Source organism: Pecten maximus, chromosome 4, assembly GCF_902652985.1.
Source record: "Pecten maximus chromosome 4, xPecMax1.1, whole genome shotgun sequence".
NCBI lineage: Eukaryota > Metazoa > Mollusca > Bivalvia > Pectinida > Pectinidae > Pecten > Pecten maximus.
In genome coordinates this window covers 43,410,925-43,483,013 of record NC_047018.1, presented here as the reverse complement: position 1 = coordinate 43,483,013, position 72,089 = coordinate 43,410,925, and the positions used below count along the sequence as shown (strand labels likewise).

Below are 72,089 nucleotides of genomic sequence, written 5' to 3'. Positions count from 1 at the left end.
TCATATCATTGTCCTACACTTCTAAACTCAATGTCCCCTCATATCACTGTCCTACACTTCTAAACTCAATATCCCCTCATATCACTGTCCTACACTTCTAAACTCAATGTCCCCTCATATCACTGTCCTACACTTCTAAACTCAATGTCCTCTCATATCACTGTCCTACACTTCTAAACTCAATGTCCACTCATATCACTGTCCTACACTTCTAAACTCAATGTCCCCTCATATCACTGTCCTACACTTCTAAACTCAATGCCTCCTCATATCACTGTCCTACACTTCTTAACTCATTGTCTCCTTCATATCACTGTCCTACACTTCTAAACTTAATGTCCCCTCATATCACTGTCCTACACTTCTAAACTCAATGCCCCCTCATATCACTGTCCTACACTTCTAAACTCAATGTCCCCTCATATCACTGTCCTACACTTCTAAACTCAATGTCCCCTCATATCATTGTCCTACACTTCTAAACTCAATGTCCCCTCATATCACTGTCCTACACTTCTAAACTCAACGTCCTCTCATATCACTGTCCTACACTTCTAAACTCAATTTCCTCTCATATCACTGTCCTACACTTCTAAACTCAAAGTCCTCTCATATCACTGTCCTACACTTCTAAACTCAATGTCCACTCATATCACTGTTCTACACTTATAAACTCAATGTCCCCTGATATCACTGTCCAACACTTCTAAACTCAATGTCCTCTCATATCACTGTCCTACACTTCTAAACTCAATGTCCCCTCATATCACTGTCCTACACTTCTAAACCCAATGTCTCCTTCATATCACTGTCCTACACTTCTAAACTCAATGTCCCCTCATATCACTGTCCTACACTTCTAAACTCAATGTCCCCTCATATCACTGTCCTACACTTCTAAACTCAATGCCCCCTTCATATCACTGTCCTACACTTCTGAACTCAATGTCCCCTCATATCACTGTCCTACACTTCTAAACTCAATGTCCCCTCATATCACTGTACTACACTTCTAAACTCAATGTCCCCTCATATCACTGTCCTACACTTCTAAACTCAATGTCCCCTCATATCACTGTCCTACACCTCTAAACTCAATGTCCCCTCATATCACTGTCCTTTACTTCTAAACTCAATGTCCCCTCATATCACTGTCCTACACTTCTAAACCCAATGTCCCCTCATATCACTGTCCTACACTTCTAAACTCAATGTTCCCTCATATCACTGTCCTACACTTCTAAACTCAATGTCCTCTCATATCACTGTTCGACACTTCTAAACTCAATGTCCTCTCATATCACTGTCCTACACTTCTAAACTCAATGTCCTCTCATATCACTGTTCTACACTTCTAAACTCAATGTCCCCTCATATCACTGTCCTACACTTCTAAACTCAATGTCCCCTGATATCACTGTCCTACACTTCTAAACTCAATGTCCCCTCATATCACTGTCCTACACTTCTAAACCCGATGTCCCCTCATATCACTGTCCTACACTTCTAAACTCAATGTCCCCTCATATCAATCCTACACTTCTAAACTCAAAGTCCCCTCATATCACTGTTCTACACTTCTAAACCCAATGTCCCCTCATATCACTGTCCTACACTTATAAACTCAATGTCCCCTCATATCACTGTCCTACACTTCTAAACCCAATGTCCCCTCATATCAATCCTACACTTCTAAACTCAATGTCCCCTCATATCACTGTCCTACACTTCTAAACCCAATGTCCCCTCATATCACTGTCCTACACTTCTAAACTCAATGTCCCCTCATATCACTGTCCTACACTTCTAAACTCAATGTCCCCTCATATCACTGTTCTACACTTCTAAACACTATGTACCCCCATACGAATTTATTTCATTAAATCCTTATATGATATATCATCTTTTAATTTGATAAGATATCATATATATATAATATGCATAAGATATGTTATAATATATCTCATAGAACATACATATATCTAATAGCGTAACTTGTGTTTAATAAGATATAAGATGATTTCTGTAAGACTTATTTATTAAACGTCTTGCCGTTATCCTCGATACTCCAGGGGTCCCGCCTATGTGATCACCCCAGGAGTCGAGGATAACTTGTGTTATCCTCTTTCAATTTAATTCATTTGGATCGGCCTTACTTCCCTAGACGTCTATTCCTTCATTGTTGATCCCTCCTCGCTATCGGCTCCCACATTCTCCTAGGATCGATTTCCCCTCCTCATTTTCTACTCTCCACTTCCTATCTATGACGTATTTGTTCGTGAAATATCACGTGCTTTTTTCAAGTATGAAAGTAACATCCGATATGGCGTGATATGTTTGGAAATTAGTACTTGTACACAAATGTATATACAGTTACTGATAATGAATTCGGCCAATAAATCAACTCTTCCTTATTAAGTATGGAAACCAGTAAATGTCCCCAGATATTGTATCTGATATCGAAACTATTTAGGAAAACAAACAATGATTTCATACGCTTCTGTACTACTCCCCTACTACTAAATTCGAGACCCACATATTGTTGTGGTCCTCTAGATTAGATATCCCACACCTCCTATACTAGTTGCCCTCTCTAGATAAGATGTCCCACACCTCCTATACTAGTTGGCCTCTCTAGATAAGATGTCCCACACCTCCTATACTAGTTGGCCTCTCTAGATTAGATGTCCCACGCCTCCTATACTAGTTGCCCTCTCTAGATAAGATGTCCCACACCTCCTATACTAGTTGGCCTCTCTAGATAAGATGTCCCACACCTCCTATACTAGTTGCCCTCTCTAGATAAGATGTCCCACACCTCCTATACTACTTGCCCTCTCTAGATAAGATGTTACACACCTCCTATACTAGTTGTACCCTCTCTAGATAAGATGTCCCACACCCCCTATACTAGTTGTACCCTCTCTAGATAGGATATCCCACACCTCCTATACTAGTTGCCCTCTTTAGATAAGATATCCCACACCTCCTATACTAGTTGCCCTCTCTAGATAAGATGTCCCACACCCCTATACTAGTTGTACCCTCTCTAGTTTAGATATCCCACACCTCCTATACTAGTTGCCCTCTCTAGATAAGATGTCCCACACCCCCTATACTAGTTGTACCCTCTCTAGATAGGATATCCCACACCTCCTATACTAATTGCCCTCTCTAGATAAGATGTCCCACACCCCCTATACTAGTTGTACCCTCTCTAGATAAGATGTCCCACACCCCCTATACTAGTTGTACCCTCTCTAGATAGGATATCCCACACCTCCTATACTAGTTGTACCCTCTCTAGATAAGATATCCCACACCTCCTATACTAGTTGTACCCTCTCTAGATAAGATATCCCACACCTCCTATACTAGTTGTACCCTCTCTAGATTAGATATCCCACACCTCCTATACTAGTTGTACCCTCTCTAGATTAGATATCCCACACCTCCTATACTAGTTGTACCCTCTCTAGATAAGATGTCCCACACCTTCTATACTAGTTACCCTCTCTAGATTAGATATCCCACACCTCCTATACTAGTTGTACCCTCTCTAGATAGGATATCCCACACCTCCTATACTAGTTGCCCTCTCTAGATAAGATGTCCCACACCTTCTATACTAGTTGCCCTCTATAGATAAGATATCCCACACCTCCTATACTAGTTGCCCTCTCTACATTAGATGTCCCACACCTCCTATACTAGTTGTCCTCTCTAGATAAGATGTCCCACACCTTCTATACTAGTTGCCCTCTCTAGATTAGATGTCCCACACCTCCTATACTAGTTGCCCTCTCTAGATTAGATGTCCCACACCTCCTATACTAGTTGTCCTCTCTAGATCAGATGTCCCACACCTCCTATACTAGTTGTCCTCTCTAGATTAGATATCCCACACCTGCTATACTAGTTGCCCTCTCTAGATTAGATGTCCCACACCTCCTATACTAGTTTCCCTCTCTAGATAAGATGTCCCACGCCTTCTATACTAGTTACCCTCTCTAGATAAGATGTCCCACACCTCCTATACTAGTTACCCTCTATAGATAAGATATCACACACCTCCTATACTAGTTACCCTCTATAGATAAGATATCCCACACCCCCTATACTAGTTACCCTCTCTAGATAAGATGTCCCACCCCTCCTATACTAGTTGCCCTCTCTAGATTAGATATCCCACACCCCCTATACTAGTTGCCCTCTCTATATTAGATATCCCACACCTCCTATACTAGTTGTACCCTCTCTAGATTAGATATCCCACACCTCCTATACTTGTTGCCCTCTCTAGATTAGATATCCCACACCTCCTATACTAGTTTCCCTCTCTAGATAAGATGTCCCACACCTATACTAGTTGCCCTCTCTAGATTAGATATCCCACACCTCCTATACTAGTTGCCCTCTCTAGATTAGATGTCACACACCTCCTATACTAGTTGCCCTCTCTAGATAAGATATCCCACACCTCCTATACTAGTTGTCCTCTCTAGATTAGATATCACACACCTCCTATACTAGTTGCCCTCTATAGATAAGATATCCCACACCTCCTATACTAGTTGCCCTCTCTAGATAAGATATCCCACACCTCCTATACTAGTTGTCCTCTCTAGATTATATATCACACACCTCCTATACTAGTTGCCCTCTCTAGATTAGATATCCCACACCTCCTATACTAGTTGTCCTCTCTAGATTAGATATCCCACACCTCCTATACTAGTTGCCCTCTCTAGATTAGATATCACACACCTCCTATACTAGTTGCCCTCTCTAGATTAGATATCCCACACCTCCTAAACTAGTTGCCCTCTCTAGATTAGATATCACACACCTCCTATACTAGTTGCCCTCTCTAGATAAGATATCCCACACCTCCTATACTAGTTGTACCCTCTATAGATAAGATATCCCACACCTCCTATACTAGTTTCCCTCTCTAGATTAGATATCCCACACCTGCTATACTAGTTGCCCTCTGTAGATTAGATATCCCACACCTCCTATACTTGCCTGCCCCCCTAGATTAGATATCCCACACCTCTATACTAGCCCCCCCCCCCCCCCCCCCCGAGATTAGATATCCCACACCTCTATACTAGTCCCCCCTCCCCGAGATTAGATATCCCACACCTCTATACTAGTCCCCCCCTCCCCCGAGATTAGATATCCCACACCTCTATGCTAGCCCCCCCCCCCGAGATAAGATATCCAACATCGAATTCTCCCGTCTGCTATACAAGTTTTCTCCCTCGGACCCTCTGACGTACTACACTTGCACTTAATTCAATTTTGATTTGTTTAGTATTTTTTTTTTAGAATGTTTATTTGCTTATTCATCTATGTAGATCTACTGGATGTCCTGGTTTGTACGTCCCTATCCTCTTACATCCGTGACCCGCCTTCCTTCGCTTCTAGTTGGTTGTTTCCAGTATGGCGAGGTTTGTAGATTTATGTAGATTATATGTAAACAAATTAATCAAGTCGACATATCAACCTCCAATTAATTACTTCATATATAATTAACGTTGATAAAACCGCGGCACAAATGAATGGCTCGCATATCTTTTTTTATAAAGATAAACATGTGTTACTACAACGTAATGGCCTGTGGTTTCAATTCATCACATGTATTCGTAAATCTATATAACTGTCTTCTTATTGATATTATTTCTTATTGATTTATTTATTATTTTTGCTTTTTTGATTGATACACTTATTATTACTTTCCGAAATAATTAAACAATTATAAAATAATTATACAAGCTAATTAAGTCCGAATTGATATTTTATAGATGATACTGAATATCTTTCACCAACGACATTGCAACAACAATAGTAAAATAAACATCAATTATATGTATACAATATACATAATCATGTAATTTGATAGAAGCCACACCTAGGTGATAATTCAGGACTTGTGTAAGACTACCTGACGTCACAATCTCACACACGAGGGGTGTAAACATACTGGTGGTGAATCAGTCTTGTTTACGTGTTTACCTCAGTGTGTGACGTCACGGTGACTGGTCCATGATCACCTGAGAATATGTGTATAAATTTATTATATACAGTCTGTAATTTATACATATATTATATATGGTTTTGTAATTCATACATATCACCATCAGACATCTCAGGGACGTTATATATGTATACATAATCTTATATATATACATGTATACATTCCTGGGTATGAGTATATAATTGGTTCGGTTTTAAAGGATTTTAATACATCAGATTTGTAAGCTAAAATTCGCAGCAATTTGTAGTTATAAATTAACTATTGATAAAACGTCTAGTAAATGCATTTAGAAAAGAAATATTCATCATATTCATTAAAGACGTTGTAGCTAGGTATTTTAATATAATTATTCATTCGATAACTGTCGAATGCCTGTGGCTAAAAAATATAACTTGTATGTATATGTATCGGTTGGGCAGATAAATCGTAAACAATTCGTGCTCGTTGAAAATAAGCTGATCAGGAGCAGAAAACGGGAGTGCAGAACTGATCGGCCATTATACACAACGACCGTCGGTTGACCTGCTAACGAATCACATCTAAATAAATGCGTTCGACATTTTATCGATAATGGATCGAGTCGGTGTTATTGGCAGAGGTTCAAAAATGTGTATTTCTTTTCGTGAAATGCACATGGAGAAATACGGGGCGTAGTTACATAAGGTGATTTAAATTTAATGAAAAATGCTATTGTGGAGTTCTATACATTAAAAACACATTTTTAGACTTTCGTTCATTTTTAAAATCTAATATTGACATTCGTTTGAATGAGTTCAAGTAAGTGCATGTGTTTCAAAGACTCATATTCGCTTTGTTATCAAGACATTAATGGTTTGGCAATGCTGTACAAATGGCTCAAACGGTAGTCCCGAGTTTCCTTTGGCCCTGACACCAGACTTTGACATTCTGACATGTGTCTGGTGTCAGGGCCAGAGGAAACTGGACTAGATACTTCAATAGATTAGAATTTCTATATAAGTAATGTTGTTATTGAGCTTACAGATATACATTGTATATATATGTATACAGTGTAGTTTTATATAAACCTTGTTGTTTGTCACGTAACCAACTTTTTCTCGGATAAATCTCAGACTTGACCCATATAAAACTACATTGAATAACGATAAACACTTGATTATGATACAGTCGGAGTTTCCTCTGGCCCCAGCACCAAACGTTAGACATTTTGACGGACAGATGTCAAGCCTACACAGTGACTGGCAATTTACTACGAGCTGCGATGGATTTATAACCGCTGAACAGTGAACAAAATAGAAAAGTTAAGTCAATATATCTAATCTGATGAAGGGGCGAAAGGAAACTCGAGCTAGTCTTCTATAGTCAAGTAATTCCAGTAGTAGCTGGTGACTACCTCACAGAACAACTTACGGAGGGCCGTCGCAGGATCTTGCTCAAGTATGCACCACGATAATACAGAGCGGTCCGTGATTTCAGTACATATTAGAACACCTGCATCAGAATGAAATAATAAGATATTGGAAAGACTACAATGAAATGTGTCAACATGAAAGAAAATGACACGCTTTCTTTCTTTCTTTCGATGTTTTTTTTTAATGTACGTCCTTTACAACGAATATGAAGGAAGGGAGGTATGTCAGACAGTGGCAATGGACTTGTGGGTAAATATAATCATATTGATTAATACCGAAATATGTCGCCATTTCCCACTGGAAATGTGAGTGTCCTTGAAAAAGTATACTCAGAAAAAATTAAAAATATCTTGCTTTTCCGTTGTAAATAATGCAAAACTGCTTGATTCTGCCATAATCCTCTCTTTTTGTCTCCAACGTGAATAGCCAGTAGGGTTCCCGTCTGCTTGTAGATATCTATATACGGAAACTAAAAAGACGTATAAAAATCGATATGGCGGCACAACCATATTGGCACCTTTACCTTGCAAAAGTGCTATAATTCCCCAACTTTAACAAATGTGTCTGGAAAAAAAGAGAGAAACAGATTTAATCTCTTCGGGACTTGTAGGTACAGTAGTCGGAAGAATGTAGTCAACATTCATTTGATCATATTTTAAAATATTAACGAAATAATTAATTGCTTAATAAGTGGTTGTTTGATTGATTGGTGGATCGATTGATTGATTGATTGATTGATTGATTGACTGACTGACTGACTGACTGACTGCTTGCTTGCTTGCTTGCTTGCTTGATTGATTGATTGATTGATTGATTGATCGATCGATCGAGTGATAGGCAGGGGAATCGACTTCGGACTTAAAAATATATGGGGCCACCCGCCCAGTTTTCTCCTGGTACTCTGGTTTCCTCTCAAAGTAAAGAAAGACCTCTCGCGATATCAACCAGCCAAAAACAAGATGGATATATTTAAGTAGATACAACTTGTTTCGTGATTGTTATAAAAGTGTGCATTTACATATTCTCCTATTGTTCTTTAAATATAGTAATATCACTGAATACAATAATTAGTTTTCTCGATTGATGTCTATAGATAGAATATACAATTCAATCGATCAGTTTCAAGCGGTTACAATCGGCAATAAAATGAACGTTACATATGGATGTAATTATACATTACATTAATGCCACATACAGTTACGGTATTTTTAAATGTTTTTGTTCTAACAGGCAAATCCATTTAAATAGTTCAAAATACCTATAAACATGACAAGAAACAGCTTATTTGAATTCAACCACAGAACTTAAAGATAGGTATTTAGATTATATACATGTATGACGTACATGTTACACAAATTTAAATCTTTTATTTTTATATCATGTCAGAGACTTGTATATACGTCTCTGATCAGGTGTATATCGATACGCTGTGAAATCGTGCATGATTTAGATTAAGAATAATTAAATGATTAGATACACCTGATTGACTAATTGAAACACTATGTATTAAGTTTATTACATAATGATAAAAAAACATTTACATTTATATTTTAAAGATAACTTTTCTCACGACAAATACTACTTTTTAGGGTTCGGTATTCAAAAAGTCATATCAATAAGATAGAATGTGTCCTCCAAACATATTTATTTCAACTTCAGAATAGACTGCCATAAGTCGGCCGGTAGAGTAGTGGACAACGCGGCCATCTTAGATGAAGATCCGAGGTGCGTGGTTCGATCACAAGGTTGGTGGTTCGAGTTTCTCATGAAGCTGAGATTACAGACAAGTCTCCAGAGAGCACGAGGCGGACTTCCATGGAATATTTCCATAGTGAAGTAGCCACCAGCTACTACAAGGCGAACGTTAGCGCATCAGACTCCTGGTCAAAACAAACGGTTTCATAATTGATCGATTGTCAGTTTGACATAATGAACCTATGAAATTATCCATTCTAGTTCAAAACATATTCATTTTTATACCATTTAGTGAATTCCGTTTACATTCCTCAAAAATGTATCAAATTGATTCTCTGAAGTAACAGAACCTGCATTAGTTTGGGTTCCTTTCTTTCTTTTTTCATCACATGTGTTCTACGAACATTATTTATGTTTCCTGCATTATTAGAAAAAGACGTATTTTCGATAAATGATCTTTTTTTTTTTTTTTATCTTGACACAACATTACATCCTTGTGATATAGCCATGACACGATCTTTTGATACTGAATAAATTTCAAATTAATTGGCACTAAAAACAAATCTCATCTCATAAAATGTTAACATGATTGTATTCAGTAATCTAAAACAATGTAAATATCCTCAGGGGCTTGGAACGATTTTCCAAACGATAGTCCACACACACACACACACACACATATATATATACATTGTATGTATATTATAGTGTCTACTATAATACATATATATAGATATGGACTATCGTTTGGAAAATCGTGCCAAGCCCCTGTGTAAATATCTGCAAGGCTTTGACATGTATGAAATCGAAAATTATAATGATAATCAGAGACCTAAATAAATCAGTCTTTAATCATAATCAGATCACCAGTACCCCACAGGCGTCTGTATTTGGTTGATATAATAGGAGTAGGGGCCAATATTTTTTTTCTATAAATACTGACCGGATGCAGGCGCCTGTGATTATATACATTGTATACTCTCCACTTTATTCCAATCGGTGTGTAATGAAATTGATTTAAATTAGAGTTTAATAAATATATATAGTCTATATTAAGGTATATGGCTTCTATAAATATATTATTGGTGTAATGAAGGGCCCGTTGTTTTCTATCATGGAAGATATATCTAAACGATACCAGCTAGTGCAGACTAACATTATACATTCTAAAACCAAGGGTTTCAACCTGTACACATCGGGCAACAGAGTGAAACATATTAAAAACAAAATAAACACACACACACACATACAATTGAAAACTCTAAAAACTGTGTAAATAGAAATTCAGTGAAATCATAGCAATGAAAAATATAGCCATATTGTACGTTTACTTGTACCGAGTCAAAAACCAAACTATTGTTTTCCATTCAAATATTTAAATAATCTTAATTTCAATGTGCGTTTTTAATTAATTGAAACGGTATCTGCATGTATATAATTATATATTTGTATGCCAAAAGTCAAAAGTCAATAGCTTCAACTTGAACAATAAACGTAACATTTAAACGTACATGTAATCAAACGATGATATTGATTTAGCGGGATTTGTTGGCGTGGCAAATTTTATATATCTGTTGTTAGTTGCAATGCGTTAAATTTCTCATACATGCGCGTTCCATTTTACATTTTAGCTAGATTCCGTCTCTCCACATATTATATATGTGATTATATAATGATACTGAAGTTAACCTATTTTCCCCCTGTAATCAATTACTCGCGAAATTATGCACTGGACAGCAATATTTAACTTTCAACACCGTAAAATTGATCAGGGGTTTGCGTTGGTTTGTGTTTTGGCCTATGAAACTCAGGCACATGTGACTTTTGACACTGAATAACATTTCGCAATATTTTACAAGAGCATATATAAGGCCATCATCTCGTCAGAATTTTTGGTCGAGACTTGTGACGTCATCAATGTATATGCCTTAAATTATTAGCTAAAAGAAAAAAATATACATCACAAATGTGATGGCAAAGTATTTTATCTTCAGCTTCAGATCAATTTCCAATAGCCAATTCAACGTGTAACTCTTGCTGTTTCACCAAAGAAAAATTAAAAATGAATGATTTAGGAGTCACATGACAGGTGCGTTATTTGTTGTAGACAAGGCCCTACTGTGGGGAATTTCTTTTTATCCATCATTCACACTTGAAGTAGAGTGCTATAAATAGTTTCAAATGGTAAGTAAAATATCCAACAATTGGTGGTCTACTCCACTAAATTAATAAGATAGTCTAGAATCTACCTATAAATGCCCGATTTGGTTACATACATGAAGAAGGCTTCCTGAACATGCCGACCGTGAGACACAACAAACATCCGACACGTGTATACAAACAAATACAGAAGCACATCATGATCATACATTCAGAATTCTATGTTTCGAAATCGATACATCTTAAAATAGAATTTAACAACTCATGAGAACCTGTGCTGCTCAGCCTATGATATCGTGCCATCGTATGGCCTGACCAAAGTAATGAATATTCATGAGGTGCGGAGTTGGTAACGTTCCCATGTTTTGTACCAATAGAGCATAACCAACAGTCGACAAGGAAGGTTCATTGTAAACTGAGATCGGTGATTTTAACATTTATTCGTTTGGAAATGTTTAACTTCAAAACATATTAACAAATTGGGATTTTCTGATCGTGTATATTTTGAAAACGGTGTGTTGAATTGATTCAACAGCACCTTCAGTTTCTAGATCACCCCACATCGTTGCCATTCCATCAGCCGTTGCTACACATACGACAAGGGAGTGACCGACTGCAAGAACAGGGAGGCTGTATTTCAGAAACCAGTTCGCTGTAAACTCAGTTAGAATTCTGAAAGTGTTTCAAAGATGAAGTACTTCTGTTGGCGAGTTGGACTATTAACATTTCTTCTTGTTATTTCAAGAGTAACATTTGCTCTGGAAAGCGGTAAGTTTGTATAAAACACGAAACATGTAGTGTATGAATGCGGTTACACGCCGGCCGGCGCGACATGTTATCATATCATGTTTCCTGTAACGTTCAAATTTGGTTTACGCTATCGTTTTAAATTTCCGTTGTACATATAATATAGTCTTTAATAGTTGTCAAAACAAATTAAAATGTAAAATATTATTTTCCAGACAACCCATGCCCCGACGACAGGTTTCACTGTGGTAACAACATCTGTATTTCTAGCGATTGGAAATGTGACGGAACGTACGACTGTGTAGAAACTCATGCTGACGAAGTTGGTTGTGGTAAGTTTGCTCGACAATCATATATTTGACGGTCATGTTCTACTAGGGAAAAAAACAATACATAATGAAATTTAAAATGTTCCAATATTGACAGCAGCACTCGGTAACCTTCTGCATTATTAATTTACATAGTATTGTCAGAGATAATAGTTAGTTGTCATTTTGTCGGGTAATGCTGAAATGTACTTGTAGGGAAATAGGTAGTAATTTTATTTATTCACGCCCCTAAAATTTGTCAAAATACACATTTGCAAAGCTACGTGAATATTATTGTCCCCATGAGGCAATACAAGAGTGTGCATGTGTGACCTTACAATCTGATTGGCTGAGACTGCATCAGCTGAGGTCAGTTGAGAAATATCCGCCAATGAAAATCGTATGAACTGACACACCAGTATGTGCTGTCATGGGTGACGGAAGTTACACAGTAGGTCAAATGCTTCGAATACTTCACTAATGCTAAGGTTACAAAATGTTTATTGAAACTTAATTAAAATTCGGTACATTTGTCGATTGATCGGCATTGCTTTGGGTAGATTGCAACTTTTTCTTTTACGTTTAATAATGTGGAAGAAACCATGTGCAGCGTATGAAATTATCAAATGTCTGTTACACCCACACAATTTGAAGAACCTTATTTCTGGGCCCAGAATTCTTCAAAATGAGATAGTGTTCATTAAAAACCATTCTAAAAACCCAGATTACTGACAATGCAAACATGTAAGTTCATAATTTGAACAAACTATACACACCATCTTTTGAATATTTAATGAGAATAAAATACAATGAATTATGTAGATTTATCTAGTCTAATTTGAACTGATATTGGAAATTTAATAGTTATTAACTTAAGAATTATTTTGTACATTGTCATAATATGTGAATATGACTGCATATAAAGGGATGATTCTTAGATTTTCAACCCTCTGATAATACAATTGACAAGTTAACTATATGTAGGAGTTTGAAATAAAGGCTCTGCATCAATTTTGGGAGGTTAACTTGTATATTTCCCCTAAAAAGCAGTTAATCCAGATAATCAATTTATGTTTTTGAAAGGAATTTTCTATTCAATTTACAGAATACAGGGCATGCAAGGCTGATGAATTCAACTGTGGAAACAACACATTATGTATACCTATCAGTTGGAAATGTGACCAAGATGCTGACTGCCCAAACAAAATGGATGAAACAAATGAAACTTGTGGTAAATATTTAGTATTGATTGAAGATTTTTGAACCTTTTCCCCTCCCAATCAAATGTTCAGAACCAAAAATGCATTTGGAATTATGAAAATTGTTTCATTTATCCTGTATTGATTTTTTCCAACAGCAAACCCATGTAAAGATGATGAGTTCAGCTGTGGTGATGGGAAATGCATTCCAAGCTTGTGGGTGTGTGATGAGATGAGCGACTGTTCTGATGGTCGTGATGAACAGACCTGTAGTAAGTATTTTATGGTAATTTTACTCCTATGAAAATTGCTGCAACTCTGGCAGTATACTTCTTTATAAATAACATCTCAAAAGTTTAAATTATGTTAATATGTTGTGTTGCATGCTTTAGTTTTGCATTATAAAATAGCTAACTAGCGATCACATAAAGTAATTTAATTAAGGTACATATTATTAATTATGTATTAATCAACTGTCCTGTTTTACAGCTGCAAAGACTTGTTCCAGTTCAGAGTTCCAATGTGCAGATCATCAATGTGTTGCTGGAAACTGGCGTTGTGATGGTGACACAGACTGTAGAGATGGGAGTGATGAAATTGATTGTGGTAAGTTGCATTTCTAAGTATGAAATTCTTTCAAAGGATTTTTTTTCCAAATTAACTGATGCTGGTGAAACAAGGAAGTCCAATCTTGCCCCCTAGTATAATTTATTGGAAATTGCTGGTGAAAATAATTCTTAACAATTCAAATTTTACTTAAAATTCTATGACTTTGTTTAATTTCAGCTGCAGTTGAAGAATGTACTGGAGACCATTTCAAATGCAACAACTCACAATGTCTGCCTGCAAACTGGCATTGTGATGGAGACCATGATTGTGAGGATCACAGTGACGAGTTTCGCTGTGTAAGCCTTGTACCTCAATGTGAAGTTGAGGAGTGGAGTTGTGCTACTTCAGACCAGTGTATTCACCTGTCCTGGCGCTGTGATGGCGACAACGATTGCTTTGATGAGTCGGATGAAGTTAACTGTAAGTATTTTGTAAAAGATTGAAGAAGATTTCTGACATGTGTAAGATCAATGCTTGTAATTTTAGTTCAATTTTTTCAACATATTTGACCTTCTTGACCAAATTGTACAACTAGCCTAATTAATAATGCATGCCAGTGTGACTTCTTGTTTAAATTTGGAATTGTGCCAATTTGTAACCGACCCGTGCCATATATTACAATACTATCGGATATTGTACTGTTAGTATTCTACCATGCTCTATTGCCCATGTTATTAATTATATATGAATGGATAATTCCATATTGTTCATTGTGTAATTTGTCTGAAAAATAAAATCCTATAATGATAAAAATATTTATGTTTCTTAAAGATATTACTTTCTCTTGTTCCAGGTACCCACACTTGTGCCAGTAATGAATTCAAGTGCGAAAACAATCAATGTATCAACAGTGTTTTGAGATGTGATGGAGAAATTGAATGTGCTGATGCATCTGATGAAGCAAACTGTAAAACTAGTAAGTTATTTAATTGATGTTCTCTTTCATCATTCATATATTTTTTTTAATATGAATCAATGCCAAGTGAAATGACTCAAAGAATTGGGTCACAAATTCTTTTGACACATTTATATGTTGATATTGTCTTTTCAGCCTGTGACAATGCAACTGAATTTGGCTGCCGTACAGAAAATGGTTTTGAGTGTCTCCCTGCAGAGAAAGTTTGTGACGGAAATATGGACTGTTTGGATGATGAAGACGAGTTCAAATGCACAATTTCAGGTGAGTTACTTTTCAGTGAATCATTAGATAAGACGTAGCTTGGTATTGTATTACTGAGGGCTAAGCCTATACCTGTAAAACATCTTAACTGACCCTAGGATGCAAATCCAAAACATTATCCAAGTGTGGGATTTCTGCCTGCCCAGAACCCCAGGACCAAATGGGTTTTCTGCCTGAAGTGTCATATAATTTCATTGGAAATCAAAATTAATCAAGTACAAGTAGGACTTGGAAAAAAATAAAATAAAAAAAATCTTTTTAAGTGGGATCATTATAAATGTTTCCTTAGAATGCATCCAAATTGATTTAATATATAAATTCATTAATGATTTGAATTAAATTTCATTCAAAATTATTTATTATACAAATTAAAAGGACATTACTTGTTATTTTTTAATGCATCTTCAAGAAGGTACCACTGAGTCATATGGTAGGTGTGATAAATCTTTACTGTCGTAATATCTAGAATAGTAGATGTTGTGGATGGAATTATTTAAATATTTGTTTTGATTGATTTTTTAGATACTTTTTTGTTCTCTTTCAATTTACTCGTTTTGATCACAATATGTGTGAGAATTTGTAAAACAAGTTTTGCAATGTTCGGATACATATTACATTGAATTTCCTTTAACCGCTCATTTGTGATTTATTGAGTCCTAGTTACTCCCATGTAGTCCCACACCCACTCTTGTTGTTGTTGTTAACCCTTTATCAGTTTTTGAGAGAAAAAAAACAAAAATGCCTGAAGTTTTACTTTTCATTTGCTTTTGTGTCGGTTGCTCTAAAATAATACTTTCCTGAGCTTGATAATGAGTTGGGCTCAGAAGTAGGAAAGTGATCAATATATTTTGTCTTTTATCTTACAATTGTTTTTCACATTGAAATAAGTTATAATGCATTTGTTAAAAAGAACAACAAACAAAAAAACCATAGATAAAAATTAAAACAAGTATTTCTGAAGATTCAGTAATATTGGCTTTGGATTTGAGATTGCAATGGAAAAAATGTTATTCTGGAAAAAAAAAAAAAACATTTATCAGATTCAGTGTAAAGAAATATTTTGTCAAATATATGATTTATTGATCAATTTTTTTTTAATTTGCCAAGATCAATGTGCATTCTATAAATTTGGAATCTTTATTTCAGTTGATCCATGTCAAGAACATAATGGTGGATGTTCTCAGGTGTGTGTGAAAATATTCCGTAATGGACATCGTTGTGACTGTTTTGAAGGATACAAATTAGTCGGACACAACATGTGCGAAGGTACTTATTATGATTTTACTACAGTTTCACAATTATCATAATATTATTATATATAAGAGAAACTAAAATGGGCTGTACAAGAATCTTGTAGAATAAATCTGCAGAATATTAATTGCAAAAAAAAAAAAAAATAGTGGTAATATTTAAGTTGAAAATGAAAGAAAAGTTGTTCTTATACATTACATGTTTAATACTTGTACAATTGTACATTTAAGAAAAAGATAGTTAATGTAAATTTACATGAGTTTCTTTTCCTAATGATAGTAAATATTTACCTGTATTTTATAGATAACAATGAGTGTGCTCCTGAGGATGGCAAACAGAAAATGTGTTCCCAGGGCTGTGTGAATCACAAAGGAGGGTACAAGTGCAGTTGTGTTGAAGGATACACTCTGGATCCCCATGGGTTCTGTCGAGTTAATGGTAAGCCACATAACTAAATATAGGTTAAATACTCATTTTAACCTATACAATCTGAATTCAATTTTGAATTGGTTAGATGTTTTGTAGTATTGTATGTCAGAAAAAAAAAAAACGGTTTTGAACTGAATAAAATGGTTAATTTAAATGTTGATCATTACAGGTATACGACCCCATTTGTTGGTGGCCAATCGCTTTGACATCCGTACATTACAAGTTGATACTTGGTGGGAGCAGACTGTACTTGAGGACCTGACCAGTGCTGTAGCTGTAGACTTTGACTATAATGATGGTTTCCTCTTTTGGACCGACATCACAAAAGAACAGATCTTCCGGTAATGTTTTAGGCATACATAAATGACATTTGAAAGAATAATTACACATTTTCTTTGTCGATTAAAATTTGAATAAATTTAAGTGTTTCAAATATATTTCTGAATAAAAATTGTGTCGCAAAACAAAATGTCCACAGATGTTTAAAACGCTCTACTTGTTTTATTTCTACAGTGCCAGAAAAGTGGCCAATGGTTCTGCCGTTGATGAGAAAGTTATTGTCTCTAATAATGTAAAGACTCCAGATGGCATTGCCGTGGACTGGCTCTACAACCATGTATATTGGACCGATGCTACATTTGATAAAATTGAAGTGATGAGCTACGATGGCCAGATGCGTAGAAACATTGTCACGGAAGGTCTGGATGAACCACGTGCCATCGTTGTTGATCCATTGCAAGGGTATGTTTCAATACTTCCAGTTTTAGTGTCAACATAAATTCTGACATCAAATACCTGTTTTAGATCAGTTCATTAAGTTATTACAGTTGAGTGATACCTATTAAATAATTCAAAACAATTGCTTTGTTCAGAAAGTTTAAAAAATGATTTGAAACAATAGGAAATTTAGTTATAAATTAAGTTCATATAAATTAATCGAGTATAAATTAAGTTTGTTTGATTTACTTGTAGATGGATGTACTGGACTGACTGGGGACAGAAGCCAATGATTTCTCGTTGTGGACTTAACGGAAAACACCAGAGTGTCATTGTTGATCAGGGCATCGAGTGGCCAAATGGACTTACAATTGGTAAGGAAATGTCTATGACATCGACCAAGCAATGTTCTGATTTTGAAAGAAACAAAATGGTATAGATTTTAAATTTCATAATATCAAGAAAAAAATGATTGTAGCATTTGTACTAATTTTATTTCTGCTGTGGTCTTTTCAGATTATGTTGATCAGCGCCTGTTCTGGGTTGATGCCAAGTTAAAGATGATCAGGTCTGTTGATACTGATGGTAAATCTGGTTACACGGTTCTTCACAATGCCCAAAGCATCATCCATCCATTTGCCATCACAGTGTTTGAGGATGACTTGTACTGGACCGACTGGAAAGCAGAGTCCATCCGTACAGTGAACAAGTTCAGAGGTGACGGATACCACCAGGTTGCCATTGGTCTTCACTCTCCTATGGACATTCACTTTTACCATGAAAAAGTGCAGAAGAACGGTAAGTTTTGTCAGAATATTATATTCAAGACAATATAATTCTGATATTAAGCAAGATGATTTTGATTTGAATTCTTCGCTGTTGAAATTGCGAATTAGTATTATCTTTATTTTTATAAACAGATCATGTTATCTTTTATTTTCAGGCATCAACCATTGTGGCAGCAATAATGGACTGTGTAGTGACTTCTGCTTTCCATCCCCTCAGGGAAGCAGTGTACCAAATGATACTGACAAAGCAAATGGATACACCTGTGGTTGTCGCAATCACTACACTCTCAATTCCGACCAAAAGACATGTGTGCTAGATGTTGTTGGTAAGTACGATAGATTTATTTTTATTTGTAGATAAGTGATAGTAGTTGGTATTCTGTTTACTCCAGATCATTTAACCAACTATGAGAAACAAATTTTGCAGCCTTTTTCAATTAGAAATTGATAATTGGCTTGATAATTTTAATGAATATATAAATCAATACCAAACTAAATTCTTTAAATTCCAAGGAATTGTATTTAACTAGCTGCAAGATTTGCTTGTCATTGATTGTGTTTAAATGTATTTTGATTCAGTCTGAAATGGTGTGCATTTTACAAGATCCTATGAACTTTGAGAGAATTTAAGGATTTTGCGTACAACTATAAACATCTCTAAACATATTAATGGGTGTTTGCAGGGTGAAATCAAGAGATTTCTAGATAATAATTGAAAAGTTCATGAGATCATTTTTCTTCATTTAACTTTTGAATAGCCAAGATTCAGATTGAAATTGTTCATTTGATCAGTTGGTTCCTTTAATTAAAGCCGAATTAACATTGATTCGGAGAAGAGTTTTGTAGTGCCCAATGGCACCTAGACATATTAGCCATCCTTTCCAGTATTGTCATTTCCCTATTTAGAATGAAAATTAATTTGGTTGTGTCAAACGATGACAAGGATTTGGGGTTAAACACAAATAATCCCAACTATTAAGTACTTTACAATCTAGTATAGTTTGAATCTTGGCTAAGAGTTGTTTCATCATACCGGCTCTCAGTACCTTTGTAGTGCTAGTTTTTGTATACTCTGCAAAGCTTGTACTCCTGATTGCTATCAAAGGTTTTGTTCTCTTGCTAGCCTTTTAAAACATGATACATTGGAATTTGTTACTGGATCTTTTAATATATTTAAAGGGACGTTCATGTGCAATTTTTGTTATTCCTTTAGAAATCTGTGCGTTAAACACATGTAAATTTTACAAGTAAACCACAGCAAAGGAATGCTATAATTTTTCTTCCACAGTGACTATATCAAATGTTAAATTTTATGATTAGAGTGCTTGCATTGATAAGACTCATCATTTTATTAGAGCATGTTCAAAATTGAAGAACAAATTTTATGAAATTGTTATTAAATTGCATCTGCATGAATGTCCATTACCTGGAAATGACAAATTCCTTTGTGTTATTTACACACCTTTTTCAGCAACAAAACACTTCCTTCATTGATGAATACTTTTACTTCAGAACTTTAAAGGATTTATCATGTATTAGTAAAACAGTAAATGAAAGATTTATTTATTTTTTTTGGGGGGGGGGGGGGGGGGAATCTTTATATGAACACAACTTGCAACAAATTTGTTTAATGTATAGTCAGATTGGGATTGATATACTTTAGCAAAATTGCTTAATTATCAAAAAAAAAAGATGAAGGAAGTGGTAATTATTTGCTGAAGTGTTACTTACTAACCTGGTAACGGCATGGCGTTTTGTTCCACAGACATATCAACCCCTACTCCATCACCTATACCTACTAGTACTAAGAACACTACTTCTACTGAATCGCCTAATAAAGTTCCCGTGTCGAATGGTAAGGACAATTTATGTGAAAACCCATTGTTATGTGACAGGGTGGGGATAGGATTGTTCTCAGTTTTGTCTCCACCTGTTCCTCGCTTGCTCCATGACTGACAGGAGATTAAAAGACCAGCGCTTTGATTTATAAACTCTGTTAATCTATGTAGAAGTTGATCCTTCAAAGTTGCATTTAAGATGTGGGTGATTTTCTAAAGTTCTTGGAATTCATTTGCAACCTCACCATTGACTAATTGCTGATGACATAACCATGTAATACTGATTTGAAGTGAAATTTAGTAAATTATTCAAACAAATTTCAAAAGTTTTTATACTGACCAGCATTAATTAATACATTATACATAGCTGTTATAGATAAAGCCATTTCTATTGCAGATTTATTACAAAAAAAATCTGGCATTGTTGTTTGAGAAAATGCGTGTTTAAAAATGGGAAGTACTAAAAATAATCGTTCTTCCCTTGTATTAGAACTGAAGCTATCTAAACCAATACTAATAATTCTGTGATTCAATATTTTTCTGAAGAGTACTTGTGTCTGCCTGTTTTAACATTTTTTATGTACCTAAATGGATTGAACAATAAGTATAATGTTTGATATTTTGATGTGTTGGCAATATTTTGTTTGCAATGCTGAATACCACAGCTGACAATGCATGTCGAGAATGGAATGTTAGATATTATTCACAGCATGTTGATAGAAAATCCTCGGCAAGAATGTAATGTTCAACAGAATGCCAATGAAAGATTGGTTTCCTGAAATAATGTGATAACATTTTGGTTTTCTTTTGACAGTTACTACTGAGAAACCCAAAGCAACTACTGCCAAACCTAAGCCAACTACCGAGGAACCTGCCCATTCCACTGCTGCTCCTGAAGTAACTACACAAGAAGGATACACTGTCATTGCTCCTACTTCTCGTACAAACAATACAGACACTGGTACACCCTTCTTACAAGATGACCAAAAAGTGGGAGTCATTGCTGGCGTTGTTGTTGGTGTAGTAGCAGTCATCTTCATCGTCCTCGGCGTTGTCGGCTTCATCTTCTACAGACGGTATACAAACAGAAATATAAAGAGCATGAATTTTGACAATCCTGTCTACAGGAAAACAACAGAAGACCACCAATTCATCATTCCATATGGCAACAGAGATAATCAAAACAGGAGAGACAACAGTAATAATCCGGTAGGTACAACCATAAGTTGACTTGTGAACACCTGTATAAACACATGTAACTAAAGATTGTAAACTTCCAACTTGAAAAGGGATGAAAGATTTTTTTTTTATGTCAAAATTATTTTTATCACAAAACTAATTTTTGAATAAATTATTAATCAAGTTTAAGATGCAGTTGCTTGCACTTAAAAATTTGCAAAAATGAAATATATATGTAATGAATACAATGTATTGTAGTGTAATATATTTACTCTTTTTGTTTTTCAGGCGTTACAACCTTTAACGAAACACCCAGAAGTTTAATGAATGGACAGAAATAGGGAAACAAATATATAAATGTGATCAAATTGGTTACACATGTATGGGATCGTTGCTTCGTGACAATTCAAGCAGTAGTTGCAGGATGGATTCCACAAAGTCCCAACAAAAACATGAAAAGTGGCTCGTCATCGGTTCACGCTTTCTTCAAGGCAGCTATCTTCTTGTGCAAGAAATGGCATTATATCAGTTCCATAAACTGGTATTCCGAACAAAAATGCTACTTGAATGAATAAAATCAAAGAAGAATAAGACTGGAAGCCAACACCACTCTATCTGTGGTTGAGTACTTCATCACTTTCTGATAGAAACACGGTTTGCCACAAAAATAAAGTGCTGTAACTGATTACTATCAGGAAATCGACGGCGGTTGCATGCAAGGTAGATACCTATCCGGACAGGTTGTTTACGAGCTGTTGTCGGGGCCAACATCGGAACACCTGGGCGATGCTCATCTGTCCTTGAACCACAACAAGGTCTCTGATTTACATGACCTTGTGGTTTAACTTTGGATGCCAAAGAATCTGAAATATATTCCGTGAAGTTTTTTTTTCCAAGAAGTTATCATTCTACACTCTACAGCTGATCTTATTTTATTGTTTTGTTAAATTTTGGTTAAAATATTTTTTTTAACAGTGGATTAGAACTTGATCTGGACAGTTGTACTCTGAAGGAATTTCTCATCTATTCAGTTATTAGATAACAGATCTGAATAAGAGCATTTATAAACATCAGTCCAAATCTTTTCACATTGTCTTTTGACAGTTTCTGACTTTAATATTTTTATGAATGTACATGAATTTTTTTAAATTCCAGTGCTTTTTCTTTTCTCTCTCATTCTATCCATAATTTCTTGTTATTAAACAGGCATTCAAGTTATAATATTCAGAATTTTACTGAAATTTAATGGAAATCTGTCAAAATGAATCAATATCACTTTATCAGTGTTACATTTCAGTCCCCACCATCTAGCACTATCTTTACCCACCATAATGATGTATGTTTTTGAAAATATAAATCCTGAGTGCTTTAGCATTTCACTAGGTGCATTCCTTGTTTAGAGGGGTACTATTTCTCCTGTCCTCTGTACTAGTGACCTTTCTTGTTGAATGTTCTGTAGTGGTGTATGTTGGAGATTTATATTTGTACTACACATTATTTATTCTGGTTACAGAGGATGTGTTTGACTTTATTTTGTGCAATTATGAAAAGTTAATTTCTTGTCATATTTATTTAAATCACTCCGCTTAATGTTTTTTCAGTTTTGATTATACAAAAGCTTCTCATACTAAGTACTAGTTTGTAAATGTGATTAAAAGTACTTTTTTTTCTATATGCATTTGTCCATGCTAAGTTTTATTAGTATTAAAGAGAAAGATCTGTAAACATTTACTTTCCTTGTTTTGATACATGTATAGGAATGAAGCCTTTTGAACAACTGATTTTCAGCAAAATGGTATCTGATTTGTATTTTTCACAACTGACTTAGCCTATTATGCTGAGTGCTTTGCTTACATGTGTGTATATGTGTATAAATGTGTATTATATTGTTGAAAATATGACAGAATGTTATGATTGAAAGAAAATGCAAAGAGTATAGAATTTTATATGCTCCAATGTAGTGCTATTGAGTAAATGCTTCAGTCTCTCAGAGGGACAAAATGCAAGTCTGTGATTAATTGTGAAAATGATTGAAATTGCATTGCTCATCTTGAGAAATATGGGTTGTGCCATTTCAATAACAGATATTTAATATTGTATGAACGATTGCACTGTTTTTAGTGCTATATGAATCTGGTTCGAGATCGGTGCTCTATGTACCAAGAATATGAATCTGGAAGTTATAGTTAGTTGTACATATCATGAATTTCTGAAAGGGAGATAGATAGCAAAACCACCTTATAATGAACCCAAGTTTCCACACAAGTTCTCATTCTAATCGACAGAAAGTTCTAATAATTCTGTATGGGCTCATTGTAAAGGGGTTTTACTGTATCAAGTGTGTTACTTCAACTTAAGGATTTCTACTCCGTGCCAAACATACTAGTGGAAAGAGAAGAAAGTTCTGAAATGACTGCATCAAGTATACTTCATGCTTGTGTGGCTTTTATGTATGGGATCTTGAAACTTATTAAGAAAACAACATGAAATTCATCAGTATTGAACTTCAGTATAACCAGCTTATGGTTGTAAGCTGAGCTCAAAAAGTGTAAAAAAAAATTATTTAGTTGATAGATGTAAAAAGTTTTGTTGTACAAGTGTATGTATATAAAAGAGTACATGTGTACTGTGTATGTCGGAAGCTTTGTAATAAATTGCCGTAGATTAGGTGTAAATATTTGCTTGCGAAAGTCTCAAAAGTCGCTATGTAAATTCGCTTGTCTGAGTGTTGTTAAAAGTTGTTTGAAATTGTTTAATAGGAATGGAGATTCATATAAATGATGGGAGCGATTGTTGATGGGGAAGTATACAATACAGAAATCATGGACCGAATGATTGTTGTTTTCATGTTTTCATCAGATGTACAAGTGTGTTTGACTATATCACAAGGGAGCGAGAACGTTTTGATTGCATGTGAGATGGTATCATTCCTTTCATTGAACTATCAGTTGGGCCTATTTTTTCACGTCAAATACTCCCCCAAGTAGATTTATATCTTGCTTCTCCATCATCAGTTGTGAGAGGCATGATCAGTGACAGTTGACTTGAAGGTAAAAAAAAAAATCTTTTCATTCACACATATCAGCTTTAAACTGCCACTCCAAAACCACACCCCTCGACCACATCCGCTATATCAGGGTATACTCAATACAGAAGTGTTCCTCCAAAACCTCTGTCTTAACATACCATTTTAACCCGATCTTTCTGCTTCGGAGTTGCTTCCACATTGAATCTCATGCATGATCGCATAATTAACAGTTTCAAATGTTAATTATATTTATATACTATATACATTCCATTTGTATCGCGCATTGTACAGTTCATAGCCATTCCCATGCTTTATCAACCGAGGAGGAACCACAGACTTGTAGCTTCTAATATAAGTCTGTGCATAACATAACACATTTTAAACTATTTTTTCCTTTCCATGAATATTTGGCATGTCTTGCAAGTAATTCTGGTAAAATGCTGATAGAACAGTGGAAGGTTTGATATTATCCGTGGAGAGAGGAGAGAAAGTGTCTGGTTGTTAACATGCTAAAATTTCATCCATTGTGATAGTGAAAGGATCATGGATGTATTTATAGGTAAAAGAGGTGCATAAATGATGGTTGAATGTTGATGTTGCTTGAAATAATCTACATGATGTAATTTCAATCGACAGAAAATAAAATATAAAAATAATGGAAGTCATTTGTTGTGTTTTTACTAGATATTCTTAAGTGGTCGCGGACTTTAATTTGGTATAAAAAATATAGCTTAAATATGTCATGTGTTGAACATCTGATTAAGACGTTCGTTTTCATAATATCTATGATTCATCGCAGCGTAATGTTGTGCTTGGCTGCACATCATGTTTGTACTTGAATTTCATAACTGATCATAATGAAAATTCGCCAGAAGACTAAATTGCGTTTCTAATGTTGGACAGATTATGTACAATGCAGTTAATTAGTCGTGTGTGGAAACTGTCCAACTTGTCTGAATAATAGAGCTAGCCAAGCTTTAACATGGAATTTTACCGTGGGACCCCTGGAGGTCATAACCCTCTGCTAGTTTGTCCTCTCCGGGACACAACTTACGAGCCTAATAAGTAGGTCACGATATAGGTTTTTATTCAGGAATTCAAAAGATCAGCCAACTCGGTTAAACAGCGTTGTAGATATAGTTATAATTCTTTTTTTTTGTTTACATAACACAGACGGTTGATTTGTTTGTGTTATTACCCAGGGTTTCCGCAAAGTCAGTTTATAGTACTCGGCTAATACACAGACATTGTGCTGGAATATTAATGAGTGACGTCAACCGGTGGTACGATATGGCGGGCAAGGTTTCTAGATCCCCATTATTGAATGAATGGAATGTGTACGAGACGGGCTGCTACGTTACGATAAACGGAGGTGTGTCGCTGTGCATCAGTGAGCACTACGTTATACTACTAAGGGAGACTTGGAGCCGAGCCAACAAATGACGGGACTTGTAACCAGGATATTTTTTTAACATTGAATGCTTCGTAGTGCAATTGAATAAAACTAAACATGGACTTAGATACTAGAGTTTCAATGTTCTGTTTATCTATAGTGCATATCACTGTTAAATGGCTACAAAATGTAGTACTATTCAGATCTAGGTCAGGGATTTTAAAAAGTAGTCCATAGACTTAACGGCTATAAATTGAGTCACTGAGTCAACGTTAGGGGAGGTAAAATCCTGCCACAATGATCAGGTTTTGTGGGGACCGACTGAGTACTTGGTAGACCACAGCAGAGACCTATATTAATATATAATATATAATTAGTATATAACAGTTAGGTCTAGATATCCACATACTCGTCTCGCCTGTCAAAAACAAGGCGACCAAACACTGCACATATTTTCATTTGTCCTTCAAAATGTCGAAATTCTGTTGTTAGGGCCAGAGAAAAATGGTCATTTTTTTAATAAACATAAACATCCGGTCATTACCAATATACCCACAGGCTGTGCCAACGTCATTGGCATGTCGCCGTGTGTTGAGGTGCGATTATATAATTGACGTTGTACATTTTACTATCGTGTGTTAATGTGTTTACACTTTCCCCGGCGCCAATTTTCAGATCAAACATGCCACCAATTTTTCTACCGAATCCTGATCAATATTTTCACCCTGATTGAATATCGAAATGGGGGTATTATGGTAGAGCTAGAATCTACATACATTAATTGTCACGAATGCGTGGGATATGAACAACCTAGCCCGAGTTTCCTCTGGCCCTGACACCATGTCTGGTGTAGGCATGGTGTCAGGGCCAGAGGAAAATCGGGCTATGAACGACCATGCGAATACACATGGAATTTTTCTGGCATCTGTGGATTTTCAACTGTTTACCTCCTAATTTCTAGGAGTTTGAATAGCTAGAAATGAATAAATAAATAATAAATAAATAAATAAGACATTCATGATCAACTGATAAGGGCTTGATCTTAATTATCATGATAAAACCACAGAAACTTCTGTCTGTCAATACTGTACCTGTGGACAGAACGAGGTGATAAGAACCCCCCCCCCCCCCGCTCCCCTAAATTAATATTTCATAATTAAAAGAGAGAATAAGTAAATAAAAATAGAAATTTATAGTTATCAATTTGTTCTCTGATTTATTTGTTGAAGAAGAGAGGAGTTTGCAGTTGCAGTAAAGTTCGGTATGTTCAATGAACTTTACTGCAAGAATTCTGCCTCCAATTACAGATGAATAAAGTAAATATTTTTGTTTTTGTTAAATTGTTTTTTGTTTGTTTGTGCTTGTTTTTTGTCCAGTATACTAGTACATACGTTTTACGAAAATCTCGGCCCGCCAATTCAAATTAGATAAATGTCTTTTATTACGTTCAAGACATATAGAAAACCGGTTTTCATATTCAAATATTTTCAATCTGGATATCGATTTCAATGTAAACTTATAAATAAAGCAAAATCATAATATGATAAGCCATTAAATACGGGAAGATAAGCTGAATGACTCACTGATATATTTTTTTTTTCTTTTCTTTCGTTTAAATTCGCAACAGGCCACCATATTTGGATTTTTTTTGAAGCACAAGACATGACATTCAGTAAACTGGGGTATACACACTTTAGAGGTTGATAACCTAAACATGACTCTGCATGAATTGTAAGATTTACCCAGATCAATGACTAAAGCCACACATTTGCCAGTTGGTCATAAGATGTTCCAATATAAACACGATTACTTATCAAACAACTTGTACACATAATCACATGGGAATCAGGCGAGTTACTTGTCCTACATTTCGACATCACTAGGTGTTCCGATCCACATGACTCTGTTTAGTGAGTTACGAAATACCTAAGGCCTTGTGTTACAACATCGTCTCGGCCCTGCCTCCCTAGCCATGTCATCTGCATGTGGTTTGAACTGTTTATATATATATAAATATATATCAGCATTGAAGTGTCTTTCTTTGGAAAGTTATTTTCCTGCAATATTCTAAAAGGATTGCAGACAAATTGAATAACGAGCGTTTTTTTTTTAGTTTTTAATAAAGCTATAATATTATGGTGGCAATACAGAGAGAATGTAAATATATATGTTTACAACATATTTTATCTATACTTATGATAAAACATTATTATTGTGATATAAAAAAAAACTTTTATGACGTCACTTCAGTTGTGACGTCATACTATCCTCTAAATATATTACTGACATTTATTAAGAATAATTTCATAAATTAACGGGATTAAATCCAGAAAAGTGATATTGGCTCCGAATTGGTGTCGGTTAACTTTACATTTACATAAACAAATATTCTTATGTATTTCATTAAAGAAATATGTAGAACATGCCCTCGCGCTAAAAACAAAGATAGTAAAATGTTCATTAGTAACAGTCCTTGACAATACTACATCATATGTACCATAATAGTAAGCACAGGAACTTGGCACAAATTCCCAATTAACGTTTCCTGACCTTTATCATTTAATACATTTTGGTTCATATATATATATATCGATCACGGTTTCTGGCTATGTGCCAAGTCCCTGTGGAGAACCATTGGTCGTTAATATATGAGGCGACTTCCTTACATTGGTGACCTTTCCATTTTCCAATAACAGTTGTGTTCATTTATATTTTTCTGTTGTAGCGATAAGATAGACATGATCACGGATTTTTATAAAGAGAGTATCAAATCGGTATTGATACAAGTTTAAACTGTTGTAGCAAAATTTAATATCATTTCCCAGCTATTTCAAGTTATACATTTCAAGCGATGTAGACCATATCTAATGTGAATCAGAAAAGTAATATTCGACTCAGCTTCGTCGTCTCGGTTAATAAGTATATTTTCAGGTTAATAAAACTACTATCCACCTCAGCATGAGTCAAAATTATGAATAAAATAAAAATAACATATAGAGACACAGGTTTCTGTCACAATTTATTTTCCTATAATTAGATTTATAAAGCAGTCAGTCCGCGAGAAATTCAACGGTGACCGGTACCGCTGAATTGAGAGTGAAGAAACTTCTTGAAGTTAAAATAAAATCATAGATATACTAGTGTACTGCTTTAACTAGGGAGTGACGGTGATCGGTCGCTGCCCTCACTTACCTGGTGCGTAAACAAATATGCATACTATTTTATTTCGAGGAGGTGCTTTGAAACAAGTGCTAGTGTTGTATTTCAAGCTGATACTTGCTCCATTCATTCATAAAACACAGCGGAGGCCCAAGTTTGTAAGAAAACTATCTCTTACTCCCGCGAGGTTCAGGTGTATTAGCGCCCGAGGCTTATTGTAAAGTTTATTCAGTTTTATTATACGGAAAGAGATATATTAAAAAATATTACTTTTTAAAATGCTGTGTATAAACAAGAATATTTTCGTTATATATTTAATGTGTTAAAATGAATTATTACAAAACTCATATTTTTAGAAGTTTAAATGAATGCAAATAATAATAAATAATGTATACTAATTACGATAAAAAATTGTTAAGCTGACTAAGCTTGACAGTGACCAACTATTTGTTTCATGCTAAGTCATCTTAACGCATTTCAAACACTTTAAAAACTATTTTCCTAATAACTTATCAGTTTTAAATAGTTTTAGCATTTCTTTTAAACGTGATGTTTAATTAATTGACTCTCTAACTGTGCGTGAAGCCGATATGATGTAGAATTCTAACAAATTGAAAATATGTGACATGATTTTGTTTTATCATTAACTGCCGTGAAGTTCGAAACTATGCCGACCAGAATATGTTGTTGTGAGAGCATTGACGTGATTATAGCTATCACCAATATATGCGTATAGTATTACGTACACTGTAGATATCCCGACAGATATCGTTTGTTATGTATACAGAGGTGTGTTTTAAGTACTTCCTCAATCTGAAAGTAAGAACTCATAAGTTTGGACAAGAAATTAAAATTACCCGCTCAAATCTGTGAAAATATCTAGGGTAAATTATGAGCAGATACTGAAGATTCCTACTCGTAAACATCCCTATTCGTCATCCGCATATCAAATTAAGATATTTTTAGAATAAAATTTAGCATGATATTATTTTCAAGTGGCCCAACCACTTTCTGCTACAAATCAAAACCCATAACAACTAGTATATTCTAATAGATAGAAGAGTATATATGGCTTCAGTAATTTTCCCTAACCAATATACCATACATTTATTTTGCTTAAAATCTTTGGTACAAAATCGCCAAAAATTTGAGCCATGGATAAAAAACCACGGTGATTATACTGAATTTCATTCTATTTATACAATGTAATGTATACTGTATATAATACTATTACATATATGAACATACATTTTACACAGCGGCTACAATAACTTGTGTTTTTTTTTCTCATCATCATTATTTTTTTTTTTCTTTTTTTTTTTGATTTGCGGTCATATGCATATGTTTATCTAATCATTTATGTTTTACGGGATAAAACGGATTATAAGTTTTAAACTTGTGTCTGATCCCATTTGTATATTTACAAATAAAATATGTTTAAATTAACCAGCTCTGATCAAACACTAGCGATGTTAATAGATGTTGAAAAAAAACCTGTCCTATGTGCTCCCTAAGTAATTCTATAGCTTGGAAATTCAAACATGAAACATATCCGAGATGCTAAGTCGTTATAACGAGATGCTTAGTCGTTATAACGAGATGCTTAGTCGTTATAACGAGATGCTAAGTCGTTATAACGAGATGCTAAGTCGTTATAACGAGATGCTTAGTCGTTATAACGAGATGCTAAGTCGTTATAACGAGATGCTGAGTCGTTATAACGAGATGCTAAGTCGTTATAACGAGATGCTTAGTCGTTATAACGAGATGCTTAGTCGTTATAACGAGATGCTAAGTCGTTATAACGAGATGCTAAGTCGTTATAACGAGATGCTAAGTCGTTATAACGAGATGCTTAGTCGTTATAACGAGATGCTAAGTCGTTATAACGAGATGCTAAGTCGTTATAACGAGATGCTAAGTCGTTATAACGAGATGCTTAGTCGTTATAACGAGATGCTAAGTCGTTATAACGAGATGCTAAGTCGTTATAACGAGATGCTTAGTCGTTATAACGAGATGCTTAGTCGTTATAACGAGATGCTAAGTCGTTATAACGAGATGCTAAGTCGTTATAACGAGATGCTAAGTCGTTATAACGAGATGCTTAGTCGTTATAACGAGATGCTTAGTCGTTATAACGAGATGCTTAGTCGTTATAACGAGATGCTAAGTCGTTATAACGAGATGCTAAGTCGTGCTAAGTCATTATAACGAGATGCTAAGTCGTTATAACGAGATGCTAAGTCGTTATAACGAGATGCTAAGTCGTTATAACGAGATGCTAAGTCGTTATAACGAGATGCTAAGTCGTGCTAAGTCGTTATAACGAGATGCTAAGTCGTTATAACGAGATGCTTAGTCGTTATAACGAGATGCTAAGTCGTTATAACGAGATGCTAAGTCGTTATAACGAGATGCTTAGTCGTTATAACGAGATGCTAAGTCGTTATAACGAGATGCTAAGTCGTGCTAAGTCATTATAACGAGATGCTAAGTCGTTATAACGAGATGCTAAGTCGTTATAACGAGATGCTAAGTCGTTATAACGAGATGCTTAGTCGTTATAACGAGATGCTAAGTCGTTATAACGAGATGAATTTAATATTTGAATGTCCTCAATCAGCCACCATATGTTTGTATAGGGCAAAAATGAATCCTCCTCCTCCTCCTCCTCCTCCTCCTCCTTCTTCTTCTTCTTCTTCTTCTTCTTCCACATACTAATGTAATTATAATATATACCATTTTATGACTTATTAAACATTTATTAGCTATGCGAGTAATTGGCATTGTCTTCAATCACTCCATACTGACGCAATTCCTTTAAATTAATTATGTACCTATCTAAACTGGGACTTAAACAGAAAAGAAAACGTAGACAGACATGTATACATTGAGGGTGTAGCTTTAAATGATTCACATCCTTTCATGCCTGAAATTTGGTTTTTAAACACGAACACCTGCATTTTACCTGCTCACCAGTCGACTTATTTACCTGTAAAACAGATCCATTTATAACCCAAATGCGTCAAGGTGTTCAGCTTACCTGTACAGCAGGTTGTGCATATAGGTCAGGACGTCTGGTGCACATCCAGGATGTATTGACTTCTACTCTCTCAACTACACGACATGAATGCAAGCGTACTAATTAAAGGCGCCAAGTATCTTCAAGGATTGTCTGATAAGATTTTTAAAATGTCTTATTTTCTGCAGAAGAAACAGAGGTCTATATAAAATCGATGTACATGTAGATGGCCTTTTTAAATCCAGATTGACTTAACATTTATTTTCAATAAAACTATTTGGAAATAAATAAACAAATAGATTTTAATAATGCACATTAATTTTGACGAGACACCATATGGCTATAGAGTCTTCTAATACGCTACCTGTATTCTCGAAATTCCGCAATTATTTTTTCTATCTTTGATATACACTACATGTGCATACTAATATTTGTTTTTTTTATGTTAATTTAAAATTCATTGAACTAGTGAGTTAATATCTATATAATACATTTTTTTTTCATTATAACATTTACATTTGACAAGGCTGTGTTACCTGCTTACGATATAAGGTCACATTGATCACCTCCCTTATTCATGGCCTGTGTGGATAAAGGGAGATAACTTCACATTTTTACCGTGCCTTCGTTACAAACGTTTCTGCTGAAGGATTGACTTGCACATGTCATAATAAACAAGATGGCAGACGAAAAAGTTGATGGTCTTGCATGCAAGGGAGAAGAAACCGTTGTAGACTTCGACAAATTGCATGACTTGTTTGTTTATGATGAATCGGGAAGCTCTCTTCGTTTTTCAGATATCTACAAACATCAGAAAACGATTATTGTTTTTACGCGGGTATGGACTTTATTTTTGAGTCGGAATAATTCTAACAATGCGGAGTTTTATACACATTCTAAAATCTATAAGAAATATTTTACATCGGCAACCTTATTTATATGTTTAAGGTTTAAATCTGTATAAATATATATATGTTTCAACTGTATTAATTGACAATGTCCATCTGATCTGTATTAGATCTAATTGACAATATACCAGTTTTTTTTCTCTTTCCCAAGAATTATCTCCAAGGGTTTCAAGCTTTGTTAGAGTTACAAAATGAATTGTCTTACAATTACAGGAGGAATTATCAGCCCTGAAGATACTCCACATACATGTATATGTACAGCTGGGTTAATAAGGTCTAATCTCTTGATCATTTTCATCAATTAGGGCACAGGTGCCTGACTCGTTTTATAAAATAATAACATATAGAGTACATATAAAATGTACTCTATATGTTATTATTTTATAAAACGAGTCAGGCACCTGTGATTAGGGTTTCATGAAAAGCTTCCAAGCTTCCCACTTTTTATCATAATAACTAGGATCAACAATGAAGTACTTGTAAGTCCACTCCATAATTAACATGTAAATGTCTTTTTGTGCCTGTTGCAGCATTTCCATTGCTTTGTATGCAAGGATTACATAGAAGGTAAGTGATAGTGTTTTGAATCATTTGGAAAATTTGGGAGCTGTAATAGTTCAGTTGGTTAGATCGTCAGAATACTTTACCTCTGAGGTGCATGTTTGATATGCTCCCTCCCTGTGGTTTGTGTTTCTCGGAAAGCTGAGAAACGGACCAGTCTCTGCTGCCATGGTTGTGTCCTTGGCCAATACACAAGGCATATGCCTCAATCCATGTGTTGTTCAGTGAGGTAGCCACCAACTACTACAAGGACACCCTACCTCAAAGTAACCCTGGCTATGCACAGGGTGATAAACCTAACAAACAAACATTTAGAAAATTAACTCCAATTACTGTCATTGACCTAGTAATTTTAGAATATGATAACTATTCAAAATTTATTCCCAGGATCTTCATGTAAAAATGTTTTTGCTCTTTACATTCGACCCTAGTTAGACTGGATTTTAGTTTAAAGGGTACACTTTTATTCACTGCTTGATATATTTTCTCACTTTTTTTTTTTTTTAAAGATTTAGGAACTGTTCCGCCTGAATACCTCCAGGTAAATATTCTTTTAAATACACTGAGTATCAGTTCTATGTAAAGTTAAACACATTCAAATTCAATAGAGTGTAACTGTATATACATCCACAAACTCATCAATTAACATACCAGTTAAGTGTTATAGACATTATAGAATTTAGCTTTGTTTTCTCAGACACTCCAACACTCCCAAAATTGTTAAATGTTGTTTGAGTCGGTTCGAAACCTCTAATTTAAAAGTAATTTTCAGTATATATACGTTGTGTCAAATCTACATACTACATTTTACTACATTTTAATGATCTTACTTATGTCCAATGTAGATCTATATTAAACTTTAATTATTTACCTGTCTGTACTAATTAAAATAAGGAGTTACAGGTAATTTCTTACATGTACAAATGTATCTGCATCTGTTCAAGTATCAGAACTATCCGTTTAAGTTTTAGATAATTGCTTGATGGAACAAGTGCTGCCAGAATTTATAAGATGCCTATGTCCTCGTTTTCCACATTTTTCTTGAAATGCTTTAAAGAAAGCATTATAGGTCTGCTATTTTGTTGAGGGAATTGGAATCTATCTTTGATATTTTTATATTTTAGGCCGCTGATGTAGGCATTGTGGCGATTGGACCAGCACCATTTAAGTTTATAAAGGTAAACCAGTGCTGTTCTCATTTTGTCAAGTTGTTGGACTATAAGTATTCTAGCTTAAAGATTTGATAATACAGTGGAATGTCATTATCTCAAAGCCAGTGCGGGTATCAAAAAAGTTTGAGAGATCCTGAGTATTCCAGGCGAGAGATTTTAATGTCAGAACTAAATTTTTATATTGAGTTAAGTAAAGTCTTTGAGTTATCGAGATAATGAAGCTGGATTGTATTAGATATGTTTCCTCAAGATATTCGTTGGGCAGCCCTCAATGTTAACACTATTGATAGGTTAAAGTTTTGCATGCGGTAATTTATAAGTCAACATCAGGTGACTAACACTAACATATACTGCAGTCGCAGAAAATACACAAACATATTCACCACACACGTGCATCTCATACACAGGGGAGGCATTCCTTAAATGACCATAGATGTTGATAGGACGTTAAAGAACACCATACCATACCAATCACTGTGCTAATCTCTCTACATTTTGATATGTACTAAAATTTGACCGCGTAAAAATAATATTCAAATGTGAAAATCTGATTTATAAATATATTGATGTCAAACTTTCTTCATCATTTTCAGTCATTCAAGGAAGAAACAGGTTTTAATTACCCTCTGTATACTGACCCAGAGAGGAAGGTTTACAAGGCCCTCAACCTGCAGGAGAAGATGGTGCATGGCGATGGCAAGAGTAAGCTGCATGTATTTGAAAAGACCAAAACGGCTGCAATCTGACCATCCTGTTCTGACCATCCTGTTCTCTCTTCAATGTCCCGTCTTCTGTATTCTGTCCTTCTGTAAATTTTGTCTAGCACATAATGCCTGTACTTTTCACCTGTAATACTGGCACTATATTTAATCTGTAAAGCTTAGACCATCAGACTGTTAAGCAAAGGTAGGGCACTTACTGTAAGCAATCTTTTGAAATTTGATTCTAACCAGTTATATGTCTTGGATATATATAATATATCTCCAGGGCTTTCAGTCAATTAATGTCATTTTGCAATTTAAGAAGACAAGATTGAAAATCCAAAGAGTAAAATCCGATGTCCTTGTTAACACAAGACTTACCAAGTATCAAATCTTAATCTAGAGAATCAAAGTAAAAGTCCTGTATCTCCCAGACTTTCTCACAGTCACTGAGTTATTTAATTTGTTAACCTACAAACCAGTCAGTGTAATATCCCAGGTGATATGTAATTTCATTATTTACCATATGACATACTATTATATATAAATCACTTTTTCCATGTCTCATACAAGGTATATTGATAGTTTTAAAGTTAGGGGAATTCAGTATCGACCTCGGCCCTAAAAGACTCCAATTGTTGATAGGCCATTAAACAATACAAAAAAGACAATCTACTGTAAAGGTACATATTTTAGCAATTATCTTATGAAGCGATGATCTTATTTTAGCACTTTCTTATTTTAGTGGAAAGGTTATTTTTGTGGTAATCTTATTTTAGTGGAAAGGTTATTTTTGTGGTAATCTTATTTTAGTGGAAAGGTTATTTTTGTGGTAATCTTATTTTAGTGCTTTTCGCATTGAAAGTCTTCTGCTAAATAATCATTTCACTAATCACAGTTTCTGTACATGCACATCATTTTTACAGCATGTTCTATGGACGTGCATTTCCATCCTTCATTACTGTTACTCTACTTATTTTGGCAGGCTCAAATTTTAGCGCATATCCCAGAAAAACGATTGGTTGAAGTTCAACCAATCGTTTTTCTGGGATATGCGCTAAAATTTGAGCCTGCCAAAATAAGTAGAGTTACGGTATATCTGCCAGAGTAGTATTGGATTACTTGGAATTGTGGGTATTTTTGAGGACATTAAACAAATCAAACATATTGGTCAGTATTTTAGCTAATTTGTTCCCCCTTTTTTTGACACAGATAATAAACATGTCAAGCAGAACCTCTTCATGGGGTCACTGAAGAGTACCTGGAATGCTTTGAAGGTCGGGGAGTTTGAGGGGAATATAAAACAGCAAGGAGGAGGTTTTATACTAGGGCCGGGTAAGTTCTTGGTACCGAAGCCATGGTCAATAGACTACACACTGGAACATGGTGAATATGGTAGAGGATTCAATAATTGTTGTATCATTACTATTCCTTCGGGAAAACTAGTGCCCTGCTGGTAGGGCGTGAGAATTGTACCTGCTGCCCCCATGGCATGATCGTAAGAGGCAACTAAATTTGGGATCTTACTTTTCTCTTTTGTTCTAACCACTTTATTCTTCCTTATATCTCTCTTGACACTGCCTCACTGCAAAGATGTTTTAGCTGTATATTTTTTCGTAAAACAGGAAGACACCTGTCTGAATGTCAATAACTGATTGCATGTTTTATCTTTCTGTTTTATTGAACTGAGGGTACATAAATTAGCTGTCCTATATACTGTAAATACCGGTACATACATGATATTTAAGCAGGAAAGAATTATGAACTGCTTTCAATTGCAGTGTAAACACAGGTTCATTCCTTTTGGCATAAATAAAATTGAAGCATGAGATTTAGATGCCTTATTTCATTAAATGGTATTAAAAACATTCATAAAATACTATCTCAGGAGGAGATTTTGAAACAAATGTTAGACCTAGTTTGAGTACAGCAGAGTTATCCCCATGTGAGTGCTGAGATGTAGTCAGGAGGCAAACAACAGAACATTATTTACAGAGAATTTTGGTCATTTTTCATCCTTATTTTGAAATGATCGCTCTTTTGAAAAAATGCATGTGTTTCCCCCCCAAAAGTCAAGATTTTTAGAGAATTAGCCCAACAGGCATAGTATCTTTTGCAACAAATTTAAAGCAAATGATGCTACAAAGATCACTCATGTAAATTTTCATGACAATCAGTTCATTATTTCGTCATATTTCCTTAAACACAGATGGTCTCTGTATACAGGTTATCTATCTATTTAAGCAGGTAGAATCACTTTGAGAATGATCCCTCAATCAGGTATAGCTTGATATTGATTTTGATTTTGTGATTTACCATGTATTCATTTTCTCTCTGTAGGTGATGTTGTACACTTCGCTCATATTGATGCAAATTCTCTTGATCACACGCCGATCAATGACCTTCTGGAGAAGGCAGGAGTGGCCCCAGTGAGCTTCCCCAAGGACAAACGGGACTAGTGCTTATAAAATCTTCAGATCATGATATTTTAGTGTTATGACACGCTCCCGTGAGTGTCTCTTCAGCGCCCTCATCGTCGATCTGCACTGTTGTCATATAACACTGTATCAATAACTATCATGAAGCTTATTGTTTTTTACCACCATAGTGTTTCAAATTGAAAGGGCTGTGGTGGCCGAGTAGTTAAGGTGTCCTGACACTTTATCACTAGCCCTCCACCTCTGGGTTGCGAGTTCGAAACCAACATTGGGCAGTTGCCTGGTACTGACCGTAGGTCGGTGATTTTTCTCCGGGTACTCCGGCTTTCCTCCACCTCTAAAACCAGGCACGTCCTTAAGTGACCCTGACTGTTAATAGGACGTTAAACAAAGTAAAATCAAGTTTCAAAGTGTTAAGTCTGTGATAAAGTGTTCCAAAATGGGGATACAACTTTTTTTATATTGAAAAAATTACTTAAAATGTTTTTTATGTCGCGCCAAGAAGTGGTCGGAGGCATTAATAGTACCCTTCTTCTGTCCATTTTTTTGCCTACAATAAATTTAGTTGAAAGTTCTTTTTGGGGTCAAGCATTGAAGCAGTGCAGTTAAATAGTTGAAAAAAAGACCATTTGACATAATTTGGTCTTTGGATAAATTTAGCATTTTCATCAAAGATGGATTGGGGCGATAGTAGTACATGTACATAATTTACTATTGTTATCAATGGTTATATCTGTAAATAACAAGACTATGCCCAATTATAGATACTAATTTAATTGCAGTAAAGGTACCATGTAAGGAGATGGCTTCGTTCGTAAGTTGTAGTAACTTGTGCCAAATCCTATTTTCCAGTTTTGGAAAATGAAATATTTCTAAAGTCAAAGTACCATAATTATTATCTAAGATGTCTGATTTTTGTTTGCCTTTTAAAAATCTGATATGGGCTGACTAGCTGAAGGTTTCTGATGTTTATCGGCCTGTTAAAAATCAGATATTTGAAAGACAATAAAACATCAGGAATCTTCGGATTACGTACCATACAGCTGCGTGTAACAGTGTATCACTCTCGTACTTTTAAAGTCCTGTAACAATACTCTAAAGTGCCATATGAAAAAATCCATACCATTCATAAAGAAGCTTGCTTGAGTTCCCATTTCATATGAGATGAGTTCTATAAAGCGAGACTGTGATTTTTCATTTTTGTGAAAATTGATATTTTGAAAAAAAAAAGAGGAAGATTTGTTCATCTTATTACCAACATTTGTTGCATATATGCAGTATATATTAGTGTCATCTGTGATGCAATGGAAACTTGTCTTGTTATTATGACATCAAAATTGAAATAATAGAATTTTGCAACTAATTACAGCTCTGCAGTCAACATTATTAAGTGCAGTCAACATTATGAAGTGTAGTCAACATTATTAAGCGTGTGCCCTTAACACAATTTGACGACTGCATCATTAACCGGTATGTGCTGCCCTAGGCCTACATGTTTCCTAGTTTGAGTACTAGTATATGGAAATAATGCACTGATTTGGTTACATATTAGTTTGAACCATGATATATCTATACGAGTTTTGACTGGTATGAACATATTTATATGTGCTGTGTGAGACGATTCTACTTTACATTTCACCAATTAGTGATCAAGATTTTTAATTGAAGGTAAATGCGTCAAATATATATGATAATGTTGTTTGAAGTTTTGAAATTTTGTATTAATTTATTACACTTCTATGGAGTATGAACTTTGTTATCCAATTACAGTTAATATATATATTTTTATTTCCCCAGGGTCATATTATATCCATGTATTATATGCACATAATAATACATACATAACGGATACATATAATACGTGCTATAAACTACATGCTATCCTGGTGATGGCAAGATTGACGACCATTTTAAGGGCTTTTGGTCTCAAATAAGGGATGTATATGTGAGGCACAAATATTGGGGCTAATACTTAACAAAATAAAAACAAACACATTATTCCATGTTCAGTCATAATATTTTATTGTTTCATTTTTACATCATTTTTCACATACCTTTTTTTAAATGTTTGTACAGTACAATATCTGTTGTAGTATAACTGAAACAGTCTGATTTTAGGTTAAACTTCATAGACATCAATGAATGGATACCCGGTAGTCTTGTTTGACAAATTGCCTCTCATATCAGTTTGTATTTTTCTAAGCATTGAAAAACTCTATTTTTCTAAGAATTGAAAAACTCCTCTCAGATGCAGAATTTGAGTGTGCTATGCTACATCAAACAAGAGCAAGTTGCACCAGTTTCCCATAGAAGGGATTTCCAGATGGGTCTTTTTGGATGGCCCATTTCTACCCGGAAACTTTCAGGCTTTTGACAGTTGTTGGGGGGCAGGGTTTATGATGATGACAAGATGTAGTCTTGCACCTCATTCTCGATCAGTTGTCTAGGAATACCAGGAGAAAATCTTTCTGCAAGATCTCCAACTGAAAGGGAAAATTACAATTGGATTGACAGGTATATTGGTACATGTACATTGAAAGCTAGCCCAAATTGTATACAGTGTAGCTCTTTTCATGACATTTTTAGGTGAATTTATTGGCTACCTTCATGCTCTTTCGCTTTGTGTAACAGATTCCCTCTCTGCAATGTTAAAAATCTCATCTGCTGCAGTACCAGGTCATCAAATGGAAATTTCCTTGTCATCTTTTCTCTCACACTTTCATAGAAAGTCATGAAAATGCTGTAAAAAAAAAGAAGAAAAAAATCTTAACTAAGCATGCTGTTAATGATATAGTTACATAAAATGGATAGTTCATTGAAGTTAAATTATTTAAACAATTAATTCTTTATACAAAAGGAATTGATGAATAACAAACATAAATACTTTTCCAACATCATTGGATAAGAGATCATCCGAGTGCTTGGAAATGAATATTCTGGTTTCACGTCCAGTAGCAAGGAATCTTTTTTCTAGCTATTTTCCTGATCAAGGTACTGCACATTTCTTGATTCTGTGTGGGCTGTCATTTCCTTGACCTGCACAAATTTATCCAGGAGCCTTCTCATCAGCCTCTGCGTCTGGGTATGGAGGTGGTCTATCAGGGATATAATGGAAGAAAAAAAAATAATGTAACAACTTATTATATTGTTGATACTTTACAGAAATTTCAGTTTAGTTAATTAAATAACTATGAAAAGACTACAAATAATGAATTTTCAAAGCATACCTGAAAAATTGTGTTGAATTCATTCAACACTGGTAGAAAGTAATCCAGAAATAGGTCGTATATATATAAGATATCTTATATAGGAACAAGATCTTTGATTATATAAGATATCTTACATGTATATAGCTATATGAGATATCTTATATATTATATAAGATATCTTATATAGAAAATTAAATGAGATATCTCATATACTATATGAGATATCTTATATATTAATTAAGATATCTTATATAGAATCTGATTTAATTTCTATATAAGATATCTCATATACGATATATAGTATATAGTTCTGATAAACCATTGCCATGTAAAAGAAAATGTTTGGCCTTTTCAACACATTGTTCAATGCCATCGAATAATCTATCCTTCTCCGCCATAGTGCCATTCCACATGCTCTGTTCAAGGGAGAACTTAGTTTCTTGTTTTATTGCCTAGAAATCTCATATGCTATATGAGATATCTTATATAATTCGATAAACTACAGAATCGACCTTGAATAAATGTTAAGTTGGCTTGCCATAAGTGTAGCTTTATTGGCTACCTACATGCTCTTTTGCTTTGTGTAACAAATTCCCTCTCTGCAATGTTAAAAATCTCATCTGCTGCAGTACCCGTTCAGCAAATGGAAATTTCCTTGTCATCTTTTCTCTCACACTTTCATAGAAAGTCATGATAATGATGTAAAAAAAATCTTAAGCATGCTGTTAATGATATAGGTACATAAAATTGATAGTTCATCAAAGTTTAATTATTTTAACAATTAATTCTTTATACAAACTGAATTGATAAATAACAAACCTAAATACTGTTCCAACATCTTTAGGTAAGAGATCATCCAAGTGCTTGGAAATGAATGTTCTGGTTTCAAGTCCAGTAGCAAGGAATCTTTTTCTAGCTGTTTTTCCTGATCATGGTACTGCATTTTTCTTGAGTCTGTGTGGGCTGTCATTTCCTTGACCTGCACAAACTTACCCTGGAGCCTTCTCATCAGCCTCTGGGTATGGAGGTGGCCTATCAGGGATATAATGGAAGAAAAAAAAATAATGTAACGACTTATTATATTGTTGACATTTTACAGAAATTTCAGTTTAGTTAATTACTAGTAAATAATTATGAAAAGACTACAAATAATGAATTTTCAAAGCATACCTAAAAAAGTGTGTTGATTTCATTCAACACTGGTAGAAAGTAATCCAGAAATAGCTTGTATATATATGCACTGTGTGTGATAGCCCAAGTTTCCTCTGGCCCTGACACCATGTCTGGTGTAGGGGCCATACACCAGACATGATGCCAGGGCTGGAGGAAACTCGGGCTATGTTTGACTGCAATGTATCTACACACAATCTCTTAACTCTGCCAGGGGCATATCACATTCTCTCTTCCTTCCAAAGTTACTCTAGATGACAGGCTACTGTAGCACCAGTCTCAATTAACACATTTTTAGCCCACCATCATCAGATGATGGTGGGCTATTCAAATCGCCCTGCGTCCGTGGTCCGTCGTCCGTCCGTCCGTCCCTCCCTCCGTCCGTCCGTCCGTCCGTCCGTAAACAATTCTTGTTATCGCTAATCCTCAGAAAGTACTGAAAGGATCTTTCTCAAATTTCATATGTAGGTTCCCCTTGGTGCCTAGTTATGCATATTGCATTTTGGGACCGATCGGAAAACAACATGGCCGACAGGCAGCCATCTTGGATTTTGACCATTGAAGTTTGTTATCGCTATTTCTGAGAAAGTACTGAAGGGATCTTTCTCAAATTTCATATGTAGGTTCCCCTTGGTGCCTAGTTATGCATATTGCATTTTGGGACCGATCGGAAAACAACATGGCCGACAGGCAGCCATCTTGGATTTTGACCATTGAAGTTTGTTATCGCTATTTCTGAGAAAGTACTGAAGGGATCTTTCTCAAATTTCATATGTGGGTTTCCCTTGGTGCCTAGTTATGCATATTGCATTTTGGGACCGATGAAAAACAACATGGCCGACAGGCAGCCATCTTGGATTTTGACCATTGAAGTTTGTTATCGCTATTTCTGAGAAAGTACTGAAGGGATATTTCTCAAATTTCATATGTGGGTTTCCCTTGGTGCCTAGTTATGCATATTGCATTTTGGGACCGATCGGAAAACAACATGGCCGACAGGCAGCCATCTTGGATTTTGACCATTGAAGTTTGTTATCGCTATTTCTGAGAAAGTACTGAAGGGATCTTTCTCAAATTTCATATGTTGGTTTCCCTTGGTGCCTAGTTATGCATATTGCATTTTGGGATCGATCGGAAAACAACATGGCCGACAGGCGGCCATCTTGGATTTTGACCATTGAAGTTTGTTATCGCTATTTCTGAGAAAGTACTGAAGGGATCTTTCTCAAATTTCATATGTTGGTTTCCCTTGGTGCCTAGTTATGCATATTGCATTTTTGGATTGATCGGAAAACAACATGGCCGACAGGCAGCCATCTTGGATTTTGACAATTGAAGTTTGTTATCGCTATTTCTGAGAAAGTACTGAAGGGATCTTTCTCAAATTTCATATGTAGGTTCTCCTTGGTGCCTAGTTATGCATATTGTATTTTGAGACCAATCAGAAAACAACATGGCCGACAGGCAGCCATCTTGGATTTTGACAATTGAAGTTTGTTATCGCTATTTCTGAAAAAGTACTGAAGGGATCATTCTCAAATTTCATATGTAGGTTTCCCTTGGTGCCTAGTTATGCATATTGCATTTTGAGACCAATCAGAAAACAACATGGCCGACAGGCAGTCATCTTGGATTTTGACAATTGAAGTTTGTTATCGCTAATTCTCAGAAAGCACTGAAGGGATCTTCCTGAAATTTCATATGTAGGTTCCGCTTCGTGCCTAGTTATGCATATTGCATTTTGAGACCAATCGGAAAACAACATGGCCGACAGGCAGCCATCTTGGATTTTGACAATTGAAGTTTGTTATCGCTATTTCTCAGAAAGTACTGAAGGAATCTTTCTCAAATTCCATATATAGGTTCCCCTTGGTGCCTAAATCTTACATTTTATATATAGGTTTCCCTTGTTTGAAAAGTACTAGAGGTTTCTTCTGAATTTACACAGATTAGTAAGACTTAGAAGAAGAGAAAAGTAGAGAAAAGATCAATCGGACATGGAACCTATGAAGAACATTCAATGGTGGGCGCCAAGATCCCTCTGGGATCTCTTGTTCCAGCATGAGCCATCTTGTTTCAACAATGTTTGATGATCTTCAACGGATGTTTGTCGTTGAAGTCTTGAAACTCCTTCAACACTTTCTTCCTTTTCATATTGAAATAAAATTGAATTGTACATGTATTTGTTATCTAATATCAGAGGTGTTTTAACCTTTAGTTATCGCCACCGTCAATATTTCCAAGAGTTTTGAACATTTCTTTTAATAAACACACATAAAAAAACGTGTCTAGGATTAACGAACATACATAAAAAAAATATGCATTTAAACTGTTTAAAAATATGTCATCCGGGCAAATATCATTGTCAAACAGTTTTTGGTTTCTACATGTGCTAGCAGAGTTTTTCAACTTTGAACATAACATTCAGCTCTGAGGTTCCGTACGATAAAATAATTTCTTATTTTATTGACAGGAGTTGGGTCATGTTACACAGAGACATATCTGTATATATGTCTCTGTGTTACAGTAGAATGATTGAGATGTATTATGATAATGACTATTCTAATTTGTACTATTTATTGCCCTTGTATAATTTGTTAAATGATTAAACATTTATTTATTTTTATCCGTGTTGTATTTATTGATTCGTCATGATATAATTTGATATTTTGTAATTTTATTAATATGGATATAGAGACTAATTATATCAGCCTGCGTCCATACTTTATCCTAATAAATCTTCATCAGAATGAGATTGTAAGCTTTTCAAACTGCCTTTCCCTGTGGTATGTCAGTTGCCTTCTGGCCAAAAATCCCAGAGAATATTGTCGTTTTGAATTTTTCGTCGAATAAAACCTACTCCAACAATGTTGGATGATAAGACGGAGATATGACAGGCGTCGGTTGGCGTGATCAGGACAAAAAAAAAAATAAATAAATAAAAAAAAAATATAGCTAGTGACCTTTAGTTAGCTGAAGTAAATAAAACTTACTGTAGTAATTTTGACTTAAGTGTCGAGAAACCAATGATGTAATGTTCTTTCTATTAGAAGTTTATGATACATCGAACATGGAACATCAATTGGGTTTGCCTAAAATGAAACATAGATTAATTTATGTACGGGGAGGAAAGAAATAATAGCTAGCACCTGCATCGATTAAAACTTCATTTCAATACAATGTAGAATCTAAATGAAGAGGGAAGATGTTTTTTGTTTGGGTTCAGACTTCAGGAATATGCAAGACTTCAGAAGGAATTAAAAAATATGCCACGGAGATGGAGAGTGGGAACAAATACACAAAAGCCAATAACTCGCTGAAATATAGGTAGATTAGGAGATGTTGGTATCTTCTAGAAATATACCATAAACACATGCAACACATGTAAGATAAGTCCTAGATACATGTATATTCTCTTACAAAACACCATGTAAATGCAACAACTGCTATCAATATGATTAGCTCACACATCAGGTATGCCGCATGTTGCATAACGCCCGTGCGATAAGTAAAGCGCGCGAAAAATATAGGACAGTGAATTTCTGCTATTCTGCGAAACACGGTCCTGAATTTTTGAAAACTTATATATACAGTATTAGTCGAGTGCAAAAAATGACAAGCAATCGATGCATGTTCAAATTGAAGGATTTTAATTTAAAAACAAATAAATAAATGGATGAATAAATAAATACATAAATATTGGGATATGTTTTGTATTAAAACGTTGTTTGTTAAATATTGATAATAATTTTGAAAAAAAAATGTGCTTGTCCCCATTGTGCTTCGAACCATGTGAACTTTTCACTTGTGGATAAAGGGAAATAATCCGAATCGTCATCTGACAACAACTAAAAAAAAATAAGAATGTTTTATTTTGGGTATTTTAAAATATAATGATGCGTGTTGACTTCATTTTTTTTTTAAACGATTATTTTTACTAGATTTTATATAGTATGTTTCATTAGGTAAACTGTTTACGATTGTTTGTATGTTGCCATGGATTTATGTACACTCACTTTTTTTCAAAACAACGTCACATGAGCGCTTTACCTTCAAATCTTCATTCTTTACAAGCGTTCTGCTGGGGCCGTTCTGCTGAGATTGACGCGCACATGTCCGGTCCATCCAAACAAGCAAGATGGCAGACGAAAAGGAAAACGAAGGCCTGGTGAACAATGTGGATGATCTCAAAATGTCTAGGGGAGAAAAGGCAGAAATTGTTGTGGACTTGGAAAAACTTCATAACTTGTATGTTTATGATGAAATGGAGAACAAAATTCGCTTTTCGGACATCTACAAACACCAGAAAACAATTGTTGTTTTCACACGGGTACGAACTTGTTCAAATTCAGAAATTGTTTAAACGTATCTGACCACTGTATTAATTATATAGGCATGCTGAATTTTGTAAAGGTGTTTTCTATAGATATAATTGACTTGTATCTGATTGATTGTAAGTGACATAATTATAACGTAATAACGTAATTAACGTGCATTTGTGAGGACCGGTATTTGTGTGTGATAGCACCGCCGGTTAGAGAAAACATGATAACCGTTTTCAAAATTGTCAACAATATTGCTTCCAGAGTAACTAGAGAATATTTCCAAATGGACAATGCAAACAGAACCATTGGCCGCTCTAAGAAAATGTTTTAAAAAGATGTCCTCTGGAATCTGGATACAAGAAAAACCTTTTTTTTTCATTCAAAGAATTAGCTAGTTGATACATGAAACAGTTCACCACAATCTGTTGTAGAGACTGACAGCACACTATATTTTGAGATAGCTCTAAATGAACATTGCAAAAATAATTGTTTCAATGGTACTGTAGTTGATATATATATATATAACTACCAATACTTATGCTATTTACATTTCTTGAAGAGGTCAATTGTGATGGGCAAAAGAGCACCCATATATAGAAATTCCCAATTCAATGGACCCTGGACCAGATGAAAAAATTGTAGGAAAATCCCCGTTATGGATTTCACTATTTTTTGTTTTTCCCAATGCCACATTTTGTAGCATAAACAATTTCAGTTTTTCTTTGATGAATATTGCCTTTATATTATTTTTGGCTTCATTTTGTTATATGTAGCTGTTTTTTATTTTTCAAAATTGCCTTAAAATACGTCTTTGTATATAAAACATACTTAGTCATTCAAAAGTGACTTAAAAACTGTGAATTTTTGTATATAAAACATCCTTAGTCATTCAAAAGTGACTTCAAAATTGTGAATTTTTTGGTGGCAAATTCAATGGGAATTTTCATAAGATTTTTTTTAAGGGGAATGGGTCCTTTTAACAGACCGTTTCTACTGTAGGAAAATCTCTGACTATAAGAAGTAATTGCTTAGCCTGAGTTTCCTCTGGCCCTGACACCATGTCTGGTGTAGGGTCCCTACGCCAGACATGGTGTCAGAGACAGAGGAAATTTGGGCTAGTAATTGCTATGATATGATTCATGTAGAGGTTGGGTGACGTCTTTTAATATATTCCTTTGAACTAAACAATACAATTTTTTCTATCAGTGACTTCAAATTAAATAAAAAAAGATTTCATCTCTATTTCTTTGATATCAAAAAGATGGATTTATCAATCACTAAGTACATCCATAAGTATCCTCACCTGTTTTGGTTACATGAGAATGCATTAAATCGTTATTAATTTGACCCTCTAGTCTAGGTTCACTCTGCAAGTAAAGCAAAATAGAAGTCATGGAATACTGTGGAAACTTGTTACATACAAAACATCTCTCAGAGCAATTTCAGATGTTAATCTTGACCAATCTTCATTGTGTCTTGCTGTAATCAAATTGGATACTAGAAATAAGACCAGATTTATAAGCATAAAAGACCAAATAACATTCATGCACAATGCATATTATATACAAATATAGCAATCTCAGTTTCTGAAAGTATCTTTTGTGAATTCTATGATGTCATGTACTCATTTATTAGCTCACTGGTTACGAGTAACCGAGAGCTAATGCTGTCACCCCGGCGTCCGCGTCGGTGTCGGTGTCGGCGTCGGCGTCCCACCCCAAAACTTTAAAGTTTTTGGAGTAAGTTTTTGGAAAGCTTGTAAGTCCAAAAGTATGCACCTCATGTCCTTCTAAGTTGGTTTATACATTCATTAGAGGTCTAGGAGTGATGTTATGGCAAAATCATGCAGAAAAAAATGTGATTTTTTTTGCATTTTACCATTTTGTGGACTTAACTTTTTTTGGCACCAAAACCCACTTTAAAGTTTTTGGAGTAAGTTTTTTGAAAGCTTGTAAGTCCAAAAGTATACACCTCATGCCCTTCTTATTTAGTTTATACATTTATTAGAGGTCTAGGGATGATGTTATGGCAAAATCATGCAGAAAAAAAATGTGATTATTTCGCATTTTACCATTTTGTGGACTTAACTTTTTTGGCACCAAAACCCACTTTAAAGTTTTTGGAGTAAGTTTTTTGAAAGATTGTAAGTCCAAAAGTATACACCTCAGGCCCTTCTAAGTTAGTTTATACATTCATTAGAGGTCTAGGAGTGATGTTATGGCAAAATCATGCAGAAAAAAATTGTGATTTTTTCGCATTTTACCATTTTGTGGACTTAACTTTTTTTGCACCAAAACTCACTGTAAAGTTTTGGGGGTAAGTCCAAAAGTATACACCTATCACCCTTCTAATTTGGTTTATACATTCATTAGAGATCCAGGAGTGATGCTGTGGCAAATCGTGCAGAAAAAAATTGGCATTTTGGCATTTTACTATTTAGTGGAGTTACTTTTTTTGACACAAAAACTCATTTTAAATATTTTTTTTGACACAAAAACTCACTTTAAATATTTTGGGGGTTAGTTTTGAAAAGCTTGTAAGTCCACACCCTTCTTATTTGGTTTATACATCCATTAGAGGTCTAGGAGCGATATTATGTGACATACAATTTCAAAATGACATGCTTACTTTTACTTTAAACATATTTTATTTCAATTAAGGAAAAGGGATTAGGCACAAGTTATTGCAACTTACTAAGGCTTTCTCCCATGCTTATACATACATAAAAAATGAATGCAAAGTGTGATTGCTGCCGCCGGTGAGCTTTCGCAATCATTGATTGCACTTGTTTCCAAAATTCTTGAAACACTTGAAATTTTCTATGAAAATTTAGGTCTTTTTATGATGGAGTTTATTTTAAAAAAGAGGAATTTTCATTATTAGTAATTACATGTACACTAGTGTATATATATATATATATATTTTTTTTTTATCTTTTTTAGCATTTCCTTTGTTTTGTGTGCAAGGATTATATGGAAGGTAAGTGTTGGTGAAATATAGTTTATCTGAAATGATTCCTGTTTTAGATTGCTATCTTCTCAGAGACCTTAGAAAAATATGTTCCAAAATTGTTGAACATCAAAGGATAAATTACTTTTTTAAAAACATTTATTAAGTAATGAAAAATGTAATAAATGTGTTCAATGATTGTGATAGACAGGATGTAATTTCTTGACCTCTTTATCTTTCAAAATATCTTCAAAAATCTAATTTAAGACAGATATGAACTCATCAGGTCTGGCCAGAAAAAAGTACATTTAGAGTAAGAAATTGAAACCATTAGTAATTTTACCTTTATATCAAATTATGTCTTCTTTGTTCTAACTTCTGACCAAGTTACTTTATATATTATTCTTGGTACATTTATTTTTTAATTTCATCTTTTTCAGATTTAGGAATTATCCCCCTTGAATACCTTCAGGTAAATATACAAATCTATAAATATATATATATATAACTTAGCAACAAAATGATGAAGGAAGACAACTTTTTTTGACTCGTTGTCTTCCTTCGTCATTTGTGTTGCTAAGTTATATATCTATTTATTAGCACAATGTATCATATACACTATGTGTTGGTGATCCGAAGATATAGATTCAAATGTATATATAATAAATTTTCCATTGTACGCAGAATGCGGCTTTCTGATTGGTTGAGATTTTTTTTTCATACCACTAAGAAAAAAGATCTGAGAATGACGCGAAAAATGTGACGTCACAATACGACAATTGGCGTTGTGCATTAAAATTGTACATAAAATATATTTTGAATTAGAAAATTATTTTCAAAAATCAATTATAAGTGTTGATGTCAATTATTATTTAGTTTAATACCCCGATGAAACTAAAAAAAACTAACATCAATGCTTAAATATATATACATGTATGTATACCACCTAACTTTTTAATACCAAAGGAAACACTAGACTGGTAATTTGTCCCACATCAATGTGTTTATGAAGATAAATGTATTTAGCTTTTTCACATGAATGGTTAATTTAATTGTTGAGGATTATTCAATTTAAACATTGGTCCTGTATTACTGGATGAAGATGATATACTGTAAAGAAATTGTGAAAAGATTATATTTTTATAGGCCATGGTAGCAGTTATCAGTTTTCATAAATACTGATACCACGGGTAATTATATAACTGAAATGATAAATGTCTTAAATAAATGAACAAATCTATTATTTTTAGGCTGCTGACACAAGACTTGTTGTCATTGGACCAGCTCCCTGCAAATTCATAAAGGTAAAGATATTATCTTGTCATTGATCAAAGTTGTGAGAAAATTGTCTGATAAATTTCCAAATCAAGTGAAAGTTCATTTCAAAATATCTTGAAAATAATCAGTGTATGGCATAGATATCATACAATTGCTCAGCATCAGATTGATGTAGGGACACCGTCAGTAGAAATACTAACATTTTTTATACCATTAATTACAGACCAGAGCGTAAATTTTAATAAATTCTGGTTTTCTGTTAAAACATTTAATTTTTTTTATAACATTCTGTACTCCTAAAATTCAAAGAAAAATTGTAGAATTTCAAAGTTACAAACATGGCTCAATTTCTGTTTTTCATAATTTCTTTATTTCTCAGTTTTTCACTATATGTGTCCTATACATCATATATGCAAAACTGTCTTGTAACAATATCACATAATTTTTCGTTCATTTTCTTCAGCCATTCAAAAAGGAAACGGGTTTCAATTACACTCTGTATACTGACCCAGAGAGGGAAGTTTACAAGGCCCTCAACCTCAAGGAAAAGATGGAGCATGGTGATGAGAAAAGTAAGGATCAAGTGTTATATTGTTACTGATGTGGGAATTATATAGGATATTTTATAGAAGTGTCTTCTAGCATTCAAAGTCACGTTTTAACAGTGACCAAACTGAAGTGAAAAAAAACTAAGCAAAGGGAAGTAACTGCAATAAGTACTAGTTAGCTCACCTGACTCGAATGGTCTATTAAGTTGCTACTAATCATAAAGTACTGAATTGGTTTTAAACAAATATGATCAGAAATATCCTTGATGAAACGGGAACAGTTTTTGCATTAATGATGACTCTGGCCCCTTGAGGCCCCATTTGGGGGAAAATACCTAATAGACCTAAATGACTATGTTAAATGGATTTTGATGAAATGTAGTCTAAAGCATTATTGGGCAAAGGAGATCTAATGTTGTATAAATGGAGGGTATGGGTCCCTTGGGACTGGAGAGAGGGGACCTAACAGTGGAAATGTTGTAGAATAGAAAATAAAAACAATTTTAAACCATAGTTGGAAGATGCAGCAAAAAAAGTAGAAAAATAATCGTAATGTAACTTAAAACATTTTTGCCAGGATTACAGAAACATCCAGGTGAGTGATGCAGGCCATCTGGGCCTCTTGTTTCTAATATACCACTTACATCCAAGATAGTGGAACTGTGATATTTCATATGTCATGCAAAAGTACTTTTTGTAAAAAACAAGAAGGGGACTCTCCATTTGTGATGGAATTTTATAAATCATATAAGTCAATGTTTGATGGAACAACAACACAGTTCTCTAAACATGACAAAAATCCGACATAACATTATCGTTTAAGGTAATATTTTACTGTTTTTTGACATTATAGCCTTCTTAATTACCCTATTTGTTGATAAATGTCTAAAACTTAAAGGTATACGCGATGACTTTCGTGAAAATTGGAGCTTTTCTTTTTTTTGGGTCAGATTATCGTAGTCGAATAACCGAAAAATACGACTTTTCCAACCCAATTAAATGATTTTTTTATCATGATTCAAGAACAAATGGTTTTGGTTTTGGAATTTTTACCCCAATAAACGAAATACCCTATCAAGCGTTAGCTGATTAACTGGAATGTACTGTATTCAGGTAATGATTTTACATCTGTTAGTTGTAAAAAAAGAAAAATAATTGGTTTTCATGCTTGAAGTGAGCAACGATCACAATCTGGGGAATTCGCTTGATGTTCAGTTGCATTTCATTATATACCATACCTATTTAGTACGGCTGGTATGAATCCAATAAAGGAACTCACGGCATTAAGTAATGACAATGAAATATGATCCTTTGTTCTGCCACTTTCTGCTTCAGATGCTATCATTATAGCTACTGGTTTGAATAGACTTGATAATTTAAGGACTTGAGCAAGTCTTAACATTTTTGTTAGTTGCTGTCATAAGATTATTTTTCTTAATTGGTTTTTTTCTATTGAAACAGATAATAAGCATGTCAAGCAGAGTGCATTGATGGGGATGTTGAGGAGTACATGGAAGGCTATGAAAGTCCAGGAATACGAAGGGAACATAAAACAGCAAGGAGGAGCTTTTATATTGGGACCAGGTGAGTCATTGTTTAACCCTTTCACCCCTACTGACCATATTTGACTTCAAATTATGAAAGAATGGCCGAGTCCACTGAAGTTTCTTAGGGTTGAAAGGGTTAAACTAGCGAAGTTTATATAGGAAACTACTGAGTTGAGTCCTGTTTCACAATTTTCATGGGGTGGAGTAGGGAAACCTTTTAAGTGGAAAGAAAGGGAATAGAAAGAGCTGGAAAGATTTGAAATAGGTTTTTGACAAGCTCTCTATGTCAAGGTTAAACATAAGGAAGTTTTTGATAAGGAAATAAAAACTATCCAAAAGTGCCAGCGATATCCATTCAAAGATAGTTTGAAAATTTGTCTAGAGTCAGACATACAGATGAAGTTGAACTTGTATATTTATAGATCGTTTAAAACTGTTTGGATTTCTCTGTTTGTAATCAGACCAGCTGATACATTCGAGATTTATATCTAGGTGAATTGTACCTAGGGTTTCAGTTCTGAAGCAAATTTCTTTTTATGTCATGCATTCTTTTTCTCTAGGTGATGTTGTACACTTTGCTCACATCGACGGAAATTCTCTTGATCACACGCCGATCAATGATCTTCTGGAGAAGGCAGGAGTGGCCCCAGTGAGTTTCCCAAAGGACAAACGAGTGCAGCATGTATGATCTCCAGTTCTCATCCATCAATACAGTGCTGTGATGTAATATAAGATCTTTGATAAAATGATGTTCAATGGAATGGCTGAATTTTCTACAGTGTACAAACAGTATGGCACTTTTGTGTTGTCAGACAATTATTTAAGATAGATTTGGGATAATTTCCCCATCTACCCAAGCACATCTACCATTGGATATATAAAATTTTACAATATCATCTTAAGATCTTAAGATATGTGAATATTTTCATTAACCTTTTCATCTTTATATTGACTTCTGCTTCAGGTCGGTTAATATCAGAATCCTTGGGTTAGTGATTTTTTATATTCACCTCATCCATAGATAATAGTTGTAAATATTAATTTTCATCATACGTGTGATTTCATACAGTATTCTTTCACACTCTATCTCCTTACACGATACAGTAACTGTACTCCGACTCCAGGATCATGAAACAGTTTAAAACTTCATTATTTGCATAGCAAATCACATATCCTCTCGTGTTCTTACCAGTGATTGAATAAATCAATTTTTAAATATTTAAATGATTATTTCGTCATCCTGGAACCAAATCACAGTTTTAGAAGTCCATACTGTACATTGACTACATGTAGCTCATATCACAACATTGTTTCATGCATGACAGAGAAAAAAAACCCATGTGGATCCATCACGCAATTCTGCTGTTAATAACCATTGGTAAATAGGCCTCAGATTTGATACAATGTTTATATGAATTTGTGTTAAAATTTTGCTAACATTTGATTTACAATCAAAAATTCGTGAAAATTAAAAGAAAGATAATCATTCCAATTAAAGCATCACATTGTATTTTCGGACATATATATGGGATGCTGCAATATTCTTCTCTGACAAATGTTCAAACTTGTGTGATGTAATTATAAGATTTAAATTTAGAATAGACTAGCTGTTGTTTCCATTTCCTAATTGTGACCGCAAGTACATTTACCAGTATGCGGTCATTGTGTCTGCCAGTAAAAAATCCTTGTTTTCACGATTTCTGGAGAAGTTCTGAAAGGTTATTTCTTAATCTTTACGTGTTGGTTCCTCTTTGGTCCATAGTTTTTAGCCCACCATCATCAGATGGTGGGCTATTCAAATCGCCCTGCGTCCGTGGTCCGTCGTCCGTCCGTCCGTCCGTCCCTCCGTCCGTCCGTCCGTCCGTAAACAATTCTTGTTATCGCTATTTCTGAGAAAGTACTGAAGGGGTCTTTCTCAAATTTCATATGTAGGTTCCCCTTGGTGCCTAGTTATGCATATTGCATTTTGGGACCGATCGGAAAACAACATGGCCGACAGGCAGCCATCTTGTATTTTGACAATTGAAGTTTGTTATCGCTATTTCTGAGAAAGTACAGAAGGGATCTTTCTCAAATTTCATATGTAGGTTTCCCTTGGTGTCTAGTTATGCATATTGCATTTTAGGACTGATCGAAAAACAACATGGCCGACAGGCAGCCATCTTGGATTTTGACAATTGAAGTTTGTTATCGCTATTTCTAAGAAAGTACAGAAGGGATCTTTCTCAAATTTCATATGTAGGTTTCCCTTGGTGCTTAGTTATGCATATTGCATTTTGGGACCGATCGGAAAACAACATGGCCGACAGGCAGCCATCTTGTATTTTGACAATTGAAGTTTGTTATCGCTATTTCTGAGAAAGTACTGAAGGGGTCTTTCTCATATTTCATATGTAGGTTCCCCTTTGTGCTTAGTTATGCATATTGCATTTTGGGACCGATCGGAAAACAACATGGCCGACAGGCAGCCATCTTGGATTTTGACAATTGAGGTTTGTTATCGCTATTTCTCAGAAAGTACAGAAGGGATCTTTCTCAAATTTCATATGTAGGTTCTCCTCGGTGCCTTGTTATGCATATTGCATTTTGAGACCAATCTGAAAAAAACATGGCCGACAGGCAGCCATCTTGGATTTTGACAATTGAAATTTGTTATCGTTATTTCTGAGAAAGTGCTGAAGGGATCTTTCTCAAATTTCATTTGTAGGTTCTCCTTGGTGCCTAGTTATGCATATTGCATTTTGAGACCATTCGGAAAACAACATGGTCGACAGGCAGCCATCTTGGATTTTGACAATTGAAGTTTGTTATTGCTATTTCTCAGAAAGTAATGAAGGGATCTTTCTAAAATTTCATATCTAGGTTCTCCTCGGTGCCTTATTATGCATATTGCATTTTGAGACCACTCGGAAAACAACATGGCCGACAGGCAGCCATCTTGGATTTTGACAATTGAAATTTGTTATCGCTATTTCTCAGAAGCTAAGGAAGGGATGTTTCTCAAATTTCATATGTAGGTTCCCATTGGTGCCTAGTTATGTGTATAACATTTTGAGACCAATCGGAAAACAACATGGCTGACAGGCAGCCATCTTGTATTTTGACAATTAAAGTTTGTTAACGCTATCTTACAGAAGGTACTGAAGGGATCTTTCTCAAATTTCATATGTAGGTTCCCCTTGGTCCCTGGTATTGCATTTTGGGACCAATCGGAAAACAACATGGCCGACAGACAGCCATTATCGCTAAATCATAAATTTATATATAGGTTCCCCTTGTTTGAAAAGTACTAGAGGGCTGATTCTGAATTTACAGATTAGTAAGACTTAGAGGAAGGGAAAAGTAGAGAAAAGATCAATCTGACATGGAACCTATAAAGATTATTCAATGGTGGGCGCCAAGATCCCTCTGGGATCTCTTGTTTGTGATTAGTTCGAGACTGATTTGGAAGACAAAATAGGCAGCCATCTACCATTCCTATTGAAGGGTGATTCTTAAGTTTCATAAGTAGATTCATTTTAATCCCTTACAATGTTTGAGCAATGTTGAGACAGATAGAAAAAAAAAATGCCTACAGACATGTACAACCATCTTGGATATTGATGGTTAAAGAATGTTATATCTTTTTCTTGAAAAGGACATTTAAGGATCTATCTAGAACTGCATGTGTAGATGGACAATGTTGAGACTGATCAGAAAAACGAAAATGCCTACAGAAATGTACAACCATCTTGGATATTGATGGTTAAAGAATGTTTTACTTTCTTGAAAAGGACATTTAAGGATCTATCTCTAACTGCATGTGTAGATGGACAATGTTGAGACTGATCGGAAAAACAAAAATAACTACAGACATCATGGATATGGACGATTGAAGAATGTTATATCTTTTTCTTGAAAAGGACATTTTGGATCCATCTCCAACTGCATGTGTAGGTCTCTATCAGTCTCTTGTTGTACATGTTGGCTTTGAACAGGTTAAGTTTGTTATTTTTCACTATGGTTCAAAATGTTATTGCTATTCATATATGGTTCTTAAATATATACCTCAGGACGTTCATTTGTGGGCTTCTCTTTCTGTAATTGTGCATGTCAATTTTGGGACGGATTAGAAGAAGAAATTTAAAGTACATTCATATGGTGTGAATACTATGTGTTGATAGAACAGATAATTATTAAGTCAGGAAAGATGGAAAAAGTGCAGAAATGTACAAAAACTTACATAGACCAATTAATAAGCAACATATATACAAATTATGGTGGCTGCCAATTAGATCCCTCTAGGATCAATGGTCAAATGTGTCGTTAACCATATTTGTAGCTATGATTGTTGCGATATAAACAGGGTTTTGGCGCAGTGTTCAGAACTCACAAAAATGGTTTATCACCGGTATAAGCATAAGTGTTTATTCTGGATACATGTTTTCATGTTTTGGAAATTGAAAAGGTTGTGATTGTCTGAATGAATGCTTTCTGTATGATGCTTGTTTGAAAAGTTATTTATCATATTTACATTGAAATTTTTATTTATTTTTCTATCTGATTGTACATACAGTATACATTGTATATTGAATAAGTTTTGAAGTTCCCTATATGTTTAATTAGTCCAAGTTCTTGTGGTGTGTGTCCCAAGAAAATTATACATTATGAATAAATATTAATGGTAAAATTCCTCTTTCATGGGTGAAAGTGTCAGTATTTATTCTGATTTCATTATTTTGGATATATTTTCCCCCATATGCCATTGTTAAACTTTGGCAAAACCAACTGTGTCAGTATTTTAATAATCAGACAATTTCTCCCATATTCTTATATTTACAAAGATTTGATCACTTTAAAAAATACTCATTCTAGTAATAAATTATTGTATTTATTTATTCTTGAAGAAAAACATTCTGACACCTACAAATAAGGATATTGAATATATGTGTTAAAGTTGATTCTATGCTATTTTTGGTCATAACCCTCGATACTCCATAATGTTAAGAGGTTATATGGATGCTGCATTCGAGGCACATTGTATGTAGATTGAAGCCCAAAATGTTGAAATTAGTTCTCTGATTTAATATTGTTTCTTGGCTTATGAGAGGTAATGCATTTTATTTTACTTGTCCTAGCCATGGAATATTTCTCTCACATAATACCATTTGTAATACCGGTAATATTGACCAGATTTATTATAAACTTTTGAGTTTCTACTCTGTTGTGTTGTTTTCATTCATAAAATATGCACATGCCGTTTGGTGACAAAAAGAACACCAGTTGAACTTGAAATTGCTGTGTATCAATGTATAATTATTCTTCAACATAGTAAATATTTTCATATGCCCCCCCCCCCCCCGTTTGAGGAGAACATTTTGGTACACCATTTTTCCGGAGATCTACATTTTCCTGCTTTTTGAAATGTAGGTTTTATAATCATGATGTGTAGTTGAGTTTCCCAGAACAGCATTTTGCTTTGAATATTTTTGTTTAAGCTATTGCCCTTTGCTTATTAGCTCACCTGGACCGAAGGTCTGGTGAGCTTATGTCATGGTGCGTCGTCGGTGGCTGGCAACTGTCTGTAAACTTTTCTTATAAATCGCTACTAGTCATAAACGACTGCATAAATTTCAACCAAATTTGGTCTGAAGCATCTTTGGGCTGGAGGGGTGGGGCCCAGTAGGAGAAATTGAAGTTAATCCTTTAAATCCCTACTAGTCAAGAACGCCTTAATGGATTTTGATAAAATTCGCTCTGGAGCATTATTGGGCAAAGGAGATCAAATGTTGTATAAATAATGGATGTGGCCCCACTACTCCGGCCAAAGTGGAGCCACATCCATTATTTATACAACATTTGATCTCCTTTGCCCAATAATGCTCCAGAGCGAATTTTATCAAAATAGGGGAAATTCAGGTATATCATTTAAATCGCTACTTGTCCTGATCACTTGAATGGATTTTCATGAATGATCTGGAGCACCATTGGGCAAATGTGATCTAATATTGTGTAAACGGAGGGTGTGGCTCCCTTGGGGCTGGAGGGGCAGGGCCCAATAGCAGATTTTTAGCTAAATCCTTTAAATTGCTAGTTTAAACCCTTGAGATCCCCATCCCATAACCATATTGCTGGACATCAAGAGATTATTACAATCCTGTTATAAATATAGGCCCTGGGGTCTTTCCCCGACCCTAGGGACTGAGTTTCTTTGATATATCTTTGAAACCATTGAGATCCCCACCCTATAGCCATATATAGCATTGTTGGGCATATAGACATGCACACAATCATGATGTAAAAATAGGCCCTGGGGTATTTCCCCATCCCTAGGGTATTAGTTTCTTGGTTATAATTTTGAAATCATTGAGATCCCAACCCCATAACCATATATAGCATTGTTTAACATCAATAGATATTAACAAAGTCAACATGAGCATTATTTTGATGTTTAGTCAAATCCAACCAGGTGAGCGATACAGGCCCTCTGGGCCTCTTGTTCTTGTTGATCTTATCTGTAGATCGGTCTTCTTCCTCAATTTCCAACAAATTTCGTTCAAACTTTATCGACTTTTCTGCCATAAAGCTGTACTTTCTTAGGGCCATGTTTTGTGTTGATTTCGATACAGCAGAGAATGTATTTCTCTTTGCATGGGACAGGCGTTATGCCGACGGTACTCATGTTTAGGAGAGTTCCTTAAAACTAAGACTCAGACTGTTGTCTTAAAAGAAAAAGAAAAATAAGTCAAGGAATTTATTTAAGTTAAGGAATTTTAATGAAACGGACTAGGGTACCCAGCTCGAGGTACGCAGCCTACATAAACTTCGATGTCCATGAATCTTCTTGGGTCAAATATAAAATCGAGAGAGATGGTCTATTGTACTATAAACTAGTACGGCGCACACCCCCACCAAATGGGACAAGACGACAAAAAAGAAGCATGAGGTTGCAATTTTAATATTTCACCAAAATCTACTTCTACTTTTTTAGTATTTAAGTCTTCCAACGATTTCCGGATAAAACGTAAACCGGATATATTTTCTGTGTGCAACCAAATTCCGGACTCAACTGTCAGAAATGCATGTTTACAACTGGGTTTTTCACCACAGGTACATTGCTAAGTTCAAGAACCATCATAAAAAAGTCGAGTATGTGGGGAGCTGCTTTACTGAGGGACTAATTCCCTCTCGGGGTCTTTGGATCACATGCTGAAGTAAAGCGAGTTGTTTTTAAGCCGGTATCCCCAAAATACTAAATTGCGGGGCTAACAAGCCTTGTCCCGTTATTTTTCCTCGGCGTTCTATCTGTATGTCCAGAATTAAGAACTTTGGTGTCGTTGACGAGTCCTAGCAGGACGAAATAACTGCATATTGTTTACTGCATCCAGAGACCTATATACTAGGGATTCGCAACAACCGCTTTTCTCGCAGAGTCACGACCTCACCTATTGTTCTCATAACCGGAGGTATATTTAGCACGAGATCTAGCGAGACCAAGCGCTGCGGCTGCGCAATAGGTGGATATCGGAGTTGTTCATATTAGTTTCATATGCCGTGCAAAGAGATGGCGACGACTGTCTGTGCACATGTGTCACCGCGTTTGGCCGAGATAACTTCACACTGGCGATAGTTATACCTATGCACTGTAATGTATATCGGCAGATGTGAACAACGATATTTAAGTAGTGTCTAACCGAAAAAAACACCATTTTTTCCGTTAAAGATTCATATAGAAACATATGGAATATGTCGTCCGATTTTCTGCCATTAGACGATGATCTAAATTTAGATGTATAGAGAAATTTACTGACGACGATTCTTATATTTTCGATAGTGATACTGACTTCAGTCAGTGCTTCCCTAATTATACCGGACTCTTACAAGGGGAAATATAATCACCTGTGTTATTTTCTTTGTATCTAAATACACTTTATTAATGACAACTGTCCAAGTATTGAATTACAGATGCTTGATCTTTTCTTGCTAATGTATACCGACGACATGGCTTTATTTGTTAACTGCCCAGAAGATTTACAAATTATGTTGGATTCTTTATATGCATATACCATAAAATGGAATCTGGAGGTCAATGTTGATATAACTAAAATCATGGTGGACAAATAAGAAATAATGAGCCATGGAAATATAATAATGAATAATAATGACAATATAGAAATTGTTGACAGTTTTAAATACTTGGTTATGCTGTTCAACTACAATGGGAAGTTTTACAAAACACAAAAACTCTCTTAGAAATCATTGCTTGAATGTAGAAACTTATTGTTCTATTTTTGATTCGTATGTAAATAGTATTTTACGTTATGCATCGGAAATATGGGGATTTCATAAAGCACCGGATGTCGAAAGCGTACATTAGAAATTCTGTAAAAAAAAGTACTTAACTTAATAAGGTGCCTAAATCAACTTGCAATGACTTCGTTTACTGTGAATTGGGTAGATTACCATTAACTATTATGAGAAAATTAAGAGTGTTCAAATATTGGTGAAACAGTCGGATAATCTGGTATTGAAAACATGTCTTGATGAAATGGTAAATGAGAATGACGTGTGGATATGTGACATTAAGAATGAATTAGCCGCTTTAGGTATTGAGTACATGTTTTATTCTAATTCACCAGTAGACTATGCTTTTAAAAGCATTGAGCAGAGATTGACCGATGTTACAAAACAAAACATGTTAACATATATCTAGTTCATCGAAAGGTAGATTATATATCGATATCTGATAGATAGCCACTGTGTACAGTTTTAAACCTATAGAAACTAAATATAAATGTATGTGGAGCATCCTCACACAAATTAAATATAGAAATAGGTAGACATAATAATATTACCCAAAGAAATAGAACCTGTAACAATTGTGATTTGTGTGACATCGTTGGACGTTACTCTTGCAGAAGACTTTGTAATCCCATTCGTCACATACAAATGTAAGGACAGTGCATGGAAGAAACGTACGTATTACAGCCATGGTCACAAACGGCCATACATAGTACTTCCACCCCACGGGGTTTGTACAGAAAAAAACCCCGCTAAGGAACTTGAGGGCCTCGCACGGGCTTCTTGAGAAATTTCGAGCATGCACACCACCCCAAGTACGTATAGGATGTCAGTTCAGCATGCTAAAAAAATACGATTTCACAAGAAACGCAATGGACGCACGTCTACCGTTCTTCCGAATCAAAGAACATGCATGTGCATACCACGTAAGGCGACAGTGTGACTATTGCATCCACACGGACGTTGAAAGTGTGGGAGACGCAAATATTATGCACGGGCATCGGACTTTCACCGAACCTTCCTTATTACACGTGTGTCGTGTATTTGATTGTCGTACGTGTGTCGTAAGACTGCTGAACGTCTTTCTTAGTACCTCTACGGAGCACGCACGTGCAAGTATTAGCAGTATGGCACACGAGACGCTAATATCAGGAGGCAAGTCCAATGCAGGCATCCACAAACAGATCTGTACGACAGAAGAAAAAGTATCATCATAACCAAGATTTGGTAAACTGAACATTCTGTTAAAGGGAGGGCCCTTGAAGTTTCGGTCAGTGTCGATGTTGCAGTGACTTTTAAGGTTATTTTACTCCAACCACCGCATTTTCCTCGAACTCTCCTCGCTGTTACAAACGGCTTCTATCCAATCCATGATGTGGAGAAACAGAAGTTAAAACCATTCAACATCGTTTCGTGGATGTGAATGGATTGTTCTGGTAAAAGTAGATGGGCTTCTGACAAAAGACATATGTCATGATGTGAGGTCAAGCTATTCTGCTAGTATAAGTAGTGGGCTTCCAACTGAAGACCCGTCATGATGTAGGGTCAGGCTATTCTGCTAGTATAAGTGGTGGGCTTCCGACTGAAGACAGGTGTCATGATGTAAGGCAAACTTTTCTGCTATTATAAAAAGATGGCTCCCGACTGAAGACACGTGTCATGATGTAGGGTCAGGCTATTCTGCTACAATATGTAGAATGAAGGAGATGAAGAGAGAGGCTATTGTGATACTAAAGTAGATAAGCGGAGGGCAGGACGTATTTGATTGAGGGAGGAGGTGTCATGATGTAGGATCAGGCTATTCTGCTTGTATAAATAAAGGGCGCCCGACTGAAGACACGTGACATGATGTAGGGTCAGGCTATTCTGCTAGTATTAATAAAGGGCTTCCAACTGATGAAAGGTGTCATGGTGTAGGGTCAGGCTATTCTGCTAGTATAAGTAGAGGGCTTCCGACTGATGAAAGGTGCAGGGTCAGGCTGTTCTGCTAGTATAAGTAGTGGGCTCCCGACTGAAGACACGTGTCATGATGTACGGTCAGGCTATTCTGCTAGTATGAGAAGAGTCAAGGAAGTGTCGAGAAGTAGGGATATTTTATCATGCAAGATAAGCAGAGGGCAAGAAATGTCAGGATGTAGGGTCAGGCAATTATGTGAACATAAGAGAGTGTCTGAAGTGTTAAATGTAAGGGGAGACTATTTGGTAGAGGGTAGGAGCTTCATGATGTAGGATGAACACATTCTTCTAATATTTTTTTAAGTGGAGGGTAAAGGGTATTAAGATAAAGGGTCAAACTATTAATTTTGGTGGTACATACTTATATATGAAAGATGGTAGGAGGTTTAATTGTCTCGCCTGGCTAACGCTACACATTTCTACGCCGTGTTCTTGTTTTTGTATGTCTTTGAAGGAAGCATACCTCATTGGTTTCTTTTGTAGCATTTTTCAAGTTGGTTCGAAGTTGCTCACGACAGTGCTTTAAAGTAATACAGCGTGTTACATTGAAACATCTGGTTGCGCACCTTCAGCCTGGTTTGGTCGCGGAGGCAATGTCGCATGAGGCATGAAGTAATAATAAGAGTTTTCATGGCCGTCATTAACACAAATCTGGCATGTAAGAATAAACTTACTTTCCCCATTGCGTGATTTGTCAGAGGCGACTGAATTTGTAATATCTTTATCACTCTTTCTTCTTCCTAATGTCTTTCTTGACACTGCCTCACGTTTGGACTTTTCTTGAGCGCTTCGCCTTGTGGTGAAGGCCTTGGGCTCTGTCTCCTAGTCGAAATATACCAGAGTCTACAAAAATGGTTGTTGCTACTACTGCATGCTTAGCGCTCAGCAATTGTCAGAGTGGGACGCCTACTCACCCAGTAAGTATAATGTTGGAGAGGTGTCCGGCTGGGTGTCCTCAGCAGTTTACTTCAGTGATGTAGAACTATCAAGCTTAAGCAGGAACATACTGCAACCTCCCGAAGCACACAAACATAATTATCGCACGTATGTATTTTGAACAAGGAGGGCATCCTTTAATAATCATAGCTTCTGATGAGCTATTAGAAAGTAGATATTCGCTAACGTATATATCTGTAGGAAGGAAACATGTTTTGTTTCAAAGTTTTTATCTACGTCATATGTATTCATATTATTTGCCCAAACGCATTGGCATCTTTCTTTCCTTTTCGTATCTGAAAATATTGATGTAAATAAGGTATGATTTTATCATAAATGTGTTATACACATTGGAGGTTCCTGTATGTTTCTATTGGCTGACAGCTCATCATTGATATATTGTTTGGAACGAATCATTATCACACAACTGAACAAAAGAAATAGGTAAACTCCACTTTCTATTAAAAGAACGTAACTAAAATACATGTTAGATATGTTATCCATTAAATAGCCAATCAACAAAGAGTTAAGTCCAGATCCCAAAGCCGCAACCGTTGCAAAATAGGCAGCGATTTTACCAGAAACAGGGACAAAATGTTCCTCTGTTAAAGTGAAGATACACGGAGACAAAACTGATACACCAAAACCAGATAGAAAACTTCCGATCGAAATTCCGTAATCTAGCGACAGAATTCCACTAACGACTACTAATATGTGAGCAATAATCAGCAGGAGGCAGTATGACGTCATCAGTTTTATAGAACTGAAAGGTACCTGAGTAAGTAATATACCTACAAAACGGCCTACAGCTATTGATACTCCAAATATAGATACTACGTAGGCACTTGACTGGCTGCTCCATCCCATTTGTGTGACGCAGAACGATGGTAAAAAATCACCGAAAGAATCCTCTAATGACGTATCGAGCCATGACATTAGCCCAGTTATCAGTAATACTTTATACATAAACTTGCCAGAAACTTGTTTCCTCTCAGCAGTTGAAATCTCGTGATTGTATGTGACCTTAAACTTGTTTTTCTTATACATTATCAATATTACCAATGTGGGCAATAAAACGATGACGGCTAGCCCGGCAGATATGCTATATGGAATATAAAGTCTTGATGGTGCTTCTAATGTCTGTTGTCTGATACAACGTGCCATTGGTATGACTTCAGATTGGACAATGCTTGAATTAATACAGGGCGACACACTAGAATTACTTGTTGCATCTGGAGTTTCCTTTCCTGATAACACATAAATGCCATCTAAATTTTTCAAATATGGCGTCATGCAGAGGGGAGACAGCACAGTTCCAAGAGCTGAGGTGAAATACAAGGCGTGCATAGGAACCTCAGTGTCTGATCCCCACACGGCGGACATCTCGGCTATGACCACTGAAAAAATATGAACATGGGATCCTTTATGTCAATTTTCTGTGCCATTCATAATGAATAACTCAAAACTTCAAACATCAGGCTCGAATAATTACGAATGGAATCAAATGAGTCGCGTGACGAACCCACTTTACTTCCGTCAAAACAAAAGTGAGATAAATACAGGCTAACTTAAAGTCTTAGTTTCTCTGTAATTTTTTGTATTTCTACATGTAGCTTTGTTGTAATTTTTACAATAGTCTGGGCTATGACCACTGAAATGACAAACCTTGGTTATAATTCATAAGACGTCCTCAGGGGACTTCTATTTCGATATTTCTCTTACAATATGTAATATAAAAATAACAGACAGAAAATTATTTTTTGTTGTATCGTTTTAAGTTCGTAAACTATATCCTCCCCCCAAAAAACCTCTCTTGGAGCCAGATCCTTTCTCTCTTCAAATTTAGCTGGTTGTAAGGTGTAATTAAAATCGGCTTGTCGTTTTGCATTTTTCATTTTTATTTTCTATTTTATCTCTCTTCCCTTGGGACGTTGAGGAGGGGCAGATCAGGAAAGATGTGAATTACTTTTTGTATATCGTCATAAAATATAACTACGTACAGTTCAGTGCAGTTTTTAGAATTTTGTATTTTCTGAGTCAATGACTATATACTCCACTTCCCACGGACAAAGAGGGGCGTGTCAAATATAAATAAAACTATTTTGGCGAAGACCCATACAAGCTATACCACTTAAAATCATAAATTTCTATGAAAATTGTTAAGATGTTAGCCGATGTGACAAGGTTTGCCCATTTATCTCCTTGGGCCCTGGTAGTAGATCGAAGTAACCTGATCCAAACTATCAAATGAACACTCCCTCGGATGTGATGCCTCATGTATTTTTTTGTCAAGGTTCTTTAGTAGCCCCCGAACTCCCCCTTAATTGCGGTCAATGCCGATCATAAAGGAATATTCATTGATTTATGCTTTTAAGTATTTAACTTTTTAACTTAGCTTTTGACCTCAGTGTGTATTTTTGTGAACAGAACATATAGGCCAAGTATCATGTAAATTGGTAATTGGACGGACGGACAGACAGAGTAACTCAGATTTGTTTCAGTAAGTAGTGGACTTACACATATCAAGTCCGCCTGCAGAAATCCCAAATCCAACATGAGAGGTCATCATTGGAATATAGGCGAGACACATTGGTATGGCCATTGCACTAGCGGCAGCAACCGTGAGACTGATGATAATAAGAAGGAATGCATTAACTCTCTTGTAAAGAAAGAAACCTATTCCGAGAGATCCGATTATCTGGGTTAAGTTGAATACTGTGATATATGTAGAAGCCATGGTGAAAGATACTTCTGTATTCAGTTGAAGTTCCAACAGCGACGGTCCGGTCATTTTGAAAAACCATCCCTAAATAGAAGAAATATGTTAGTTTCTTCAGTATTTACACGGCAAAGTGGAAAATAAGAAGATGTATACGACATTTTGTTGAAATCTAATGTCTTCATGTTCTTTTTAATGAATTATTCATACAACCACAAGTATTGTCGCGTATGTCGTAGAATATATGATATTATTGCACGCGCAAATTACACAGGTGCGCAAATTACATAATATTTTAATGAACACCACTTACTAGTATGAATGAAGTTAAACAGCATATAACTGAATACAGAGTTTTCGTGGTGAGGTATCTTTGTATACAGTTCATTTCTTGAACAATGTCTTGCTGTTCGTCCTCATTAGTAGTTGTCACAGAAATTGCAATCGCCTGCAAAATGTCTTCAATCTGTGAAAAGAACACGTTTCAGCGTCATTGTGTTATTGTATTATTATATATATGGTCCGACACGTCACGTGGAAATCAATATTTTGATATATTTCGAATTTCAAACATACATGTGTTGATGATGTTATAGTACACATTAAACACACTGGCAATATCAATACTGTTCTTTGCACATTGTACACTTATTTATTCATATTACTCACGGCAATAACAATGAGTACTGGGCAAAAATAGGGATTACATTAATGTACTGCATACATCACACTGTCAAACATAATACAAAAACACCAGGAGTGCAAATACACCAAACAAAATTATTCTGATGTAATCTGGCTGTTTATAATGTCTTTCTGTTGAAATGTAAAGTCTTCCTCATCCCCGATTACAATTTTGTATGTTCTGTTTGTTTAAATATCTTTACGTTAAGTGTACGTTAATTCATGTTAACCTCGTCAAAAAAAAATTATGATAAAACTTACTGTATACCTGGTAATTTTCGCCCCCGTTTAATTTTCGCCATTTTCGCCCTTTGATGAAAGGGCGAATTTAAGATGACGGCGAAAATTTCAAGCTCAGTTGCAGGATTTACAAGTTATTGTACATAGGCTACTTGTAGTCGGATCCAAAACATAGCCTCGTACTTTGCAAGTGTGTTTTATCCTATACACTTACAAGCAACACGTGTTATATATTTACACTAAGTTTATAAAATAAGTTATTGTTTTATTCCCATCTATGCATGTGAAATAAAATCTAGATATTAATTTAGGCCTAGTAAATTTGCGATATCACATGGAGTTAATCGAGAATATGGGCTTAGACAGCGTACTAGCTTGGTTGAGTATATTTGATTTAAAAAAAAAGCTAAAAATACTAAGTATCTTTAAAAATCCAATAATCTTTTAAAATGATGCACACAAATTAGCATTAATTTCTTGCCATTGTGAAGACTGATTTTATGAGTTCACCGTCGCTTGGGGCTTCAATCGATGTCAAATGAACAAAAGAAAACACTGGTCAATAGACTTCTAATTGGTCACGGCACGATGAACTTACCACTCATCGTGTTTGCTTAAAATCGACCATGCATACCTGATACTATTTGAATCAATATAGGCTAAAAGTAAATCTGAACACAGATAAACGTGGTATATTTCACACCTGATTACGTTTCACACCCTCCGGGATATGCAATGAAAAGTAAATTGGGGAACTCGATAAATCCCGAGTGTTCCGAGTGCAATTGTATCGAGAATTCCGAACGGAATTTTCCTATTGTGAACGAGGAAAATACATTTCTTAAAAGTAGTTTAGGGCGAAATTAAAACGGGGCGAATATCTTTTGTGTTGCTCAAGGGCGAAAATAAGCGGGGGCGAAAAATACCAGGTATACAGTATTACTAGGCCAAATTTATTAAAAAGATGCTCTTTCGTAATTTGGTTCGGTTTATTTTGTTTAAACCGGATTTTCCGGGGAAAAGGCACCGGCCTACAGTCAGTATCGGGCAACTGCATCATGTAGGTTTCAAACTCGCGATCCAGAGGTGGAGGGTTAGTGATAAAGGGTCGGGACACCTTAACAACTCAATTTCGTTTAAGCGAAAAATAGAAATGGCAAAAATAGTAAGAATCTGACAGAATTATCAAAATATACTTGCCTAAACTATACAGCCCACGTGCAAAATACTTACCTTGTGAACGTTTTCAAAGGTTCTGCTTTTTCAGGAAGTCTTTGTCCTTAAAACAACATCGATGTACACTCCAAAAGGACAATAGCACTGTTGCATATGCAGGGCATTTCGAGATAGGAAGCACTACTGCATCATACTGTTACTAACAGACCTAGAATACCACTTTGGCCTGTAAGTATATACGGCTGTAACTGTCGTAGGCTTTATTTCATAATACAGCATGCTAGCGTTGACGTCTGCCAGATAATGGTGAATTCACAATGTATGTCGCGACCTTTGGGAACTTGATAGCTGTAACAAATGTTTTTCTAAAACAAGGTATACTATGATAATGAAATGTTAAAATGATGTTAATTTTGTTTCTTAGTTTATGTACTTAACTCACGATTTCCGTGACCGATGTCGACCTCTGAAAAACTATCAACACAATGTGTAGAGACATACAGGTGATACAAAATCATGATTTTTTTATTTCCTTCTGAAATATGAAGTCAGACGTGTTTTATGCTTGTTGATATACCTATTGGTTCAGTTGATCACACCCTAGAACGTGACTAAATTAGGATTTGACCTAGATTTGAATGGTGCTTACCCTTTCCTAAAACCGGTCTTTTCTCCCTTAAGCATGTAGAGAGTGTATGGATATGTAGGGAAATGCAATATTTCTCAGTTATATTTACGAAATGTACTATGGGTTATAAATTGTATTCATTGTGTCCGATATTTAAATGAAATGTAATTTTGATGGGGAAATGTTCAACTTGTAAAGAAAACATTTTAATCATACATCCGGCTAATGCTATACATGAAGAAAATTCGTGCGGGACGATTTAATTGACGTTCACCTTTTCACCGTTATTATAATATAATATGCAGAATAAGCTTAACGTATATTTTGTTATGCAAACAAAATCGTGTTTTTTAATTTAATATTGATCAATCGGGGGCAGACATGGAAATATATGAGTTTATAATATGTTGTTTACCCCACAAAAGATCAGATGTTCTGGAAAAGTTTACCGCTATGTAAATCCAGGTAAAACCGGGTAATGTCGCGTTTTCCAAATGGGAACCGTGATGTGAACACCGGAAACACAAGGCATGAAATACGTCAAACATAGTATAATACGTCCACCATAAAACGTTCCCGTAGTTTTCGTCAATCCTCGTCTCTCGAAACCATGTGTCTCTCAGCAGTCGTCAATTTATTCTTGATATTGACACAAGCCCTTAAATAGCGAATCACCTGTGACATAGAAACACTGTATGTATATATAGATATAGAAAATGGACTTTATTTTACACTTATTTGTGAATATTTAACATATCTAAGGAAAATATAACCATGATAGACAAGGCATTTACAAATTAATTCATCTTGCAAATTTGTTAAACAAAAAAGGTGAAATTTAGAAAATGAATTTACACGAGTGCAATTTTGAAGTACTCCTATATTTTACACCCGTCAGACGTCAGAGTGACAGGGGTTCTTAAAATTAGTGATGATTACACAATCATTTTATCACAAAGAAGACAAATGACATTTAGTATCATCAAATAAGCGTTTATAAATAATAATAATAAAAACAAACAAACTAACAAAAAGAAAAAGAAGAAGGAAATGTCGTCATCAAAAAGATTTGGTATGTAAATCCTTGCGTAAAATTTCGAATCAGTTTCCCTTTCCTTGTTTTGTGGATACATTTGTACCACTCAAGGATCTATAGAGCAGCCTCCATGGTCTTGCACTTCTCCATGCTTGTTGGACTACCTCCTTATCATAATAGCCGAAGCAAAACCTCATGACGGTATGCCTCCTCACCCATTCCACAAGGAAATATTGGAATGTCTTTATTTATATACATAGTACGTATGTTAGTGACATATCATGTCCAGGGTTCTTTCACTGAAAATTGGAATGCATTTCATTCCCTTCTGAAAGTTGACCGACTTATTACCCCAGGTATCAGATACATAGACGTATATTTAGTTTAAACAATATTTTATTCAATATTTACATGTCATATATATGATACATAATAATAAAAGGATTCAGACGTATATTTACCTGTTCAGGTGTCATTATCCTCTCCCTCTGGCTATTGCAGTTTAACCAATAACAGACAGACACGCCTTTCAAATAAAAACAAAATAAAACTTATAGAACATATAAACTATCTGTCTATGGCCATACTATCATATTGATATTACAGCAATCAATTGCGACATAAATTTCATATCTTTAACCCGGATATAACCTAGATTAGTATTTTAATCAATTTAGCAGAAGACGCTTATTCCTCCGGAACACTTTTTCTTTTTCTCCATGTACGTTTTCAAGGATCTCCACACAAATCAATATTTGTTAATATTTTGCCTCTGTTTTATAGATTTTTGGTTTGAATTATGGTTGTGCTACTATGTCGGTATTCTTTCTTGTTTAAACGTTAAACTTTTAATTAAAAATTTAATTTATGTTTCTTAAGTCAAAACGTATTTGAATAGGCGCTTACAAATTTTAACAGGTTAGCTCAATGATGAATTGGCTTACCCATTGCTGTAGAAATGTAAAATAAATAAATAAATAAAGAAATCAATAATAAAAAAAAAGTAAAAGAAGCCAAAATACAAAAAAGCAATACAATGGAACTGCTACTAGCGGAATCATCATTCAGCCGAATGTTTTGAGTGCGAAAAACTCTAAGATAATATTACCGCTAAAAATGTTCGTTTGCAGTATATCAGATAAGAAATAAAGTAAATCGTAAAATAAAAAGTGCTACATTTGATAATTTACCGGATTTAAGTCCTACATACATTAATCAAGATGTTCAACTTTTCATTCTAACTCAAAATGATAACGTAAAGTTTAATTGATTTTAAAAATGATTAACTTCATAAAAGTTTGTCTGCCCTACAGATACAGTGTATCTTGTGTTCACGCTATATATGCCCAGTTTTTCACACACTTAGTAGGGCACAGTGTTGTTTTAACCGACTTACACTACTCCGTTATTCTTGACACGTTTCCCTCAGTCTATACATTATATAAGAGGACAATGACCCTGGTATACCTCTGATCCTCGACATCAAAAT

At 35.2% G+C, this 72,089-nt stretch overlaps 3 protein-coding genes across 5 annotated transcripts; all 3 read left to right on the top strand.

Annotated features, from left to right (window-relative positions):
- The first annotated feature begins 11,663 nt into the window (after positions 1 to 11,663).
- Positions 11,664 to 25,223, top strand: LOC117326168 (low-density lipoprotein receptor-like). 3 transcript variants are annotated; one of them, XM_033882805.1, is made up of 19 exons: positions 11,664 to 12,057; positions 12,252 to 12,368; positions 13,450 to 13,575; positions 13,702 to 13,815; positions 14,033 to 14,149; positions 14,330 to 14,572; positions 14,946 to 15,068; positions 15,204 to 15,332; positions 15,742 to 15,762; positions 16,479 to 16,598; positions 16,887 to 17,021; positions 17,182 to 17,353; positions 17,526 to 17,753; positions 17,985 to 18,103; positions 18,246 to 18,527; positions 18,673 to 18,843; positions 20,283 to 20,372; positions 21,170 to 21,564; positions 21,823 to 25,223. In XM_033882805.1, the coding sequence occupies exons 1-19, from the start codon at positions 11,979 to 11,981 to the stop codon at positions 21,856 to 21,858; spliced, it is 2,817 nt and encodes a 938-aa protein (XP_033738696.1). In that variant the 5' UTR covers positions 11,664 to 11,978; the 3' UTR covers positions 21,859 to 25,223. The 3 variants fall into 3 exon arrangements, with proteins under 3 accessions (XP_033738696.1, XP_033738697.1, XP_033738698.1); XM_033882806.1 differs by lacking the exon at positions 15,742 to 15,762; XM_033882807.1 differs by lacking the exon at positions 20,283 to 20,372 and having other exon boundaries at positions 11,665 to 12,057.
- Positions 25,224 to 32,794: 7,571 nt separating this feature from the next.
- Positions 32,795 to 39,138, top strand: LOC117326167 (peroxiredoxin-like 2C). The gene is made up of 7 exons (XM_033882804.1): positions 32,795 to 32,977; positions 33,578 to 33,614; positions 34,118 to 34,149; positions 34,733 to 34,786; positions 35,374 to 35,482; positions 36,694 to 36,816; positions 37,822 to 39,138. The coding sequence occupies exons 1-7, from the start codon at positions 32,819 to 32,821 to the stop codon at positions 37,938 to 37,940; spliced, it is 633 nt and encodes a 210-aa protein (XP_033738695.1). The 5' UTR covers positions 32,795 to 32,818; the 3' UTR covers positions 37,941 to 39,138.
- A 7-nt stretch (positions 39,139 to 39,145) lies between these two features.
- Positions 39,146 to 54,280, top strand: LOC117326165 (peroxiredoxin-like 2C). Its single transcript, XM_033882803.1, has 8 exons — positions 39,146 to 39,389; positions 46,373 to 46,628; positions 49,566 to 49,602; positions 50,013 to 50,044; positions 50,823 to 50,876; positions 51,314 to 51,422; positions 52,860 to 52,982; positions 53,506 to 54,280. Exons 2-8 carry the CDS (start codon positions 46,437 to 46,439, stop codon positions 53,631 to 53,633), a joined length of 675 nt encoding a protein of 224 aa, XP_033738694.1. The 5' UTR covers positions 39,146 to 39,389; positions 46,373 to 46,436; the 3' UTR covers positions 53,634 to 54,280.
- The last annotated feature ends 17,809 nt before the right edge of the window (positions 54,281 to 72,089 follow it).

What these genes read in the sequence shown, in the direction of transcription:
- LOC117326168 (XM_033882805.1), top strand. Translation starts at nt 11,979, where the DNA reads ATGAAGTACTTCTGTTGGCGAGTTGGACTATTAACATTTCTTCTTGTT. An exon ending in GAGTGATGAAATTGATTGTG is followed by an intron (nt 14,150 to 14,329) that starts GTAAGTTGCATT and finishes GTTTAATTTCAG; the next exon opens with CTGCAGTTGAAGAATGTACT. An exon ending in GTTGTTGATCCATTGCAAGG is followed by an intron (nt 17,754 to 17,984) that starts GTATGTTTCAAT and finishes ATTTACTTGTAG; the next exon opens with ATGGATGTACTGGACTGACT.
- LOC117326167 (XM_033882804.1), top strand. Translation starts at nt 32,819, where the DNA reads ATGGCAGACGAAAAAGTTGATGGTCTTGCATGCAAGGGAGAAGAAACC. An exon ending in CGATTATTGTTTTTACGCGG is followed by an intron (nt 32,978 to 33,577) that starts GTATGGACTTTA and finishes TGCCTGTTGCAG; the next exon opens with CATTTCCATTGCTTTGTATG. An exon ending in TTCCGCCTGAATACCTCCAG is followed by an intron (nt 34,150 to 34,732) that starts GTAAATATTCTT and finishes TTTATATTTTAG; the next exon opens with GCCGCTGATGTAGGCATTGT.
- LOC117326165 (XM_033882803.1), top strand. Translation starts at nt 46,437, where the DNA reads ATGGCAGACGAAAAGGAAAACGAAGGCCTGGTGAACAATGTGGATGAT. An exon ending in CTCCCTGCAAATTCATAAAG is followed by an intron (nt 50,877 to 51,313) that starts GTAAAGATATTA and finishes CATTTTCTTCAG; the next exon opens with CCATTCAAAAAGGAAACGGG. An exon ending in AGCTTTTATATTGGGACCAG is followed by an intron (nt 52,983 to 53,505) that starts GTGAGTCATTGT and finishes CTTTTTCTCTAG; the next exon opens with GTGATGTTGTACACTTTGCT.